The sequence below is a fragment of the Channa argus genome, chromosome 10, assembly GCF_033026475.1.
Source record: "Channa argus isolate prfri chromosome 10, Channa argus male v1.0, whole genome shotgun sequence".
NCBI classification, from domain to species: domain Eukaryota; kingdom Metazoa; phylum Chordata; class Actinopteri; order Anabantiformes; family Channidae; genus Channa; species Channa argus.
The window spans coordinates 1,021,997-1,094,085 of NC_090206.1; positions in this window are offsets into that span (position 1 = coordinate 1,021,997).

A 72,089-nucleotide genomic window follows, 5' to 3' on the forward strand; every position below is an offset into this window, starting at 1 on the left:
CCCTCACAGTCCCCTCCCCAGCAGCAGTGCCAGTCCAAGCCCAGTAGAAATTGAGGATGCTTATGTCAGGAAGGGCATCCGGTGTAAAAACTGCCAAATCAACATGCAGACAATGATCCTCTGTGGTGACCCTGAACTCACAGGATAAGCCGAAAGGATTGTTTTCATGCACATTCTCAAAAGTTCACTTAGTAATTTTCAACTGCAAATATTTGTTTTGCTATGTCAATTTTAATTTGAGATTAATTTCTTACTATCAAACCAGGCCACAGGGTTTTTCTAAGTTTAGCAACAATGTGTTCACGCAATTCAGAAATTGTAGTGCAAAATAAGTATATTGTGACTTTTTACCTAGATAATACCAACATATTTGCCATTTGCATAAAACAACACCATATCCTCAGATAGACTGATCACAAAGCATATTTCTGGTTGCAGTTTAGTTTCATAGAAACTTGATTCTTTTAAAAAAAAGGTTGCTCAGAAGCCATGTATACTGTTATTTTTGTGTAAAATTATTACATTTAATTTATATTTGTTCTATAACATCAGTGGCTAGAAACATATAATATGATCTAAAGGAGAAATTATTCTCTCGTTCACTTTTGGCAGAATCTTTTCACCAGGCTAAATTGTGTGAGAAACTGAACTCTCCACACATGGTTGAGTGCCACAGATCTGACAAAGTAAGTGCAAAAGCCACATGATACCAATGGATAATAAGTGAAAAATGACACTTATTAAAAGAGTTAGCCACAACTTTCCATAATAACTTTCCTTCTCGAGATCAGATCCAGGTCAGTGTGACTTTTAAAAAGAAGTGTGGATCTTGCAAAGTTTCTGACTGTGGCTTCGCCATTTTATTTCATACTCAGTTCAGGTAAAGTATATTTTATTTTTTTTTATGTGAGACATTAGCATCATGGAGTACAGCTAAAATGATATCTTGTTAAATAATAATCTTTTAATTTAGAGCCAATACCAATGTCCTGCTTAGAGCATGTTATCTAACGGTTATCCTCTCTTTCAGTTCTCTAAATACAAACCTGTGGTCACGACTTAACGGCTCATATTTGTTTGTCTCTTAAAATTTAGAGAAGCATCGATGACCTTTTACATTAATTTTAAATAAACAGAAAAGTATACACAGTTGTGTAGATAAATATTTGGTAACAACAAATATCACAACACAAGACATTCAATGTGGAAAAGAACCACGGTAACCTGATGTACAATGGAGTACAATGTTCTTAAAAGCATTTATAAACTGGCTCTGAAAATAATCTTTTTGGCCTTTGGCATTTATAAAAAAATGGTCTATGACTGGCAAAGGGTAACAGAAAATCTGCACTATGCTTAGTAGTCTGCACTATTGTCACTATGCGTAATAGTTTTGATGGGTGTGTTAAAGGTACATACCAGATGGTAAATGGAGTAAATAAATACAAGCTGGAAATAGATTCATACTGCAGTTTCAAACAGATTAGAATATTTCGCTGTACATTTGTTATAAGGTGTAGATTATTTAACAATGTGATTCTACAGTTTGTCAGTTTGCAGTGAGAGAGGAGGGGAGGGGAGGGTGAAGTGATGAGGGATAAGTGAGGAAAAATGGATGGAGGCAAAATAACACACAGAAACACACACCCCCACACACATACACAGAGCAACGCAGTAGCAGACTCCTCGTCATTCACTGGCACTCAGCGTCAGGCAGTTCCCATGTAGTGACAAGATGTCAGCCTCCTCTATGCACACACAATGGCGGGTGGAGATAATAACCTGCCTCTGTCCCTCTCTCTCTCACCAAAGCATCAATTGAGGTGTGTGTGTGTCTTTGTGTTGCTGGATGTGTGCACTCATTTATTCATTAACCTGTGTGTGTGTGTGTGTGTGTGTGTGTGTGTGTGTGTGTTTGGTCACCTCAGGCTCACTCAGCCTCCAGATGGAGCAGCAGTGTCCCTCCAGCAGAAGCCCCAGGTCCAGATTGTTCTCTGTGGAGTAGCAAAACCACGGGGCGCCACTGCACGCCCGCACCTGCACCCCCTTCACTCCCACACACCACTGAGTGGAGACCAGGCTTTTGTCTCACTACTCGCTTATATAAGCTTTGGAACTTTATTACAAATCTATAGGCGACTGCAGCTAACTTTTTCTAGGAGATTTTCCAATATGCAATATTTAGTTTTTACCAACTGTGATTACACAGTCTCCCTTTAACATTATTACACAGGTGGTGATTAAACCTCATACAGACCTAAAAGATGTACTTGGCCTGTTTAATATTTGAAATTGATCTGATCTCTCAAGGTGCAGAGTCCTCAGTTTCCTAATACTTTCTCAAGACACACCTCTTAGCCCAGACAAACACAATCTCACTTTGTCTTTCCCTATCTGCCAATAATGAGGAGTGCAGTGATGGAACCATTACACAGACCTTTTTCTTAAAGCTGAAATATCAATCAATGCCAATCACCAGGTACATAGAACAAGTACAAAATGTTTCTAGACTTTTTAAATTTATGATTACAACTATTCAAACATAGACGTTTGTTAGGGTTTAGGCGTAAATACATCAGGGTTTGGTTTAGGCACTAGATAAACATCAAAAACAAAAGAAAATCACGGATCACTGTTTTCTTTTGGCCATTTTTGCATTAGAATTTAAAGTTGTACTTAATGTGGTAGATCCCATACTGGGCCCCAGTGTCCATTGTTTGAGAACTAGATAATTGGTGCATCTGTGTTTCCCATTAGTGTATAAATGTTTAAAGTATCTTCTTTCATTAGAAGCTTTTTTTTTTTGCCTGCACACATTATTGCACCAATTTTTTTTTTCCTTGCTTCTTCTGGCAGTTTGTAGGCACATTTCTGTCACCATCTGTCAGTTGTGGAATAATTCAAAACTGGCAGCAACACTGTTTGTGCATGTTTAAGTGTGTACATGTGCAACCCTTACCAAATGGGAACTAAACTCATACATTCAAACTTTGCTCCATTGTGCTACACCTGGCCTTAAATCCAACAAAAGAGAAACATTAAAGTGAAAGTAAAGAGGTCAAAATAATAGCTCACCCCTAAATAATTATTTATTAAGAGGATGCAGAGGACAGGGTTAGATGGAGGCACATGATTCGCTGTGGCGACCCCTGAAAGGGAACATCCGAAAAAAAAAAGAAGAAGTGAAAACCATTGTTTCTACTGCCAGTGTTTTCACTACAATATAACATAAAGAATGTATTATGAATATGAATAACAGTAACTGGTTGAATTTAAGGATGTGTGTTACTGTATTTTTTCCCAAATTGGAAACTTAAAACCATAATAAAATTCAGCAGTGCAGAAATTACTTTCAACTAAAAATAATCATAATATTTGTGAAGAAGTGGAAACATACGCCACTTAAAGCACCTGTCACCCTGTTCCTTTTCTAATTGACCTTTAGTTTCTGCAATCTGTTCTTGTTCAGTAATGTCTTCTTCATGTTAAATATGAGTATGAATATTTACACTAACTTACAAACTTCCTGCTTGCGTCCCTGCAGCGCTCACATGCTACTGTTGGTCGTCTTCCATGTCGCTGCAGCTGATTATCTGGTTCACTGAGGACGAAGCAAGGACACGCAAACATATGACAACTTTTAATCTCAGAGTCTGGGGGAATCTGGCTCCCTGCCACTGTGCTGATTTTGAAGTTGTTTCCCCACCCTCATCCTCCAAAGATCTACTTTTAATGCTTCCTGTCATCACCACTGCCTTTGATGCGCCACTGATGAGGAAATTCAAAGAGACGCTGGCTGCAAGCGACAAAACCTTAAGAAGATTCCAAATAGAGATCAGAAAACATTGTTCACCTTGCAAAACATTCATGTTGTCTTTATGAGGTTTTTTAAGTGAGACAAGCTTGTCACCAACACTTGGTGCTTCTAAGAGTAAAAAGTCAAAGAGTTTGGGGCTCCTGGAAAGGAATGCAGTTTATGGTTCTTATTGAAGGAAAGTCAGGCAGTCAGACATAATTTTTTTTTCAATCCTTTACACGAATTTAGACATTTAGCTTCAAAATGGCAGGACAAAGCAGGATGAAAACTGTGGTGCCAAAATATAAATGTATTAGGGGAGTTGGGATTTGGTGTGGTCAGACAGCATTGCTGTCAATTTGTTTCAGAGGCCAAACACCTACTCTGAGAAAAATGTCGCCCTAGGCCTTAAAGCATTTCCCTCATAGACTTGAGTGAAACTGTTTACAGGAGACCTCCCACTGCAAATATGCTGTCATATTGCCACTTCATACAATTGATGTGCTGTACCATTGTACAGCACATCGTTTAAAATCAAATGAGGCAAAATCTATTGTTCCCAAGAGAAAACTTGGACTCTAATGTTGCACACACACCAATGTCCACAGATTATACATATGAAATTAAATGTACTTTTTGAGTAATACTGTATTTTTTACAGTATTACTGAACTTCATCTCTCCTGTATTTTTAAAGAATTATTTAAAAGTTTGATTCTCCTGCATCCAGAGTAATTGAACTTGAACTTCACCGGTTGTGATGTCACATCCAGTCATAAATGGAAACGTGGCTAATCCTACATGTGCCCCACTTATGAGGTTTTTTAACAAGCGCTACTATGAACATTTTTTCTTTCTGTTAGAATAGAAGGAATAGAGTTTATGATAAAGTAGCTACCTCCAGGTATGTTTGAAAAAAACTGCGACTAGGTAAGAAAACATCCTTCTGTCTTAATTGTGTAACAGCTGGTTCTTCAACTTCACACATACATCAGACTTTAGTTTAGAAGTCACAAGATCTGCCTCTAATTCTGTGTTTGGAAAACTCTAAAAACCACAAAGATATGCACTCAGGGAGTGAAGTGTTTTGTTGGGATAATACAGTACTTGGAGGTCTTTAAAGGATAATTCAGTCATTTTCTCAATTATTCTACTGTCCACAATCAACATATAAAGACTAAGACCTACACTTAATATTTTGTGTTTTGAATAAATGTTTGTTTTGTTGTCACGTGTGTGTCCTGCCTATTTGTGGAATATGTGGAATACATGTGGAATTATGGAATTAACTGGAATTAACTGGATGTGTGTCTGCAGATATTTTATGCTGATTAATAAAATGCCAAAGATGCTGTTTAAAATGATGTGCTCTGCACAGCTGAAAGCAGCTACAGAACTGCAAGTTTTGTAGTTTGGCTGCAGCTTAGTTGGCAGAACAATTGACCGTGAAGCACAGGGTAGTCCTCCTGGCTGTGTGTTGAAGTGTCCCTGGGCAATAAAACCCCATGGTTGTTGTTCCTAAGGTCTGTTATTTGTAAGTTGCTTTGGATAAAAATGTCTGCTAAATAACTAACTGTAACAATACTTGTCATACAGTAATTCTACGGGTTAGGGTTGTGACTTATTGCAATGTCTTTCTTACATTTGCAATACGTCATTTGACATAATACAGTTTGTCTAGATTTTACTTAATGCATTTATAGTTTAAAACGTCTAGACAGACAGTGGCTGACAGTGGTGCTTCCAAACCAGCACAGATTTATAGTATGAAAAAGATTTGAACAGGATTAATCTAAAAATGAGATGTCTCCATATGTTGATATGGTTTCTTCCTGTTGTGTGTGTGTGTGTGAGTGTGTGTGTGTCCCTTTTTTTGGAGTTTTATCACACTAAACTGCACAGAGCCCTGTAGAGCCAACACAGACGTCACTCTCTCTCTCTGTCTTTTCTCTTTTTCCAGCCACTCTGTGATATTTGTCACTATAAATCATATTCATGGAGCTCACCGGGATGTCAGATCATCAGAACCACCACTGTGCCTGGCATGTAATTCAGATGTCATGCAGAAGGCTTAAAGTTATGACCTGCCACATTTTCTGATAAATACATTTGTGTTATGTTTCTGCTCCCTGTTACTGATTGCTGTGACACAGGGGTGCTTTGACCTGTGTCTACCACATGAAAGCTTTGACATTTGTTGCTCTGAGTACTGAGTGAGCACTACGCAGTATGGGCTGTACTTAGGTTGTCTCTCAGTATATAACACTATTCAGTTTGCTGTGCACTAAGACTGACATTAAAGTCCCAGAACAGTTGATAAAACTCTCCTGTTGGTTTATCACAAAGTCTGTCACCGACTTGAACATTTACACCTTAGAATCTCACAGTCTCACAGCAAGACAAACTGGTGGGTAATGAAGAGGGGAATGAAATGATGAAGAAGGATCCGGTTGTCATGATGGATTACTTAACAAATGTAGAAGTCAAAATTTTCTAATGAGGATTGGATCTGTGCCATCTTTGTTTGAAATGCCCACATAGTTGCATCACACCAGCACTACACTTTGGTGGTTGGTTCCCCTCCTCACTGTAAGTGCTTTCCATGGATATGATATGTTGTTGTTGAAGGACTTGAGAAAATCTCAGAAAATCCTCAGTATTAGCATCCAGAATCTCGCAGGTTTAGGTCATCATAGTCTGTTGTGGTTTTCCTGTGATCTTGCTGCTCTAAGGTTTCTACTGCTGACATATCAGACATTGTTGGATGAAGTTCTTGACATCCATGTTTATTCTTGTATGCCAGTATGCTAAACCTTGTATCCTCTTGCAAGTTTTACAAGTAGTCCTTCTGGAACATCTGCAGTAGGTATAGTCTGAGAATTTGGTAAATGGTTTTATGATATGATATAGCACCCTATAGACTTTGTAGAGGGGATCTTATTCAAATATGAAGTTCCACCAAATACTTCACTCCGGATATCGTTGTACGACGAACATTGAACATTTATTGTATTTGCTTCTCAACTTAGCTGATGACGGGTCAATTGTACACACAAGTTCAAGTACAGTAATCTCACAAAGCCCCTTTTCCCCGCTTGCTGTTCCTAGTCTTTACCTTTAGCTTTACCTTTTGTTATCCCTCAATATTGTTTGCACCTTTTCCCCTCACTGTTTAGGTCCAGGTTTCCCCACAGTTCCCAGCCAGATCGTCATCTCTCTCCCAGCCTGCATTCTGAACGCAAGATTTACCTAACCCTAGCAATCCTGACTCCCGAGACTTGGACTCACTTTCCCCAGCAACTTTTGGTCTGGGGTTTGGTGTGTTTCTGTTCATTTATCCCTTGTCTCTTCCTAGTGTTAGTCTGGTTTTCTGTTGTAGTTTAGGTTTAGTGGGTTGCGTTTTTGTTAGAGGTTACGTTAGACGTGTGGTGCCTTTGTTTGTAACCCAGTGATTCCTGTTACCTGTCATGTTTTTCTTTGTACCTTCCTGTTAGGAGCGATTTATGTTTATTATTGATTATTTTACAATAAACGTGTTTTTTTATTTTTATTTTTTAAATCCCTCTTACAGTCTCTTCACTTGGGTCCACCTTAGCACTAAACTTTGATAAAACCAAATATATATACCCACACTACTTATATAAGTATACATATATGGCAGTGGCTCAGCTGGTAGAGTGGCCGCCCAACGATCATAGGTTCAAAAGTTCATGCCCCACTCTCCTGAACCACATATCAATATATCCCTGGGCAAGAAACTGACCCATCCCCAAACATGCAGTACTGATCCCAAGCCGGGTAAAATTGGGGGAGGTTGCTTCAGGAAAGGCAACCGGTGTAAAAATGTGCCAAATCAACATGCAGACCAATCATCTGCTGTGGTGACCATAACCGTTAAGGATAAGCTGAAAGCCAAAATTATTTATACTTCAGGTTATTCTAAAATGTGTTATGGTGCATCATATCTTTTCAAATGTAACTCAGAAAAGCCAGAAGAAAATGTTTAATGAACTACAAAGTATTTTTAAAAGTAAGGTTCTTTGGTCTTAATAAATTAGCCTTAGTCATTACACTCGTTATTGCATTAAAAGCCTATAATAAAAAATAATTTAGTATGTTTTCAGTGTATTGTGTTCCTGAGGTACTTGAAGTGCGTTTAAGATATAATTATCTTGCACTTTAATATGCTACTGGAAAATATACTTTTAATACCATGTAATTAAAATATTCTTATGTTTATGAAGAGGAGAGCAACATGGTGGAGCGGTTAGTGCTGCTGCCTCACAGCTGGAAGGTCCCTGATTTGAATCTACCTGCCAGCTGTTTCCTTTCTGTGTGGAGTTTGCATGTTCTCCCCACAGTCTGAAGACGTTAAGTCGTTAAGTTAACGAAACCACTGAACAACAACAACAACAAATCCACTTTTTAGGTTTCGAGTATTTCTCGAAACCTAAAAAAAGAAAGACTTTTTGCCTCGTTTTAGTGATCTCTCAGCCTAAGCAATTTCAACCTTACGATCTCACTGGTGGGTCCATAAAACTACTTTATTTGAGTGCAGTCTAGGCAAATGTGATTTTGTCCCACAGTGTCTTGGACATAAGAGTCTCATGGTCTCTCACTTTAGAGAGGTGCTAAAGCAGCTCAACCTATTTTGATCTTGACAAGAAAAACAGATTCAGAACAGGAATAAAGTACTGGGGTTCAGTGTCTTGCAGCCGGGGATCTCGAGCAGTGGATCAGACCAACAACTGTGGGATTACGGGACGACTGCTCTACCTCCAGTTGTCCCTAGTCAACTAGACCTACTTGCTTTGTTATACTAATGTCTACTCCAATCAGGCATTATGACCATTATTGAGGTCAAAGTGGGTAGTTGAGTGTATTATACGAAAAGGTGGTTCTAATGTTTTGGGCCCCTCATTCTTTTTAAATCCGGCGGCCAAATCATTACAAACCTTATTTCTCACAACACAGACCACTGTAGCAGACTGAATTACATTGCAGAGGTGATCATAATGTTATGCCTGATACAAATTTGTCAGTTACAAATTGCATTGTATTTACAGATGTGTGCAGAGAAATGTCAAAATTAGAGGGCAAGTCAAGACAAGAAAGTAATAAAGCTGTGAGTGTATGTTTAGATGGTTTTATATATTCAGAAGCATTAAGACAATGCTATTCTTTAACGCTCCAAATTTCACCTGGCATTTTTAGTGAAGTGATTTTGTGTTTTTATAATATTTTCAGACGACATTTTTTTAGTAGCCAATAGGACTGAAACAATTTGGTTGGTTCCCTAAAAATATTGAAGTTTGGTACCCAGCCCTATGTGAGAGAGAATACCTGACACGTATTGTATATAGCATCTTAATAGTGCCAATAATGGCTTTGTTTTAGGTTTTTTTTTTCTTTTTAATTAAATTCAGGCTCAGTTTGTGCACCACCAGCTGTAGATTATCTTGCAATTAAATTCTATTTTTCAATTTTTAATGTTTCTTTTAGTATCACATGGAACAGTAGTAACTGCAGTTGTGATGGTTAAAGCCGTAAGTGATATTACAGGTTCCATCAGTTGTGTTAGTCCTACTAGGATTGATTATTAATATATGCCTATATGTTTATTGATAATATGTAATTCCTGTAATACCACATGCTGGAAATTAGTGGATTTGGATTTTCCAATTAAACCAAAGTTAGTTTCTTATCATGCTTTCTTGCATTGTTGGTGATTACACAAATAACAAGTTCCTTTTCAGCCAAGCTTCAGCTGTTTCTGTCTTCACTTAAACAGTTAATACTGGCTTTAATACCTATGTCACAGGAGTCTGAAATAGTCAGTTTCTCAAAGTTAATCCAGTCTTCAAACTACATACAATTTGGTGCATTCTTTACCTAAGGTACAATAACTAACATAACCTTGAAGATCCTTTCCTTTTCCAGGCAAACACAATTAATGTCAAGATGATTAAGATGAAGATTTACTATATACGAATATCAAAAGGAACTGGCACCGTTTCAATCCAAGTTGACACAATATAGAATAGAGAAAATCACAGCAGTGTTATATAGACATCAGGACAAATCTTACTCTGTTTTACAGTCACCCAGCATTACATAGTAACATAGCTACATCTATCCCCCATATTCCTTTGTCTTTGCTGTTTTCACACTTACAAAATATCAACTGCAATTGCAAGTATGACAGCAAAGAAAGATGTGCGTGTGTGCATGGTGGGGGGTGGTGGGATTGGGGGGCAGTTCTCCTTTAACCATGTTGCTTTTGTTAAACTCTCTTCACGGTCCATGTGGCGCCGGGCACTGAGGTAATTTCACACCTGACCAGCCTTTCGCTGGCCCCGCCAACTGACGCCGAGCATCCCGGCAGGGGTTGCCATGGAGACAAGGTGGAAGCTACTGCCAGTGTCAGTCCGTTAAGTGACTGTTTAACATGGAGCGGAGGGCACTGTGTCTCATCTGTTGATGATTTGACTCCCTGGGTTGTTGGGAAATATGTCATTATCACAGGTGTCTGTACAAGTGTCGTGGAGCACCCGTATTTTATTATTGTCAGGCTGAGTCACAGAAGGGTCACATGTTAAAGGACTTATGTATTCACTGATGACATGACTAACTGCGGATAGGAAAGAGCCGAGACATGCCCACACAATCTTTCCACCTTATATATAATATAGCACAAGAGTTGTGCACTTATACAGTTTCTCTTCTGTTCATGTGAGCTCAGAATCTTCATTCTTTGATACTGTTTAATGTAGTCAAACCAATCAAGTAAGACCACCTGCATGTATGATTATGATTTGATTGTATGTCTGATTTAAACATTTTTGGCACTTCTTCAGAAACAAAAATGGTCAAGTAGTGTATAAAAAAGTTATAGTAAAATAATGAAAGCTGTGCAAACTTTGCATTCTCTTTGATAAATGAATGGTCAGTGGTGAATCCTTCAGCATATATTGTACCTTGATCCATAGTAAGACAGAAATGACGTCTTAATCAAACAAACTTAGCCAGTGAAGCTGATTGTATTCTATTTAATACTAATCTATTATGTGACCTTCCCTGTGGAGCCTCATGTCTGAGCTAACTGAGGATGAGCACTTCATGACCTTTTAGGTAACAAATGCCCTATTATGCATAATTTTAGGTTTGGATTTTTTTATTTTGGGACATTATGAAATAGTTTTTGAGGATTTATTATTCTAAAAATGTATTCTGTTCTGTTCAGAAGCCTGCCCATGGCCTGAGGAGAATTCTAAGCCAAAGATGTCAAGATCACAAGACCCTCATCACTACAGTTAGGTAGCAACTAAAGGATATTAAAAGCAGAATAAACTCCTAAAATACAGTTTGACATGATTTTATTTACCAGTCCAGTGAGACATGTCACACCTACATTTGTGGTTTTTGTACATCAGTTTGTAGATCAGTTCATCCTCCAGATTGATGAACAGTAATTTAGTAATACAAGTCAATTGATCACCTCATTATGAAAAAAAGAAAAAAGAAGCCAACATTGCTCTAATACATGTTCTGCACCACTCTAACATACTTCTCACAGAACAGACGTCCTCATACAATACCACAGCTCCTCTCTCTGCACCCTGTCATACGCTTTCTCTAAATCTACAAAGACACAATGCAACTCCCTATGACCTTCTCTGTACTTCTCCATCAGCATCCTCAAAGCAAATACTGCATCTGTTGGACTCTTTCTAGGCATGAAACCATATTGCTGCTCACAAATGTTCACCTCTGCCCTTAGCAGAGCTTCCACTACTCTTTCCCACAACTTCATTGTTTGGCTCATCAGCTTTATTCCTCTGTAGTTGCCACAGCTCTGCACATCTCCCTTGTTCTTAAAAATAGGTACCAGTACACTTCTCCTCCAGTCCTCAGCATCCTCTCACTCTCCAAGATCTTGTTAAACAAACTAGTCAGAAACTCTACTGCCACCTCTCCTAGACACTTCCACACCTCCACAGGTTTGTCATCAGGACCAACTTGCCTCTCTTTGTCTGGCCAACCTGTACAAATCCACCTCTCCCTCTTTAGTGTCCAACCTAACATACAAGTCCTCATATGCTCTTTGTTTGGCCTTTGCCACCTCTACTTTCACCTTACGCTGTATCTCCCTGTACTCCTGTCTACTCTCTTCAGTCCTCTCAGTGTCCCACTTCTTCTTAGCTAACTTCTTTCTCTGTGTACACTCATGAACTTCCTTGTTCCACCACCAAGTCTCCTTGTCCACTTTCCTCTTTCCAGATGACACACCGAGTACCCTCCTACCTGTCTCCCTGATCATGTTAGCTGCAGTGGTCCAGTCATCTGGAAACACCTCCAAACCACCCAGAGTCAGTCTCAGTTCCTCACTGAAAAGTACACGACATTCTTCCTTTTTCAACTTTCACCACTTCGTCCTCTGCTCTGCCTTAGTCCTCTTCATCTTCCTCACTACCATCCTGTGTTGTCTGGCTACACTCTCCCCTACCAATACTTTGCAGTCACTGATCTCTTTCAGATTACAACTTCTACACAAGATGTCGTCCACCTGAGTGCTTCTACCTCCGCTCTTATACTGTATGTCACCCTATGTTCCTGCCTCTTCTGGAAGAAAGTGTTCACTACAGCCATTTCCATCCTCTTTGCAAAGTCTACCACCATCTGTCCTTCTGTGTTCCTGTCCTGAAGACCAAACCTGCCCATCACATTCTCATCACCTCTGTTCCCTTCACCTACATGTCCATTGAAATCTGCACCAATCACCACTCTCTCACCTCTGGAGATGCTCTGCATCACTTCATCTAACTCACTCCAGAATTTCTCATTGTCTTCTAACTGACATCCTACCTGTGGGGCATAACCACTAACAACATTGAACATCACGCCTTCAATTTCCAGGCTTCAGACTCATCAACCTGTCTAATACTCTTTTCACCTCTATAACGTTCCTCATAAACTCCTCTTTCAGGATAACTCCTACTCCATTTCTCCTCCTATCTGACCCATGGCAGAACAATTTGAACCCTGCTCCTAAGCTTCTAGCCTTGCTACGTTTCCACCTGGTCTCCTGGACACACAGTATATCCACCTTCCGTCTCTGCAGCATGTCAATCAACTCTCTAGCCTACATTCTTAGCTTTCCTCCTCTCTCTCTGCCTATGAACACATCTTCCTCCTCTCTTACTTCGACCAACGGATCCGATATGGGAGTCATTTTCGGTGTTAAAGTCATGATTTGCATCTTTAATTTGGCATGTGTTTTACGTCAGATACCCTTCCCGAAACAACGCTCTGCATTTATCCAGACTTGGGACAAGAAGACACTGGCTTGTGTCCCCTTGCGGTTGCATTTAGCTCCTATCAGCACATAATTATGATTGAGTAAGCAACCTTATTTTTCCTGGTAGTTTCAGTATGTTTTCTTATCAAGCTATACAATATAGTATAGTCAACTAAGAAGGTTCAGAAGCTTGTAATAATGTCATCTAAGGTGAAATAAACTAAGTAGGGTTTATCTGGTGCCAGGAGGAGCAGGGGGAACAAAATGGTCAACCACTTTAAATCCTGCAAGACAGTCACCCGAATTGTATACTTATTTGTACTGTATACTGATTTTTTTGTTTTTTTTTAATCCTGTACAAGAATTCTTGCCGTACATTTGCACATTTTTTTTTCAGCTGCTGTAACATCAGAATTGTCCCACTGTGGGACGAATAAAGGTTTATCTTATCCTATCTTATCTTATTAAATCTTATCTTTTGAAAAGTAATGCAGACTTACAGTCTTCTTAGGTTTAGGCACTAAATGGACAAGGTAGAGTTTGTGATTTTGATGTAGAAAGCAAACCACTGAATTTCTGTTACTTAATTTGAAATAGGTTTGTCACCAACAGTCACTCTGGTAATATTACGGCCAGTATATTGCATCTCTCCATTAATCCTGGGAAGTAGAAAGCTGCTAACTGATCTGTAATTACGGGCTGTGAAGTACTTGAAAGTGACCTCTTGAAAGTTCTGATTGTATTCAAATAAACTGCCTCAAAAGTTAATAATTGAAAATACAACCAAATGATGTTTATACTTTGCAGAAAAGCCATCGTATACGTGCCAGAAATAACATAATCAATCAAACAAAATAATCCTGAGGTTGTCCTTAAGTATTTTAAAGCATAGGCCACTGTATTTCATGTGGTTGTTCAGGTACTGCATTTGTGGTGTAGAGGCCAAGCTAACGTGATGTTTTCTAAGAGCAATACAATGTGTCAGATATTCAGATTAAAACTGGGTTGGAGCGTGGAGTTAGTCCACTCCATCGGACCAAATAAGCCATTGATTAACAGTTATCAGTCATCAGTGTTTGTGAGTAACTTAAAGAGTGACACTGTCCACATATTGACAAAGTAGGGGTAGATTGGTGGGAAAACTTAGGACTTTTCAAAGAAAACAGACATTTGCTTCTCATTGCGAAGGTTTAGTGCATGATATCACATGGTAAAGCACCAAAGTGCCCACCTACATAACCCTACTAACCCAACTCTGCCCTACAAATCGTGTTTCTGCACAACTGAAATGCAATAGCAAATACATTTTGTTGGGAATTTCTCAATAAAATGTTTCCCACAGAATATTTCTTTTTCCAGCAAAGTATTTGATCTTGCAGTAAAACATATAGTTTCTTTAACTGCTACCTTATTAAACTTACCAACTTTTAAATGTTTGTTTGGACATTTTTAACATTGCAAGACTGTGGTCTGCCATTCACCCCAAAGCAAGAGGATGAGAACTTTTACATCAAAGAAACCGTATTTTTAAATAAATTCAGATTCAGTTTTTTTTATTCAGATTCTGTAGTTTGGAAAGATTTACAAATCTGAAAATGCATTTTCTTATAATATGTCTTAACAATAAAAAAAAATCATAAAAGAATATGTCTACTTTAAGTTATAGTTGGGAAAAATGTCAAATTAGTTTGAAGCGCGGGTCACTGAACTCTTCAGGTTTTCTCCTGACCTGCTAAACTAATAACAGACTTGGTAAACGTTGATGACACAAATTTGATGTCATCCCTATTAACATGTAAAGTGACAACATGACTTTGTTTAAAAATATCCATGTTAAGTACAGTAGCTCCAATAAATTCACAGATCAGAAATGTCTGAGAAGCCCCGAAATAACACAAAAATGACACCTTCACAGTTGTTTTAGGACATTCAGAATACATTATCTCAGAACAATTTCTTTAAAATAGTGAGAATAAAGCATATTCAGAAGGAGATAAAGGAGGGACACTGTAGGGGGTTACAGTATATCTAATAATAGAAGATGTAAATGGCATTCAGATTGCTTGGCCAAGGATCCACTTTTAAACAAGCTGCTCTGCCTACGAACATCAGCTTTCTCTGCATTTCATTATTTTGGTGTCAGGAAACAGTTTCCTTCCTGCCAGACAAGCTTGAAATGTGGTTACAGCAGTGAAGCTCCAGGACAGTTTCATTTCCTCATCAAAGTAGGACCTGTGTGGAACTGCATTAGTGCCGATCTTGATTTTCATCTCACTGTTATTGCATTTGAAAGGACACGCTTGACTTTGAATTATTAAGACAAATTAAATTTCAAAACTCTCTCTGTGGGGTATTTGCGATACCTTTAACCATTGTAACAACTATTAATGATCATAAATTGAAATATTCCAAATCTTCCTTTATCCATTGTTAAAAATAACATGTTATTGACATGTGTAGTCCTTTAAATTAGAAGTGAAGATGATTTACATGAAACAAACTCTGGAAAATGAAACATAGAAGCCATGTATTGATGTAACACCTCTGTTCACTGGATCCCATATCATCCCATATGTGTGTCTTCCAAAATATGCACAATCACTATTCCAGCAATAAATAATAACAAATAAAGATGTGACAGAACGAGGGTTAAGGCTTGGTTAGTGTTAGGGACAAACGTAATTAGGTTATCATCAGCAACTCAGTTAGATTTCATGTCATCACTCCCAATAAAAGTGGTTCTGCAGAGCTGTGTGTGTTTGGGCAGTTGCTTAGGGTGGTCTCCATAAGGAACACTAGCTCTAAAAAAGTTGAATTGGGGGCTACAAAGATTTTATAGATGTATTTAAAAAAAACAAATTTAACGCATTACATGTCAATTTGTACTGTAGCCATATGACTCCATGTCTACTGTGTGTCAAATTTGTAATACTCTTTATTCTGCAAATTCATGCATGGGAATGACTGTAAGTCCCACTACCACAAATTTAAGACATCAGACATCAGACCGATTAGTTCCATTTGTCTTAAAAAAAAAAACAAGGCCAGACACAATGAAAAGAGAAAGATCCTACGTTATATTTTTTTTGTGAACCACTGCCAGGAGTGTCATCAGACTGGGTTTAGATTTAGTCATCACACAGTAGTTTCTGTATAATAAATTCACATCTTATTGTCATTGGGATCAAATATAAATTTAAAATTTTAATTTTAATTTCATTTTTTTTCAAAGTATGTAAGTATTAACAGTACACCTGTATACTTACTGTTCTGACACATTTTTAAGTAAACAGTTATCTTGTTTACATTGAATAAGCCTAAAAAAGTCCTGCTCCTGAGCAGGTCGGAAAAACTATAATGTTAAAAGTAACATCATTGCTATGTACAACAAAGTATTTATTAGTCATGCACATATGTGCATATAAGGCCAGGATGTTTTGTAAAATTAAAAAAAATACAATGCAATGAATCATTTGTTAAATTCACAATAGAATTAAAATATCCAGGGATTCAGAGATATTACTATACACGAGGGGAAAGGCTCAAAAGTAATATTGAATGCTCCTGATCTTTTTGGCAAATATGATACTGTAGTGGATGTAATTGCAAGGGCTCAGGAAAACCTACAGAAATCATTGGCAGTAAACAGTTTGTCACTGCATCCATAAATATAACTTAAATGTCTACCATGCAAAGAAGCAACCGTGTATATTAAAAAGTCAGAACCAGTACTGCTTTGTCTGAGCCTTAGCTCATTTCAAATGGACTGAGGTTAAGTGGAAAATTCTTCTTTGGTTTGATGAATCAAAATATCGAATTCTTTTTGGAAATCGCAAATGCTGTGTCCTCTAAACTAAAGAAGAGATAGACCACCTGCCTCTGCCGTCCCTGTATTCAGCTGATCTATTTCTATTTTCTATTTTAAAAAACTACGGTAGATACTGTAGTTTGGTAGCAAGAAGCAGAGACATATTTTAATACATGGAAGGCATCCAAAAACATAAATTTAAACCCCAACCTAGAATCACAGAGTGCAAGTTCAAAATCAGTGATGCTGCCTTTTAATGCTGAATGATCCTGTATATACAGGATTTGAAGGAACATGTGTTGCCTTCCAGGTGACATCTTGATTATTTTAGCAACACAATTCATACACATACTTTGCACAAAATACTACAGTGAAGAGTCAAAAATTTGTTGTATTTCTGCCAAAAAATTTCTTTCAACATTTGATATATTTTTGTACTTTTACAATCAACAATATAAAAACAATTACAGTATTTGCAAATAATTCCATTTTGCGTTTTTGTTTGCATTTTACACAGGATACACAGGATAAGAATAAAAAAATACCAAAGAGAGAAATGCGTGTATAAAAATAGGAAAATATAATCCAAAGCTGTGCATGAATGCATAAGCTCTGCAGCATGTGAACTGAGTTGATATGTTCAAAGCTAATCATATTCATTCGTTACGCTTGATGGGGATACAGTAAGATAATCAACCCTAATGTCTCATAGGTCATGGGAGTGTGGAAGCAGCTCTGCATCTTCACATACAGTGGGCCATTAATATGCTTAAAGACCTTCTACATAATCAGCACAGACATTCTGTCAGGCTCCATTTACATAAATAGAAAACACAGTGTGTCACAGCTGCACACTGTCAGAGAAAACTGTTAATGAATTTGCTGCTGAAGGGGTTAACTGCGCTCGACATCTCCTTTACTGCCTCTTAACCTCATCATCATCATCATCCTCGTTTTTATTTACTTAACGTGAAATCACAGCATACACATAATAGAAACACACAGAGGGAGCTCAGTGTGTTTACCCAACCTTCAGTTCACACCACATTAAAGAACTGATGCTAAATTCAACCATTACTTTCTCCTAGATTTATGCTCCAATTTTCTTTTTATTCTTTTACTCTGATGGATCAACTTGCTGTGATGAAGAAGATTAGAAGATAGTATAATCTTCTTCATTGTGAAATGTCCTCATATGTGTGAGGCTGCACCGCTGGTTTAGAGTACTTACACCCACTTTTTGGAGAAATCTCATTTGAAATGACACGATTAAGTATTACGGGGAAAGAAAGAAAGAAAGAAAGAAATATGTTTCAAAAACACAACAACAAAAGAAAATGCAACCACATAGCCCAAGACACAATTGTGAAACATTTTGGAAAAGATTATAGAAAAGGTAAGGACAACACTATTTGCTTCTTCACTAGCAGTTACACTAATATTAATTTATTTGATTGTTGACAAAACCCATCACTCCTATTGAAGCTCTGTTGGAGATGGAGATGTTCATGGATCTGTAGAATTAGGATTCGAGCACCTAAAACTGGGGACACCCACGAAGACTAGCAGAGACTGGACAGCTTACACATACAGACTGTTTTAGGCTCTGAGATAACATACACCTTACATGTACAAATGCAGGCAATTCTTACATGTTATTGTGACAAAACAAATGCAGCAGCAACTTGGAACTTTGACTTTTAAGTTAACAATTTAATAGAACAAAAGACAAAAAAAAGCAGCAAAGTCATGGATCTAAAGGTGAGGTCAACATTGACCATATACCCTACAGAGGGAATATATCTATTAAACAACACTATGTTAAGGTTTTAATGTAATCTGCCTCCGTTATGACGTCGTTGTCATGTTTAAAATAATCTTTGAGAGAACGTCTGACAGAGACCGGATCTTAAGAATAACAAGTAGAATCTTTGCACAACATGCACTTAACAATTGTCTCTGCAAACTGTCAGCACCACCTAATCCAGACTGACCCTGACCAGGACCAACTAGGTCTGACCAGTTGCCACAACTGAACCACATTCATCATCGGCTGTACAGTAGTCAAGGACCACAGGGTGCATTTGATGTAATACATTTTTGTAGATTACTAGATTTTCTATTAACATAAATTGCAAATATGTTGCAATTTATGGTATTTCCTTTCCTAAAACATCCACTTATTTAATTAGTAAACCTGGTTTTCTTTATTGGCTAATAAAATCCTGAAATCATATTATTTGTTAGCCTACAATATTTTTATTGTTTTGTCAAATTTTTTTTGTCTGTTTATAGTTGCAGGAAACAGAAGATCAAATTAAACAGCCTTGTAAACGTCTAGTCTGACTTACAAGGATTTTTGTGATTTTAGATGTGGATGTAAAATTATAGATCTTTAAACATGTTGTTCACCCGCTTTTAATAATAATTTCATGTGTAGTAAATTTAAACATAAAAAATTCATTGTTAAAAGAATATGACATTACTGAAAATCTGTACGTTGCTCCAACACTACCCCAGTTGTCATTCAATCCTATCTCCTAAAAAATACATTCCTATAAACCTATACTACAAACACAAGTATGATTTGCAGGAAAGTGTAATTTGATTAGGCAGATACAGGAGTTGGTTAGGGTCTGAGGAAGTTTGAGGGCAGGTGCAACAGAGGAAAATTAAACACTTGTTTTACACAAAATGTGTTTTATCACATTTACATGCATCAACGATACTTTAACCCTAAATTCAGTGGTTTTTTTTTTGCCTAATGCCAACCAGAAACCAAACATTGGGGCTGTACTCAGGAACTGAACCCAGGTTGTTGGCTTGACAGTCCTGTGTATTCCATACCCTCCCCAACCCCCTCTCGAGAGCTACCTTGCCGTAGATTAAAGTACCGTTTCGTTCATTCAAAAATAATTACTTTCCCTACAAAATTGTAATCGCGTTTGCGTTTAGTTCTATATTTTTTTAGGAGACAGGGTTGTGTCTTTGGGTAAGAGTCAGGGTCCACCCTGGATACCCTGGACACTTGTCTATGTCAGGGCCAACGCAGGGAGACATACACAGACAGACAACCATTCGCTTGCATATTCACACCTACAAACAATTTAGTTGTTACTATTTGTAATAATAGTTGTTTCTAGTTGTAATATTGTTACTTTTTTCTAAAAAGATTTAAACAAAGCCTTTGTCCATCATCAAACCTGGATTGATGGGAACCAGCTGTCACATCCACACTGAACAAGAGATTTTTTTGATATGATAAATTAAGTGTTAATTTTTTTTTTTTCTTATTCACATTCATTTCTTAGGGACCATGGAGGGATTTGTTGCACCAGATTGCACAGACTAAATATAAAATTAAAGCCTACATTCATTAAATTAATATGAAATTGAGCTCTGATAGTATCACATGGTTTTCATCTGACTCACTGAGCTCAATTGTCATTGAACTGCAGATATTCAAACTTCCCTTCCTTTGGAATACTTTTAGAACTTCAAAGTTGAGTTTGACGGATTTGTCTTGGTCTTGGAATAACTGTAAGACACAATTAAAAGCCTCGGAACACGAGACAAAATGAACTTTTGGCAGCTGATTTGTTAATTGTACTACAGTCCCACTGTGTCTACAGGAAGACACAGATGCTAAAGCAGGGACACCCTGCATGGGTTAGAGCTGCAGTGGGCTGTAATAACCATGGTGTCATTGTATGAGCTGTGATATAAATGTCTGGATATCAGAGATGACTGCCAGAGCAGGGATGTGTGTGTTTTATGTGATGATCACGAGGAGGGACACTGGCTTCTGACAATAGCACAAAATACTGTCCAGACCTCGATAAATGGATTTCAACAATTATCATCTGTAATCACAAGAAAATGAAATATCCCTTCAAAGTGAAATCTTGACGGGTTCATTAGGTTCATTAGTAATTATAGAATATACTCGCATGCTATTCATACTATCTAAAAGTGAATTTAAATCATTTTATTAAAGCTCTTCTCCCCAGCCTCCGCCACCTTGTCTTCCTCATCCTGCAAAAATACACCAATACCATGGAGACTAACAAGTGTGAATATGACCTTTCTTTTACAGTGAGGGCTGTGGATTTGTGATGGTGGTGCTGGTGAGGGGTGGTCCTCCTCATCTCCTCTGTGTGCCTATTGGGTGTACAAGGATCATTTGGTCTCCTGTACAGCGGCAGACCTACCGCACACTCCATGATCAAAACCCTCTTTTACAATATAATAAGCCGGCTTTAGACACAAAAACACAAGTCTATATGTAGAGAAGCATGTCATTCATTATCTGGCAGACTCTCGGCCAGCGGGCTCTGTGATCGGGGTTATCGGCGGCAGCAGCAGCAGCAGGAAGTGGGTGGCTGCCTCCCCAGATGTGGCTTCCTCAGGGCCTATGGCCGTGTGTCTCATTCCTCTAACAAATCAAACGCCTCCACCTCAAAAACCTGCTACCATCCTCTTCAAATGTAAAATTTACAGCTGAGCCACTGGAGGTATGACTGTGCATTTAATAAGCTGGGGGCAGACCAAGGTCAAAATTGTGGGCGAAAACAGACTAGGTGATTGGGAGGACTTTGAACATTCAGATCATTTCCTTAAAACCTGCTGCTTTCTTTCCTGGCATTTTTATAATGATGAAGGCTTCAGATTACAGTGCAATAAATCCAATGCAGTTTGAGCTTGTACAAGCTATCAGGGTTTATATTGTAGGTTACAAATTATGTACTGTTGTAGCTCAAAAGTGAAATGTAATTAATCTTGCCAGTATAGTGATTCAGAGAATGAAATGCAAAAATAAAGCCGATCCAAATTTGATTGTTACCTGACTGAACTTTGCACTGCTGCTCTCCTACACATACAGCAAGATGCAAAAATCAGTAACAACATTTTTGAGGTACATGCCTTGAATCTGCTTCAGGTTAATGAATGTTATTTTCAACAATCTCTACACAGATACTATAACCAACATCTAGTTTTCTTCTAGTGTTCATTTGGATTAGTTAGGCTATGCCACAGACCTTTGACATTCTCCACCACATGTTTTAGAATGAAGAAATACAGTGTGTCACCAAGTAGAGTGGTCTGTCTGGATGATGCTCTTTGAATAGTTTGTGGACAGCAGTGGAGGTCTACAGACAAATAAACTATTTCAGGATGCAGACTCACTAAACATGATTAGATTGGTCATAGTAGTTTCTGCATGGGGATTGTTGAAAATACAATTCATTTATAAAATAACCAAAGTTCTCTTTTAACTTAGAACATTTAAATTTACTGTATAGATAAATAAAGCTGTAGTATACTGCAACCGTATAGTATTTTAGTACTAGGATTTTCATCTAAAAACACTAGTAGGAAGCCTCTGCAACACACTTAAGTCCTATAAACATTTTATCCATAAATGTATGGCTATAGTTTGTTGCAAAGATTGCATTACATTGCATTACAGAGAACTAGACTGATGGGTGGCTTCCACAGTGTGAAACTGATGGCTTCAGTATACCATTGCCAGCTTTCATTGATTTCATTCAGCACACTGACTTTTCTCCTGTCAAGTACTTTTAATAAAGATGGTGCTTCAACTGACAAACGAGGCTATTGCTGTCAATAAAGTGGAAACCCTTCAGTTTCTGTTGATGGATAGTGACACAGACGTGTGGAATGTAATAGCTGCTTCCATTTAAAACCTGATGGAATGCATGTCTCGATGTTTTGCAGGTGAAGAAACAGAGTTCTTTGTTGTGGCTTGTTGAATCCTTTTTTCTCTCTTTTCTTGCCTTCAGTCCTGTTCTGGGTGGATAAGCAGCAGCTAAGTTTAATGATCCCTGCTTGACCTCCACGGCCTGAGACTTTATAATATCTGTGCCTCATATGTTTACAGCCACATGGCTGCAATTCAAGTCCATCCTTGGCTGTTAACATAGTGTGGATCATCAGAAAATCTTCAGAATGCTCAAACTGTGTCTCCTTCACCCAGTCCTGGCCTCATCTCCATGTCCCTCCTGCCAGGCACCACCGGATCTGGAACCTGCACAACACAGCTTTTTACCATGGCTGCTGGAGCCGTCTGCATAATTGTGTTGGCATTGGCATGGATGCGCCACCATCGGTGCTTAATTACTGTGGTCAGGGGACAAAAGGATGAATAGGTTTGTTTTCAGGAGGGCAGTGGAGAAAAAGGAGAGGAGGAAGGAAAGACGGAAGACTGTGAGAATGGGAAACATAGTGCAAGAGATACAAGCGTCTCCAGTGGAAGTAAATTGGATTGAGATCTATTGCCAATATAGTCGTTTTTCAATCCAAGTGGGGGAGGGAGGCATTAAAAATTCAGTCATTTTCAAACATGACCATCACTTTGGAGAGATAATGAGTGTCCTGAACGCTGGCTGACAAACCCACCTCCCGACCCGTTCTTTTCTTCCCCGCGCTTACATGAAAGATAACACTTCATTTAACTACAGATGGGGACATGAGTAATGATGAGAATTCCCCAGCAATAGTATTTCCTTTAAAATATTCTTGCTAATTAGCTCAATGCGTCACTGGACTGGATAAACTCTTCAATGCCCCCTCCTTGTCCTCTCACCAAGACACTTTTTGATCAGTGCATTCAGATTAGTGCCAGTTTCACCTCAGTGTGTTGTTAAAAGCATTGCTGAGCTTTCAAGGTGACATAACTGCTGTTCTTACTGCTCACTAAATATGCACAATTAGGTGTTAACTCCTCAATGCTTTCCTTTAATTACCCACTTGACCACAGCGCACAACGAAGCTAATTAACATTCAAACACCTGAAAGGACCATGAAAGGTAAAGATCCACACAGGGATCTTTATTCTCAGCTACAGCCTCAGAATAATTATGCCGATGTGTGGAAGGCACATTGCACATCAGAGTGTTCGCAGGGATGTGATGCTTCTGTCACAGTAGGGTGAACAAAAGGCAACTTCAGCCTATGTCAGGATGGCTATTAGCGAGACCGTCCATGAGACAAGTGGAGCGAAACCGTTTTTGATTTCCTACTGAATTACTTTCGTAGCCGCCCAGGGATAGTCTGACTCCATGTGGGGAAAGGGAGAGTCTCCAGTCGTGTTAACAGGATGGGGTGGCATTTGAGTCGCTGCTTTGTTCTTCCTCCCTCAACATATGTATTCTAATCTCTAATTTGCGTATGTTAATCCTAGAGAGCACACTCCCTGAATTAGGTGAGGTTGTTAAGAAAAACTCAAGTATCAGCTTGAATTATCTACTGTTGTTATTCTCAGCATTGTAGCTTCAAAACATTTTGAATATATCTACGGAAGCTGCACATGCATCATCATAGACACGATGCATAAGAGGAACAGAAAGACACTCAAAATAATGACAGGTTCACATTTTAACAACTCTGTCTAAAACATCAATCAGGTGCCCATATTTATTTTGTTAACACAGGGTTTTATGAGATCCCTTCATAACATGCTTCTTATGTAAGTGATTGAGTTCCCCATTAGTGTAAAAATTTATTAGTTTAGTTAAATTACAACAAAAAAGTGAAAGATTAGTCAAATCAAGTGGATATCTCCGAAAATTAAAATGTTTTTTTCTCTTCACAATTGCCTTTTTTGAACCTTGTCTTCCACAGCAACTCAGTAGGGAAATACTGTCCAGGGAAACACAAAGAGAGAATATAATAATAAAAGGCTTTAACTTTAGAAGATATTCACTTAATTTGATAAACTTAGACGGCATTTTAGCTTTAGATACTAATTTGAATTTGTGTTTCCACAAAGAAAATGGATTGTGGATTTTGGCCCCCCATCACTTTTTAAGGTTGTTAACATGACTGATTATAGCAAGAAAAACTTTTTTTTTTATTTATGGGCACTTAACTGTTGTTTAAAAACAAAATAAATGTGACCCCATCTTTTGATCTTTGTCAAGTCTTTTGTTTTTTTATTACTTTTCCAAATGCACATAAAAAATATCTTTTTTTCTAAATTCCACTCCATTAACCCTTCAACTCATAATCCCTCTATGGTTCCCATTAGGTTCACACGCTCCCTTTATTGATGAAATGCTACTGAAGGATTCATTATGGGTTAAACAACAGTCAGGACATAAAGTGGTAAAATGCTGTTTTCTTTGATCCTTATTTTTTATTAAATGACAAAAATCATTTGGTTTAAAGTACACAGTGTTCTTAGTGGAGTACTTTTACTTTGGTACTTTCGGTAAAGTAACAAAATAATAATCTGCTTAGATTTCAAGTGGTACTTGTAGAGGAAATTTGTTTTTAGGTCAATACTTTTATTTTTGCTGAGTAGAGGCCTGCAGACTGCTCAGAGTAGTCATGCTGACCCTTGTCCATTATGTACCAGTATTAATGTTATGGCTGATCAGTGTGGTATAATATGACATTGCAAAGCAATTACTTTATTGGATTTAAAATGTAATCATAATCAATAAAGGCACAATAAACATTTGATATTCGTAGAATAACTATTCATTTCATCGTGAAAACACACCCTGAGGCTGGAGCAAACTGTCAAGGTTTGTCAGTGTGCCTTTGCTGTCTAATATCTTTTTAATCCAATGTGTTACAAAGATGACAGAATTACATGCAAACCTTTTATTGGTCTTGGTAATAATCTTAATAGATAAATACATTTGGAAAATCCAACTCTGAATAACCTCCGGTCCCGCTGCTTGAAGTTTTTTTTTTCTGGATGGTGGATCCAGATATTGAAAGACACGATACTTTTATTACATGCTGCTCCAAAATTCTGAGTCCTTCCACACCTCGAAACAAGAAATTTAGGTTGCTCTATAAACAGGGCTAATGTAGCCTAAGAATTACTTTGACCCACTGCATCAGATGGTTGCGTTTCTGCTCTGATTAACCTGTGTACAGTACAGGCAGCAGCCCTCTTGTTGCCTCTTTTTTCATCTCCGGCATCATGTTCCTCTAATGAGCTTCCAATGTAGTAGATCCCCCTGGAGACCAGTAAAAAAAGATGAGGTCTCCTCTCATTGAAGTCTTTCACTTTAGCTCCACCTGTCTACACCAATATAGCAGCTATTACAGTGTTTTTTCTTTGGTTAAGGAGACCAAATTGACTACACCTTATGTGTTCATTACTGATGTAAGTGCAGCTACATAGTACATGTCTTCTTTTACTTCCTTCTGCTCAAACAGTATGGACACAGAGTGTTATACGCATTGTTACAGCCTGGAAACCAGCAGACGAGGAACTTGGGTTCTGCAGTTTATGGTAAAGGAAAAGTGCAGTGGAAACAGGAGCTTAGAAAAAAGGAACCATTCCTTTGTAGTGACACATGGAACAAGATGTTTCACCAAAGAAAAATGCAAATTGCTATCAATGGGAACAAAATGTAACAGTATCAAACGCTCTTGACAATGAGAAGTCACAAAAGACATGTCCTAATGAGGAGGAATAAAAAAAGAACCTCAGACATTTTAATCTTTTAAAACCTCGGCAGGCGGTACATTGTTATACAAGCCGCATGTCAGTGTGTTGATTTTTCTTCCACACTCCTTTTCCTTTCTTCTATCAGATTTATTTATTCATGTCGAGCCCCTGTGCTGTGATTTAACAAGGTTGTTGCTCTTTGTGAACTTGACCGTTGATCCTATTGCATGGGTCCTCTTGAACTTGGGGGGACTGAAACCGACTGTAAAATCTGCTTTACTGACAGACAGGAACATAACAAATAAAGCTATATGTCCATACCAGCGTGCAGTGATGGAGGTCTGACTGCACAATACTCCTCTGTAAATACTGTACAGAAATGCACAAAAAGAAAGCTTGAATGGAAGCTGCTTTTCAGTGTTGAACTGAGGTGCAGTGGTGTGTTTAGACATACAACATGTTGTATACCCAGTCCTGGGCATGATTATCTACTGACTTTCAAATAGAGTAAGGCAGGAGGAAATCATCTTTCATTCTTTTATGTAATCTGTGGTCTTTGCTGCCCAAAGAACGATTTTGCCCCTTTTGTCTTTAAAGCAGTAAATCCTCCCAAGAGTACATTGATAAAACAGCACCAAACCTATGGAGAAATAGTGTTTCATAGGTAATCAGAGAAACAAATGCGTTTTGTGATGCTGTGTAATGTTGCTTTACATATGGAAACTGGCAGGAATATTTCATTTATCCGTAGTGTACACTGCTTTTTGCACATTGCTAGACGCCACTGCAACCCATAACACAATAGGTGATATATAATGGATGGCAAGACTCAAACTTTTGTTTGTTCTTTAAGGGTGGTACACGTACAGTTTACACAAAGCCTCCAAAGAGTGTTTTTTATCAATGTCCCCAATTTTCTTAAAACATCTAAAGACAATCCAAGCTTTCATAAAGGTCTTTGTCTTTCTCATTCACGCAAACAACCAGAAAATAACTGTTTTCTATCCTACAGGTCTGTATACAGTGTGAATACTCTTATCGACTTTAGCTTTAATAGGCCAAACAATACTTTACTTATTGTATATAACAAAGACACCAGGCATCCTGCTGTACTTAGCATTTTCATTCCTCTCCCGAGCACAATTTCAACATCTCCACAGTTATACTATACACATTTATATACTGTATATAGCAATAAAATAATCCTAAACCAAATTGGGAAAACCAGTATGAACAGGTCTATCATTACTTTGGAGACGCTCTCTTCCTCCCCACCCCCCATTGATTTCTGCCCACAGTCTTCACGTGTAGCTTGATGGTAAAGGTCACTCGTGTCCACAAGATTTCTGTCTCTGTCTAATTATTGCACACTAGTAGCTACAAGGCTTAACCCATCTCTCTTAAACTCCCTTCATCTCTCCTGGTCCAGTGGATGTGAGGTAGAGCTACTCATTAGACTGACTGGACTAAGCTGTATTTGACCCCAGTAGTCATGTGTTGCAACAGGGCCAACATCTGAGCCCTGTACTGTCTAATCTATGGCTAAAGTTTAAATTAGCAAGGCAAGAGTTTTGTGTCAAAGAATGCAAAACCTTTTTTGATTTATTCTCTATTGTTCTTTTCTTTTTATCTTTTCAAATAAAGTTTAGAGACAGGTTCATTATTAAAAGAATATCATTACATTACCAAAATATTAAGTCTTTTATTTAATGGAATTTCCAAAATAAAGAAATATTTTCTAATATATTTGCCATCCTTTTGTTTATCCTGTTTAACTTAGAGATTTGTTGGCTTCCCTTACATCATCAAGCCCTCTGGTTTTTATACAATTTATAGTTCACCACCCCAAAGGGCCAAAGAAAAAACAAAACAAAACAATGAGTGATTAGTTATGTGCAGTGTAGGGAAACAGTAACACATTGCTAGTAATGAAATGAAAAGGCCTTCTGATTTGGTCATAAGGGTAGAATTCTGTTGTATTATTTGGTATATTTTCATTACTCCCCCAAGTGCATTGTGGGTCCTCTTCTTATTTTTGTGTATAGAAACCAGACAACTGCATGGGACATGGTGTTATGTTGCCATTCAATAAAGTAGTCGGTAAGGCCTTTTTTAAAAAATGGTCTTATTGAGTTTGTTTGAATTAAGCTTGGTTTCAAGTCTTCCCTCATTTTTGAGTTCTCGCTCAAAACAAACTCGTAAAGGATAAACGGGACACCTCTTCAAGACCCTCATAGATCATTAGAGGGCGGTCTCATTTCTTGAGAAGTCCCAGATAAAACCATAGAGTGTAAATGTACAAAATATACATATAAATATACATACAACATTATGGCCAGTTATTCATTTTGGAGCTTTTTTGAGGTGGTAACTTGCTAATTTAGGCCTTTATCTGGCCTTTATCGGCAGGTTTTGGCCAGGTGGCCAATTGGTAGCAAACAGTGCCTTGCAAAAGTATTCACTCTTGAAATTTTCCACATATTGTCTCTTTACAACCAGCAATGTAATCACACAAAGTGGTACATAATTGTGAAGTGAAAGAAAAATTCTAAATCGTTTTAAATTTTTTTTTTACAAATAAATATCTACAAAGTGTGGCCTGTAGAAAGTGTTTGTGTACAGTCCCCCGAATCAATACTTTGTAGAACCACCTTTTGCTACAATTACAGCTGAAAGTCTTTTGGGCCATATCTAGAGAGTGAAATTTGCCCATTCTTCTTTTCAAAATACTTCAAGCTCAGTCAGATTGGATGGAGAGCATCTGTGAACAGCACTTTTTAAGTCTTGGCACAGATTCTTATTTGGATTTAGTGTGGACTTTGACTGAGCCATTCTAACACTTTGATCTAAACCATTTCATTGTACTGTAGCTCTGGCTGTTTATGATCATTGTCCAGCTGGAAGGTGAAACTCCTCCCCAGTCTCAAGTCTTTAGCAGTCTTTAACAGGTTTTCTTCTAAGATTGTCCTGTATTTGGCTCCATCCATCTTCCCATTAACTCTGAGTAGCTTCCCTGACCCTGCTGAAGAAAAGCATCCCTACGACACGATGCTGCCACCACCACATGGTGCAGTGTTAGGTTTCAGCTGCAAATCTCTGAAGCTGCTCCAGAGTTATCGTTACCTCCATAATCTTTCCATTTTTGGATGATAAATTGTGCAGTGCTTCATGAGATGTTCAAAGTTTGGGATATCTATCTATCGATATTTCAATGGGCAGCACAGAAGGCATAACATGATAGAAAACTTAGGCTGCAGGAAACAATCCTTGGTTTACAGCACATTAGAGCCATGCCTTAAAAAAAAAAAAGATAAAGTCAGGAGCATCTCACTCAGACACTTGCATCCCCTCCGGACAAAGTCAGGAGAATGTCAGAATTCCTCTGCATGTGTAAAAAGGGTGCAAAGGTCAGTCCCACTGATGTAAAAATAACCATTCTGTGTGATTTAATCATGTCAAGATTGATAATTATTTCTTTAAGTCTTGGGTCCATTAGATATATTTTCAAAAACAATTATTTTGGTTTTACAAAGAAGACTTTAAATACAATATATTCCCAGTTGCAGATGATGTCATTTTTAGCTAAACTTGATCTTCGGGACACATTGAAACACTGCTGTTGGAGCATAAGGACAGACATCTGTGCAATAATGAAAATACAATATAACTTAATAATTTACACATTATTATAGTCACTTTCCTTTATTTTCTTAATTTTGGTCATTTGCTGTGTACCCAAAAATACATAGCTAATATTAATACATTCTGACAATGATCACATGTGAACATCTCCATTTTAAAGTCCCCATTATTTCCCTTAACATGACAGAAAAAAAACATATTGATTGACCAGTTGTGTTTGGAGAAACCAAACAAACAAAAAGCAGCTCTGATGGATTGATATACCTAAGGACGGTAGATTACTCCAAGAGAGAAGCTACAAGCTCAGAATATGTGATTAATATCTCACCAGTCTGGCATGTAAAATAGCACTCAAGGTAAAGGATCATTAGATTCTGCTGCTGTGTCAGAGGATTTAAATATTTAATGGAGTTACACACTGAGTGTGCAGATCTGCACTCTCAAACTGGGAACTGTAGATGAAGTGCTATCTATTTATCAGTCTTAATCACTTTAAATATTGTATGTGCATTAGCTCCTTATTGACAGATAACAAGTAGCCAAACCAATCACCTCATCAGTCAGCCCCTTGTTTGTATCCACATCTGTAGGAGTTCACACCTGGTAAAAAGATAAACTATCTGCACTTGTTTAGAACTTTTCTACCTTATCAGTACCCATAGTGTTTTATTATTATGCATCACAAATAACTGTACATAAGGTATTTTTACTGTTTCTTACAGAGTGTGCTGAAAAATATGACAGTGTATGTCGTTTGTACTGGCTGTGAAAAATATTACAGTTTGGCGACATCTAGAAGCTGTAGTGAAAGTAAGCCCATCATGTAACCTTAGACTATCAAACAATTGTCAGGAGGACGTTGGGGTGGTGACTGATGGGTCACAAAACACAGGGCTTTGAGACTGGAGTTTGAGTCCAGTGTGAAACAACTGCTGTTGTTGTTGTTGCAACCAGTGAAATGACACACATCATGTTACATGTTTGGAGCAAAGCAGGATTGAAACATTTTGGCTTTACTGTAAATAGCCGTGTCTACCATTTTCTGGTGTGACACCAAAGGTAGTGCATACACCTGCCTGCCTACATGGTGGTGCTATTCTAATGGTTCACTGAGTCAAATGATAGGGTAGGAACAAACAGTAAATCAATTGGCAAAGATGGGCAGTGATTAGGACTATGTTGACTTATAATAATTTAAAAAAACTCATAACGTAATCATTTTAATCAGAATACCTTTCTGAACAATAAAGATTTTCTTCTTTCTATCGTCAATAGCCAGTTGTGTTTCTACAGATGACCTGGAGTGCCTCTTGTTGCTAGGTAAGCAGAGTATTACATGAGCCCAGGTGCAAGGAAGCAACTGGCAAACATTCTCTGTGTACTTAAAAATACTTGCATGGCCATTGTGCTTACAGAGGCTCTTACATAGCATAGAGTGTGACCTTAGAATGCATGAAAAAACCTACACGGCATCTTCAAAAAAATGTTGCTGACCTCCATATTGTCTGATACTTCTCTGTATGCAAATGAAAAGATTGTGCACAGCGGTTCAACATTGACAATTAAAGCAAATAAGCGACGTCTCTACTACATATTTTCAGGGAGTACCTGCTGCCCTAAACACGCCACACTGCTCTTTCTGCTTACTTCAGCAGTACCTCTACACTACATAAGTGCCCTGTCAGGATCAAATGAAGTGTAAATGATGCTGCAGCTTTCATTGGTCCACAGAGACATATTCTAGTGAGTCTTTCTCTTGTCTCACTTTCTCTCTATGCTTATATCATTGTTACTATGGTGTATTTAAAAGTTAGTAACATCATCATAACAGCACATGGGTGAAACACTGGTAGTAATGCTATGGAAAAGTTTGACATATTAGCCTTTGATTGTTTCAGAACCTCTACACAGTCTAAAAATAAACAAAGGTTTTTGCACGATGTGTTGAAATATCACTTTTGACACAAAGATTATGTCCTGTATTGGGAGTGTTACTATTTGAGAAGGAATCTAACAATCCTGTACTTAACAAGCCTTGAATGTCAGTTAAGTGTCCATCTGGTCAGTACAGTTAATAAGCTCAGGGTTTTAATTCTCTCGGAAAAGTTTAGAAGATTCAAACTTTCTCTGGTGTTGTGTTTGTGACTGTACCTCTAACCCAGTCTGACTGATTCCAATGCATAATGTATTCCTTTGGTTCAGGTCACATTATTTGACAGTGATTGACAGGGCCTCTTGCCAAATACACACGCATATGAAGCACAGTCAAGTGAGCCGGATTGGTGGCCCGCCCTGCACCTTGACACCACTATGGTCAGATTTTAAAACTTGTTGACATAAAATAACTGGTCTGCTCTGGCTATTCGACTGTATATATTCCCTGACCAAATAAAAGATTCATGGCTGATCTCAGAATGTAAAACTGCCGCCACTAAAGGCCAGGCCTCATGACATCTGTAGTGTCAGAGTTGGGCTAGATGTGGTACAGCAGCAGGGTTACAGATTCTCTTTCAGGTATGTATGTTCCCCCCCAAACAAGTCTGATGTTTAATATGGAGCACAATGCCTCTGTTAATTTGTATACACATTTATTTTGTAAAGACATTTAGTATGTGTCCATGTAACCACCCAAAAGCCCACAGACTATTCACTACCTGATAAAATTAGACAGATATTTATGTGCTCAGCTTTGTTTCAGACAACAGACCCAGCAGTAAATAGCCAAAATGACTGAGCAGGTAGACACAGGAATAAAGTAACAAAGGAAAATGCGTTTTATTTACCCAAATGTAACATATACAAAGAAATTTACATTTATAAACAAAATGTGGGCCCTACAAGAAAGACACTGACTGACTGAGACACAAGGGGCATCAAGGGGCAACATATATACTGTCTGGCCAAACCAATATGACTCAAAAGGGGTACACATAACTGTAACTACACAAACAGTTTAGTTACATTATCTAATTACTTAAATATGCAAAAGCAATGACAAAATAATGAACCAAATAATGTTTAATAGTTTATCATCTAAAGACACATGTTCCCCATATTTCCCCCTCCCTGCATGAAACTGGGTACTTGGTACAGTCCAGGCCCAGTAGAGAGTATTTAAAGTTGATAAGGCCCTCAGTCCAATGTTTTATTTGGATGTCCATCACCCCCGAACCAGCTAAATGGTAAATCAAGAAAAAGAGAAATTAAGTTAATACACCTTAAGTTTAATAGCCAGAAACTAAACTTAAGGTAAAAGGTAAGTTAAAACATTACCAGTCAAACTTAGGGTGTGGCCGAGGTTGTGCCCATCAAAACTTGTAAGAGATAAGACCGGTATCTCTGAAGCAACAGCACAGACTGATGGGACTGATGAGCTGCTCAACTGATCAGTCTGCATCTAACAATTTGAAAAATATTGGAGCAAATTGCAAAAAAGACATTGTTGGATAAATTGTCATGTTCAAAATCTATATGGTTACTTACATTACTTATAATTCATTTCATTTCATGAGCCTAGTTTTTGTACTTGTCTGACTCCCTTAACATTTGTTTATTGTCCTACATTTTAGATGCAAAAACCCAATTTCTGTGTATTGCCTTGTGAGAACTGCTCTGCTGATGTGTCGCCCACTTTCTATGCAGACACTGTCTTGAGCTGCAGTACGCTGATTACTTCATGTTTGCAGCTAACACCCCAAAGAGCTACAAACCACCTTCACTGCTCCCATGAATGCAATGTGCCGGATTTCTCAGTCTGCAAGGTGATATGCCTGTGGAGGTCCAATCGCACCTACTTTACTGATTTTCACCATCAAACAGCCATATAAAATATTGTAATCCCATTCTTTAAATATTTGAACAGAATCCTATCAGATCCAGAACTGCATAAAAAAGCCTCCTCAGCCTTTAGCAAAGTCAAGCATATTCTGTAACAAGAATGAACAGCAAAAAATAACAATGTCTCAAGAGTCCCCATGCATCAGGTCCTGTATGGACGTTGTAACAAGGTTTTACATAGTTTTACAAAGCCACTAAAAAAATATGTAATACATCCCTCACAACTGTAATTACTGTATCTGTTAAGTGTTGCACATTTAAGCAGCTCAGCCACACAGTTGGAGAGGATTTGTAATCGAAAAAGGAACATGCAAAAAACTGCACAACATTCAGGAGACACAGCCAAGCAATAATATCATTGTATCAGATGGACTGACAATACTTTGGTGCCAGTTCTCACTGGATACAAGACTTCATGTATGGTTCATGTTTGCTGTTGTCCTGTTGGTCATGGAACATTATGGGTATGTTTGATTTGGGTCACTGTGCATGCTTGCTGGATTGTGCAATAAATCAGTGATCCCTAACCATAAGGTATTGTGAATTTTCTTTTTTTTTTTTTGGTTTTGTTTTATTGTTTGAATACCCTCACGCTTAATATTGCTAAGCTTTCTCCCAATAAATATTTTCAAACAGCCCCGGTTGTGGTTGCTCAGAAGCTACTCACATTTTCATTATTCATAGGTCCAAAATCAGATCGCCTGGAGATATGGTATCCATGTTCACCCCCGGCTAATGGTAAAACACACACACTAATAATGTATATTCTGTTACACTGGACCATGATGGCTGCTGGACAGTACTGTTAGACTTTTTAGCAAGTACTAAGTACTGCACACAAATACAGACATGTTCAACACGTTGTGGTTTAAGTTGAAAGTTAGAGTATAACCCAAGGTCCAGATATGTGTTTGTACACCTCACGAGCACATTCTAAAATAATTTGTGTAGCAAAAATAACTATATAGGGGCATTTAGCTTCAAAACATTTGGGAATGAGTATGTTATATTTCTTAAAAGATATCAATCATCACCGGGTTCTCAACTTAAACATAATTCTATGTACTTCATGAATAAGTCTGATTCAGATTCTAACTTCAAATCAAATCAAAGGGTCAACTTCCATCTAAGCAGTGTTGCTTTAAAGTACAAATGCATAAAGGCAAATGACAGGTCCACTTATATCAAGAAGAGAGGAAATATCCATCCCAACTAGTATCCAAAATTGATACAAAGGAATATCCAGTCAGCTGTGTGATTAGCTTGGTGATAACCATTTGTCACACCACTCACGTGTTCCCCCAAACACTAACTGTTGTTTGATAGGTCAATCCATTTGCCTGCTTACCTTGTCCTGTGAAACTCAGCTTAGCCTTAGCTTAGGACTTTTGTTGGAGGAGACTTTAGTATCTGCATAATGTAAACTGGACACATTTTCATTTTAAAAACATGGCATTACACAAATCACACAGCCTCACTCTGCAACAGCAGTCAGACTGAGGCTCATGAATGGGAATGACAGCAACCTGCAGCAGCTTTGAGGGATGGATGTTTATGGGGGACAACAAACTCACAAACATACACAAACACACAAAAACACACACAAGCAGGGTCACGTACACTGTGTCAGTGCCCACACAGCCCCCCCCCCTCCCCCTTTATGATTATTGTTATAATATTAATATTAAAATGAATAATCATCCCTGTTGTTGCCAAGCTAAACTACTTCTTAAGCTAAATGTAACAAAAATAAACTAAATCCACAGTTTATCAGAGTGGGTTCACCAAAGTCTAAATTATGACTCAACCGACGGTTTACATTACAAAAGATTTTTAAATTAGAGGAACATTTTTGTCGGAGGAATCAGCAGGGTTTGAGTTGATATACTGTAGTCTGGTTATAAATAAATTAACATAGATGCTTTAGAAAGTGCCGATAAGTACAACATGTCTGATTAAAATCAAGAATAGGTTATAGTAATTATAACAAGTGCAATATGGTATGTGTTTATGTGTGTTTATGTGTGTGCAGTGTGTGTGCGCGTGTGTATTTGTGTATAAAGGGGGCAGTGAGCATAATAAAGCCCAACACTGGCCCTAATGTTCTCTATCTATATTGGAATAATTAGCAAGTCATTGCATTTTCTTTTTCCCCCCTTTTACACAGCATCTTTTCCAGAAATAGTTTTTAGATGCCATATGAGCATATGTCTTTTATGTGTCTCTCTGAATATTCCAAACTGTAAGATATAAAAACAAAGAAAACAACACTAAATTGAAACTATTACCGTTCTATATCTGTAACATTAGTCCTTGTAGGACTGAGTGAAGGAGAGATTTCTGTTCATCACGATCATTAATCAGGGGGCTTTACCTCGAGCTCAGCATTGCACTTAGGGGGGCACCTCACGATCCGGCCTTCAGCAGCAGATGCATAAACACAACTCACACGGGTGTTATTAAATTTGACGAGGCCTTCCTCCTGTAGCTGTGTTACCTAACCTGAACCTGCCAGAAAGTTCACAGAGCCACTGTTGCCTGTGTTAAAATACTGCATTAGACCAGGAGAGTGTGAGCGTGTGTCGAGCCACTGAGTGGTTCAAATTGCAGATGCTGTGAAAAACTACAGTAGAGCTTCGATGTCAGCAGTTTCATCACTGCTATTTCCGACAACAAGAGTATTTTATTCAATAAGGCTTTGTGTCTCTGCTTGGTTTCCTTTCCCCACTGTGATGAACGACAATTCCTCAAGGTCAGCTATCCCTACAGCTGGTTCCAGGGCTCTAACACACACACAAACACACACACAAAGCTTTCCATGTACGTATTGATCCTGAACACCATTGTAGATTAATGTTATAATACAACTGCAGATTGTTATGTGTTCTTAACCAGGTAAATTAAACTGGTGTGTGGCTCATACAAAGGGCTGTGAACGTCTCCGGTTGAAGTGAACCTGTTGTTCAGTCTTTGCTATACTGAACCGACTGTACTGTAGGAACATGCACAAATAGTGACATCACAGCTTCCTGTTGCAGTTGTGCTGTATATGAATAAAACACAAGCTCATCCTCTCTAAAGACACAGTGGTCCTCTGCAAAAACTGCTCTCTGTTCCTATATTCAGAGCTCATGGGTCAGTGCCCTTGTGATGTGCAGCGTATTTATATTCTTTGCAACATGCAGTCCTTCTGTGGAGCAAAGCATGGGGAGGATCATGCTGCCCACAGAAACATATTCAGCAATGCAAATACAAATGTTTAATAAGATCAACCTTATTTTGTCCTGTTTGTGCTCACAGGGGATAAAATGTAAAACTCTGTTGTTTATTGTGATTTTATTAAGGAAGCTTTGTTTGTATTGGCAAGGGGTCCTCTGAGACTGCTTCTAAGCTCACATACAGATTCATGTTATTCATATATTGTTTTTCTACTGTATTTGCATAAACAGTACTTCCTTCATGGAACATCTCTAAAACATCCATTAGGGAAGATAAGTCCTTTGTTAATAATGCTTACAACTACTATGTAGATAATAATGACCATTACCCAATTAAAAAAACACATTTATTTTATATCTACATGAAGAAGTTACTGGCTACTAACATCAGTTAACAAACCTTCTTCTGTGGAGCTTCAAGTCAAATAAACACTATAATGAACACAAATTATGCAAATAAGCCCTCAACGCATAAGTAACCTGTACACACAATACATGCAGTGTGTTAAAGTGTCTGACTGTTTGGATGCTAATTTTACAGTTCACCTTATATTTTTCACCTATAAGTACAGCATATACTGTACGCTTGGCACAGTGCTGCTGATTTTACCATTTCCGTTTTCCACTGTCTAAAATGACAAACCTCCCCTATGCTGTAAGTGAGTGTTGTAAAATTGAGGTGTCTCACACTTTTCTTAGAAGTAGTCTTATTTCTCGCTGTGCAATTCTATGAGGCGCTTCATAAATATGGGCCTTCAACGCAGCAATTACTTAGTGAGTAAAATGCAATTTTAAATGATACAAATGATGGCCAAAGCTATTAAAGTAGAACCCAAATTAATGTTGCTGTAATTTTACTGTCACTTCAGCTGCCATTATGACAAGGCTTAGACACTGTAAGTGGCTACTTCAATAAATGCTAAATGATTCTTATTCACATAGTTTTAATTTAGAGAAGTAAAAATATATATTAGATTTTTTCATTATATTGCTATCATAGGTGGACACTGGTCAGCGTGACTGACTGGTCTGCAGCTATGGCAAAGCTGTGATGCACTGTGTTGTTTTGACTTTTAACTTTTGGCTTGACACATCTACCTAACCATAGGGTCAACCTTGTAATAAAATTGGAGACAGTTATTTGTTCTTTAAATACACATTAACATCATTTTCTGTTTTGTTTTGAATTAAACACTATTGGTTATTCCACTACCAAAATGTATGAGTGAGTGAAATTTATAGCCATAAAAGCAGTTCAGATTTTTTTTTTTTTGTAAGTGAGTGATTTCAACTGAGGGGGCACATTGACTTGATTGGACTTATTTCTTCTTTCTCTTTGTGTTTATCTTCTAAGGAGTCACCACACCGGAGCATCTGGTTTCTACATCGGACGCTCTTCCTAACTCACCCCTTTGCATTTTGCTGGGTTTGGGAACTCTGACAAGCTCAGAGTTCACTGGCTCGTGAAGCCTCAGTGTTTACTAGAGATAGAGAGCAGCTAGAGATTTCAGACTTGTAACCAGTGGGGAGTCAACCATTGACTCTGTGGTCAGAAGGTGATCACACCGCCCACGAAACTTTTATTGACTAGGTATTATTTTACTGTAGTAAATAATGAAAAAAGAAAATAGATAAATAAATAAATAAATAAAAGACAAACCATTGAGACAATGGTCAGTTTTTCAGGCCAGGAAATTCTCAGACTGGTCATTTTGGAAGATAATCACAGGACATAAGCTACATTGTTCTGTCATTTCATTGTATGACTTCATAAATCTGATGTATCTAATCTGTAGTTGTTGTTGTTGGCTGCATTTCTACCGTGCCATTTTTTCTTTTAGATAATGCAGCTATCTGATCTAAAATACATAAAGTGTAAAAGAGGTGTTAATGGCCTCATTGTGGATATAGAACCATGAGTGCTTTCTTCTAATAAATATTATTAAAACTCAAACACGATAAGTGAGTATTGAGCTTTGTATCAGTTAAGGTGCTGAGTGGTCCCACTTGGTGCCTGTAATCATGATGAAGATGTATTCATCGTGTGTGTTTGTGTGTGTGTGTTGGGGGGCTTTTCCAGGCATCAAAGTCCTCCAAATGCCTTCCCCACCGGCAAAATAAGCCGTCTCATTAGTTAAATAAGTAGTGAGCATATTGATTAGAGGTGCTTAATTTACTTCACCTCTCTGACTGAGCAGAAAGGGCCTAAAGGAAGAAGAGAGAAGCAAACAGAGTTCAAAGCACAGAAACATCAGATAAGCACAGGAGCAGCAACTGAAACAAAAGTGAGATTCAAACTTATAAAGTTTCAATGCAGTTTTTATCAAGCTATAAAACTGGTGTTAGGTGAGGGGTAAATGTTTGAATGCACAATCTTGTGTGTGTAGAAACCAATTAAGAAATGTTTTATGAATGAATGATTTCCTAAATTCAAAAGTGCTTTTAGCAGCTCTCAGAGTCTTAAATAGCAACCACAACATGAGTGGAAAACAAAGACTGTGCCTGGTAACTGTACACATTTACTGCGATGGGTTAACTCACCCTTCTATTCCAGCCTGGAAATGTATCTATTACCTAAAATGATTTACCGCTTACCAAAAACTACATCTGCAAAACTATGCTGATCCGTATCTTAAATCGCAATTTACTCCCTACTACTGAAACTGGCATGTCGGTAATTTAGAAAAAGGTGAATGCATGAACAAAGGGTACATTCGAACAAAGCCAAGACATGGAAATCAAAGATGAAGGGTGTCCATGTTAAACGATGACAAAGGTTTGAAAATGTGAGCTGACATTCCCTCCAAAAATGTTTTCTGACAGAACTTCATAAGTTAAAAAATGGACGACATTGTACAACATTGTCTTGCAGTAAAATAAAACTATATGGTTCAGTAGTACCTGAAGTGAGCAAAAGATAATTCTTACCATTTGGTGACATCTAGCAGCTGTGATTACCATCACCTAGTATTTAGACACACAAAATCTTAGGCTTTTCCACAAGAGACCAGAGTTTGAGTCGTGTGTGAAACTAAATTGTTGTTGTTGAAAATTGTTGTTGTTGTTGTAACGATCTCATCCTATAAGATGTGATGTGACATCACGAAAGCAGTGATATTCCAAAAAGCTCCTTTAATAGGGCTGTTAAAATAAGAAATTTCAATTAATCAATCACAGAAAAAAATAACACAGAAAATAATTGTGCTATAACAATATTAACCACATAATTACCTTAGTTTAATTTGTTATGATTCCTGTACATTTCCTGACCAAAATAAATTGCTAGTGTCAGTTCACCCAATGCCTGAGAGCCAGTTAGTAAACTAACATCTAAATGTATCTAACAAAATGACAGTTAGTTTAACAGTCCCGCATTTTCACATTCATACTTTCATATCATATTTAATCTGCTCCACTAAAGCAGTGCAGACAGGCAGTGTGGTAGTTGTTATGTACTACTGCTAACATTAGTGAATTATGATGTAAGTAGTAACAGCAGCATGTCTGTATTGGAAATATGAACATTGTTACAGAGGTGTACGTTATTTTTAGTCAATGGTTTTACTGGGTACTCAGAAAATGAGGCTGCCTATTTGGCTCTGATGACATATAGTGGCCTTAAATGATTGTCATTTCAAAGGGAGCTATTTAACCACTGCCCCCTCATAATTCTGTTTTGAAGGCGAACTCAAAAGTGAGGGAGCACTTAAGACGATGAGTAAAAGTAGAAACTATGAAGTGGGATTGGGCCTTTAATATTATGTCCCAAAAAGGGTTTGTAGTTTTTGCAGGGCCTCAGAAATAAAGTTTTATCATTTTCAATTCATAAAGGAATTATTTATGTTAATCTCAGTTCATCAGGTCAAGTATGTGAAATGGTTTGTTTCAGTTGAGTCTTTAAGGGAGTTACAGAGTCCGGCTTGCAGAGGTGTACTGTAAGTTAGTGGATGTAGATACCCAAAATAAAGCTCCCTTTATGGACTTCCATAATGCTTTTAATGCTAAAAAACAGATCACACCCAGGCCAGTTAGACAGGGGAAACCCGGGCTTTTCACTTACTCCAAGCATGTAAACGCACATACACCTAAAGCTGGGTTTATGGTTTATAAGCTGGGTTTAGTTGGATTTTGGATGTGTAAATTGTCCAGAATGGTTTTAGTTGAGCCGAATACAAAAAAAATACAAACCTAAAATTAAAGTTTACACATGCAAGAGACAATACCAGGAATGTGTCATGAGGGCATCGCTAGTGTATCCATAAGGTGCTGGTCAGTGGCAGTTGAAATTTAAGCCTGAACCCATTCATGTTAATAGAGATACTGTACTTCCTTCCCCCTCTAATTACATTCTTTCTCACCCACGTTCTATTTCCCTTACAGTAAAAAAAACCCAGCATTTTCTTCATTATTTTTCTTTCTTCTGATATTTACCTTCATTGACATTAAGAGCAGTAAAAGCATACGTCCATTTCAACAGTAATGCTAATTATTGCAAACATATTCACATAGACTTTTCACATTTTATGTAGAGTTCTAATATTTTCTTCATATTCTGTTTTTGTAAACAGATTTATGAGAAAAAACTAGGAAAACATTGCTGAATGAGGCCCAATTAGTGATTATGTTCCAACACATACCCTCAAAGTATGTCTCCATAAGTGATTTATTATGCTCGGATAATATTCAAGCAAAACATCATCCTAGATTCACACTCTGCAAGACACACTCCCTGCCCTTCTTCATAAATTAGACATGGCCACTTCTGAACCTTTACATAATATTCTCAAAATAGCCCCCTCCAATGAATTTACATGCTGCTGCACACTAGATGTGTTATCAAAGCCTCGGTCCAATCCCAGACTACATGAAATGGTGGTGCCCAAGAGCTTAATCACCCCACCCCCTTTCTTCAGTGGTCACTCCTACAAAGTAAGTCTGCTGAGAGGGACAGAGGGACAGAAGAAAATGCTGTCTGTCACCACTCTCTTGACCAACTTTCTTAAGTTGCCACTAATCAACAAAAAGCCTGTTGGGGTTGCAGCCCAGGGGAAGCCTCAAGCTATTTTCCAATTAGTGTCACCAGAGAGACAAATAGGAATTCTACACAGCACACTCAGGGAAGAGTGGAAACAAGAAGAGGGGAGGTGCAGGAGAAGGGGATGAGAGAAGATAAGACTGTGCTTTGCTGAAGAGCACATTGCAAGGGCAATGGAAGAGAGAGAGAGGAACCAGACCAGCAGAAGAACAGTGAAAAATGTTGGGGGGGGGTATCTCTTTTCTCTGGGGTGAGTAGATTAATTGACTGTGACAGCAATTTGGGCAAAACAACATTCGTAGCTGAGACAGGCAGATAGACAGCGAGCCAGGGCCTTTCTCCGAGAACAGTCATTCATTATGTCGGCCATTGGAAGGGAATGTGGAGATGGACAGGGCTCCAGCTCGGCAGTATCAATTAACTGCTGCTCACTTTGTATGCCAGAGCTGTGGATGAAACTCGACAGTCCTCCACCAAGTCCCCTTGGCTTTTTGAGATGCAAGTCCTTTCCTATCACAGCGCTCCTCCAGCACACCTGCATCAAAAAAACCAAGCACAGTGACTCAGCTGCTTCGTGTCCAATTGTGTGAGCAGATTGTGTGTGAAGGACATGAGGGTCGCAGTGATGTGCAGAATGAAATAATTCCTCACCTCCATCTTTTGACGTCACACTGCATGTCTAAGTATTATCTAATATATTGGAGATATAAATTGGTTATAGGTGACATCACTTGGAGAAACCTTCCATTCAGATTATGTTATCTTGTTGCTAAAACTATGGTGTTTTTAATCATGGCCAACCTGCTTTTCCTGAGCTCCTCCAGATGACATCATCCTTATGTTGAAAACTCCTGCGAGTGATGTCAACTGGAGGAGTTTTTCAGCTAGACCCAGAGAAATACTTTAATGTAGGGAAGTCAGAGGAAAGTTTAAAAACATGAATGTACTGTACATTTACACATCAAACTACAGTCATAGTGAGCAAGTTGAAAATGGTGAAGTCGCCCTTTAACTATTGAATTTGAATATATTCGATTATAATGTCATACAGTACTGATCATAGGGCTGACTCAGTCTTATCTATTTTACCGTTGATGTGCATTGCAGGGTTATGTAAATATGAGATCTTACTGTTTTACTAATCACTCGTTATTATAACAGCAAACAGCTGATATCAGCAGTGGTCAATACTCTTCAGTGAGCCAGAGAATTACACTGAACTACAATACAATTACTGAATAACATTAAAAAAAAGGAAAATCTGTTTTGCATTTGTCATTTTCAAGCTTTCTTGTTTTTAATGACAGTTTTGCATGTACCTTTTGTTGTTTAACCTTTTAGTATTTCATAAACATTTTAAGGTAACATTATAGAATAATGTTACCTTAAAATGTTAACTTTCTCAGAACCAGACGACTTTTGAATTAAATCAATAGGTGAGCACAGAAAGCCTTAGATACCTGGCGCATGATTATTTTAGTGTTTTTATTTTCTTTTTCGTAATGAACAGAAAGGCAAATAATGTCTCCCCATTCAAAGAAAATAGGAGTAACAGTCAAGTCGTGGACTAATTATTCACAAGCATGTATACACACAAAACACACAAAAATATTTGGCTTTTGCAATTAAGTGGTAAATTTCCCAATTCTTACAAACTGTTGACCAAATTTAAAACATCATTGTTGGGTGCATTACTTTACTTTTCAGGCTAATAATCTCTGCCGACAAATGGAAGCTTTTAGCCCCATTTTCTATGCTGTGCGCTGTGCAGAGCAGTGTGGAGCGCAGACAACGATGAGAGGAGAAAATAGAGAAGGGAACAGGAGCTTTGGTGAAGCTGCCCAGCATCCTTCCCCTGCCTCTTCTGATTCCATCATCACACCATGCATTAGTCAAGCCTTGTGGCCCCTCTGACGTCTGCAGAGAATATGTGAGCGAAGAAGGAATCCATCAAGAGTAATGGTATTGCTGTATGCCCTCAGGGCAGCCATCTTTAATCCTTACCCATCATGCCTCAGCCATAAACTATGCAATCACGGCCCACTTTGCCAGCAACAGGCGGGTCCCACTCTGCGAGTGTGTGGTCTTCATGCTTTATTTAAGAGAGAGTCAGGGGTTTTACTTTAAATCTGCTCCCCCCCCTTACTCCATTTTTCTTCTCTTTCTCTCCCCCCCTTTTTTTTTTTTTTTTTACCTTAACCAGATGTGTCAGGTCTCTAGCTTCTCCTCCATTCTCTCACTATCTTGCTCCTCAACTGCTCTCCATCCCTTGGCAGCTGTTCCCTCCTGCCGTCTTTCTGTGCTTCCCTTTAGGTATGTCTTCACTTGGTCTTTGTCGAGTTCTTGCCGTTTCTTCACTTTTTGGGTTTTTGTGGGTAAAATCATAGTAAGTGGAGCCCCACAGCATGCTGGCAATGCTGCAGCATACTGATAAATGTCCAAAATTACAGGCCGCTGCGGTTACACTATTACTGAGCTGCATACTGTAATTTGTAGTGAAATTCTTATACAGAAATCAGTAATGGATCAGTAATTTTGATATTTTAAACACAGTATGTTCTCTTGTAATTTACATGTAATTTTCTGGAAATGTTCCTCATAATTTTCTTAGTGTTTCTTTGTTACTTTCTAGGAAAGGGCTGGATGGCTAAGGGCCATGCAAAAATGTCTGCAGTTATTACAGGTTTCGTGGTAATTAATAGCTAAATACCAGCAAACCTTTAAAAAGAATGAGGTAATATGTTACCACCATATTCTTCTGGATTTTTAGTGTGTTTTTTCCTGATGTTGCTACTTGTTACATTGGTGAATACATTCCTCAACTCATTTGACTTGATTGCAGTACTTTTCACTGACTATGACCAAAAGACAACGTTGGAGGAACTTTGGGACATGTCTCTTACTTGTTTTACATATGAACTAACATATGACCAAATCCACCTCAGAGTTAGGTTTCACACAGGAAGCTAACAGCCGGAAATCACCCGAATCAGAAGCGTCCTCACAGTATTTCAGATCAACACAACTTAGACTGTTGTAAACAGTGTTTCATTTACAGTGCATCAGAGCTATGAAGCTGAAAGAAAAATAAAATCATCAGTAGTAATACTTTCAAAGTTTGTCAGCTCATCCCAACAATTCAGAACAGAGCAGGCTGTGACATGAGGTCCAGATACCATTTCTAGCGTCTCATTCAGACATGGGTTTTCTCACATACACCTCTTAAAAAGTCGGAGAATGTCAGGATTCCAGTGCAAGTGGGAAAGTGGCTTTACTGTCCTAAAAGATCTAAAAGGTTCACAGTTCACAGACAGGTATCAAAGAAATGTCTCGGCAAAGGGACTTCTACAAAGTGTGTAAATGAGAGGTTTAGGCTTCTTGTGCAGTATTTTTAAAAACCTGCATCCCCTTTATTATGTGTTAATATGATTAGATTTATGGTCAAAAATTGCATTAAAAAACAGTAACATCTTAAGTAAAGAAAGCATGTTTGGTTGATAACCGATGAATCAGACGATTTTGTATAATTTATATACTATGGGGATTTTATAAGTCATAGAATTGCATTTGTAAACCAGCCCTAGTGTGCATAGCTCATTTTCTGCACTCAGCAGACAGTCTATCTGTACTGTATGTCTAATTCATTGCCCTCATTCTGTCATGTAAACTCCACTTTTTAAAATGGACATTTATTACATGCTGTTTTGTTTCCAGTTAGTGTTAATCACATTCAATTATAGTCAGGTCCCTTTTTATCCTCTGCGGACCACAGCTCTCGTGCATGTGCTGTGACAGGATGTAAAAGTGAGCATGGGGTCTGTGCTCAGGGTGGGCCTAAAGCAGTGCGAAAGCAGCCACATGACAGGCGCTCTTAATTACAGCTCATAACAAGAAAACAGGACAAACTGTTCCAACTGGGTTTAGCTACATTTTATTAATGTTGTCTTTTAAATCTTTGACCTGTTTCGTCTGCTTCAGTTAATTTACTCCGGCCTTTTTGTATTGCTAGATGATACAAGTCACTTCTGTCAATCATGCTCTGTGAGCTCACTACTAAGAAGGAAATGTATGTTTTATATATGCCTGTGTAAGTCAGTGTTGCTGAAGAGCAGCCTAAAGGCAGGAACAGGCTTCACCCACATACACACAGTTCAGTGTGCATGACAAAAATGAGGAGATTATATAAATATAGTATGTGATACTTCTTTTAAGATTTAGAAGACATGTGTGTCTCCAAGCCTCTGTTGAACTGCACCTACCTATATCACAATTTTGCATTGCATTGGCACACACAGGCATTTTCAGAAATATTTTGTAATTGCACTATGGGACACCAAGCTAAACAAGTTTTGCTGTTTGATCCTGACACATTTAGATTCTGGTGGACTCCAGGTCAGACTGGTGAAGGGATCAACAAGAAAACATGTCAATTAGTGTCTTCACTTTTTCATCATATTTTTGTTTGGAGAAACATGTGGGTTTGTTGATCTATCACCCAGAAGCACAAAAGGTAATTTTTTTCTAGTTTTTCAATAAATGATTGCAGATCATCTGCCACAAACAAAATGTAATACAGACACTCATCCTTCCTGGTTATATCCTTTATATTTGGTGGTAAGATTGAGTATTTTTTTCTTGTGAACTATTTGTAAGACATGCAAATACCCCACAAGAAAAAGGGACAAGAACGAGAAAAAGTTCACTTAGTTTAGTCTCTTTGGGTAAATGTTATTGGTAAAAATGACCTACAAAACAGTTGCTGTTAGCCTGACATACAGTAAGTATATGGCTCAAAATGGAGCTGCGCTGAAAAAAAAAAACAGCCTCCCAGAGTGTATTAACTGGTGTGTTGTTGGCCTGTGTGTGTGTTACTGTATGTTGAGGGTGTGTTCCCACAAGTGGCTGCTTTTCTGGGTTGCATGTAGCTGCTTCAGGCTCTAGGTCTTTAGGCCTGAAATATTTCTTTGAGCATGCATAAATTACAAACAGACTCAAATGGCTTCTTTCTACATAGTTTAAAGTTCTAATTAAGCAGTGTAACTTTGACAAACTACTGTACATTATTTAATGAGGTAAACATGATATGCGACTCCTTTCACTGCAAATTGTGCTAAACTGGAGGTTCAGAGTCATTTCCCGGATAACTAATTACCTTCAGGTTAATCCATTCATCTTCCCTTGCATCCATCCGTTCTTCCATCCAGCTTTCCACTCAAATTGACTCAAGTCAAATTAACATTCACATCCATATTCCCATATTCCATGTGCTGTCATGTTATGTTTTTTTATGCCCTGCTTTTCCAGACCTATAATAAATCACAGAAGCCTTATTTCAGTGGATGAAGCCATATTTCATCCCCGCTGGGAGTTATGTGGATTGACTGATCAAAGACCACACATTTCTAAGAACAGGTAACCTGTTATTCTCAACGTGCAGGAATATTTTGATAAAAGACGATGAAGTCTCTGTAGCTTAGTGATCAGTGGATTGCCAGATTTACTACTCCCTTTGACTCAATTCTACATTGATTAGACACAGTTGGCTAAAATTTGAGCCTGTAAATTTTAGTTAAACCTGCTGAGGGAAAGAAATAACATTTAACCAGGTGGGTGTCATATTTTAGTTTGTCAGTTTTTGGGCAGGCTCAGTGCAGTTGTTTAATGAAGCTAACTTTTTAAGTTTTTCAGCATGAATCCAAAAATAAATTTGTCTTTGATTACTGTAAACATTTGCTATTTATAGTGTCAATATACTGCTAAAATTTTAGATCATGATTGCCACTCTTTTATGACTTTGGGTGTCACATTTATATTTATGGTTCTGCAGGTAACACTCGAACTCCTAAAAGTCTAATACAGAGGCAGCATCTAGGCTCCGCAGTAAATAGAACAGAGCAACATGTTCTCATTCAACAATGTCCGATAATGACACTTCCTAAGTGTCATTATCTTCCAAATTGTGCAGCTTTTCACGTGAAGCTATACTGAAGCGACGGGTAAACTTTGACGTTATTATTTGAAGTTCCAGTAACATCACCATCACAGCTTTATGCACATGCAAAACTGCGTTAGGGTTGGGGAAAATAAGTTAATTACATAAAAACTAAATGCTAAAATTAGTTACAGCATCACACATCTACTTCCTTACGTGCACGACATTGTGATACAATCATCATTAAAACACACATCTCGCATCAGAGTTGAGCACTCAGCTTCCTCACCCGCTGAGAAACCAACTCTGGTAACTGGAAGTTATTCGTCATTCAACCGCTGGCTGTCTATGTGGTGTCCAGCAAACGATGTGGGCTACATAGACAATTGGAAACGTTTTTGGGGAAAACCTAGGCTGATTAGGAGAGATGGCATCCATCCTACTTTAGATGGTGCAGCTTTCTAATCCAGAAATATGGCTGGTTTTATTAAACAATCCAGAGTTGAGCCTAGGATGCAGAGATCCAGTCCTACACGCCTCTCTGCAGTGTCCTTACAACCGTCACCCCCCCCACAACTCCCACATACCTATAGAGACTGTGTCTGTTCCCCGACCAACTAAATTACATAAACTAAAAACGACAGCAAGAGGAGTTAATCATGATAATCTAATAAAAGTTAAGACTACTCCTCTTACAGAACAAAACCCCAAAACTATTAAATGTGGATTATTAAATATCAGATCTCTCTCTTCTAAATCTCTGTTAGTAAATGACTTAATAAGTGATCATCAATTCGATCTATTTTGTCTCACTGAAACTTGGTTGCAGCAGGAAGAATATGTCAGTTTAAATGAGTCAAGTCATATTAATTATCATGTTCCTAGAAGCACAGGCCGAGGTGGAGGAGTTGCAGCAATCTTCCATTGTAGCTTATCAATAAACCCTAGACCTAAACATAGTTATAACTCATTTGAGAGCCTTACTCTTAGCCTTTCACACCCAAACTGGAAAACTCAAAAACCACTGTTATTTGTTATCGTGTACCGTCCTCCAGCCCCTTATTCAGAGTTTTTGATTGAATTTTCTGATTTTCTATCTGATTTAGTGCTTAGTACAGATAAAGTCATTATAGTGGGTGAATTTAACATTCATGTAGATGCTGACAGTAACTGTCTGAGCACTGGGTTTAATTAATTATTAGATTCAATTGTTTTTTCCCAAAATGTAAATAAACCCACTCACTGTTTTAGTCACATGTTAGACCTTGTCCTTACGTATGGAATTGAAACGGATAATTTAACCATATTTCCTCACAACTCTCTTCTGTCTGACCATTTTCTAATAACATTTGAATTTACAATAACGGACTATATAGCAGTTAGGGAACAATTCCACTTATAGCAGATGCTTAAGTGAAAAAGCTGTCAACAAATTTAAAGAAATTATTTCTTCATCATTTGCTTCACCATATGTTAATACAATGGAAAGTAGCCATCTTAATGTTTCTCCTGCACAATTAGATTATCTTGTTGGCAATTCTGCAGCCTCACTACGTACAATACTCGATAGTGTTGCCCCTCTGAAAAAGAAGGCAGTAAACCAGAAGAGGCGATCTCCATGGTATAGTTCACAAACACGCAACTTAAAACAGGAAACACGAAAGTTAGAAAGGAAGTGGCGTTCCAGAAAGTTAGAAGAATCTCATTTAGCCTGGAAAAATAGTTTAAAAATGTACAAAAAAGCTCTCAGTGATGCCAGAACAGCATATTATTCATCATTAATAGAAGAAAACAAGAACAACCCCCGGTTTCTGTTCAGCACTGTAGCCAGGCTGACTAAGAGCCATAGTTCTGTTGAGCCTACTATTCCCTTAACTTTGAGCAGCAATGACTTCATGAGCTTCTTTATGAATAAAATTGTAGCTATTAGAGAACGAATTCACCAGATCCTCCCCCCAAAAATTGCAGATAGATCTTCATGTACAGCAGTGCTAGAGTCATCGATAAGGCCCCAATCCCTGTTAGACTGCTTTTTACCCATAGATCTCTCTGAGCTAACTTCAGTTATTACCTCATCTAAACCAACAACCTGTCTGCTAGACCCTATTCCAACTAAGCTGCTCAAGGAAGCTTTACCCTTAACAGATACATTAATATTAGACATCATCAATCTATCTTTAGAAACAGGCTATGTACCACAGGCCTATAAGGTAGCTGTAATTAAACCACTACTTAAAAAACCCTGTCTTGACCCAGGTGTTTTAGCCAATTACAGACCAATATCTAACCTCCCCTTTATTTCTAAAATAATTGAAAGTAGTTGCAAAACAATTATGTGATCACCTTCATAGGAATAATTTGTATGAAGACTTTCAGTCAGGATTTAGAGTTCATCATAGTACAAAAACAGCACTGGTAAAAGTCACCAACGATCTTATCATGGCCTCAGATACTGGACTCATCTCTATACTTGTTCTGTTAGATCTTAGTGCTGCATTTGATACCATTGATCATAACATTTTATTACAGAGACTGGAACATGAAAATGGAATTACAGGAACTGCACTAGGTTGGTTTAAATCTTATCTATCTGATAGATTTCAATTTGTTCATGTTAATGATGAATCCTCCATGCACACAAAGGTTAGCTATGGAGTTCCACAAGGCTCTGTGTTAGGACCAATACTTTTTACTTTATATATGTCTCCTTTAAGCAACATAATTAGAAAACACTCCATAAATTAACACTGCTATGCTGATGATACCCAGCTATATTTATCTATGGAGCCAGATGAAAATAATCAGTTAATAAAGCTTCAAGCCTACAAGACATAAAGGCCTGGATGTCCCACAATGTTTTACTTCTAAACTCAGACAAAACTGAAGTCATAGTATTTGGGCCCAAAAATCTCAGAAATATTATCTACAACCATATTATTACTCTAGATGGCATGGGAGGCAGAACCTTTAGCTATCAAGCTCCTGTGGAACCAGCTCCCACTTTTAAGTCTCTCTACTTTTAAGTCTAGGCTTAAAACCTTTCTTTTTAATAAAGCATATAGTTAGTTATAGTTATGCTGCTATAGGCTTAGACTGCTGGGGGACCCACCCCCCAATGCACTGAGCTCCTTTCCTCCTCTTGACCATCTCTCCTCTCCTCTCACCCCACAATTGTCACCACTGTATGTCATTAACTCTGTGTTTTCTCCTGTAGTTGTCTTTGTCCTTCTCTGTCCCCATCTCTCTGTTCCTTTCTGCAGGTGTCCCCAGCTTTGAAGCTGTGTGTCTTCCAGTGTGCAGCTACTGGTCCTACCAACCTAACTGATGTTTTGTTGTTGCTTTTTGTTGCTCTGTTCTTTTCTCCCTCCACTTTCCACTTACCCCAACCGGTCCCCAACCGGTCAAGGCAGATGGCCGTCCACCCTGAGCCTGGTTCTGCTGGAGATTACTTCCATTAAAGGGAGTTTTTCCTCTTCACTGTTGGCTATGGCTTGCTCCAGGGGGAATTGTTGGGTTCTCTCTATACATGTTTATAGTCTTGACTTTAAAGTGCCCTGAGATGACTTTGTTGTGAATTGGTGCTATATGAATAAAGTTGAATTGAATTGAGTTGAAATGTTAACCAGTAACCAGTAAAGTACCTCCTTTAGTTTGAGGAAAGCTTGGAAGAAGGAGAATCAAAATATTTCTATATCAAATATTCCAGCTGTGGAACAGGAGCAGTACAAAATTAGCTCATAGTAGCAGTTGGGTGCACACTTCTTTTCCGTGATGACACTATCAGTGCTACCCCGAGTAAAGCAGACAAATCTGTGGTGGCAGCTTCAGAAAAAAAGACAGAAATGATAAAGAAGACAGCACCACTGAAGAGTTTGTACAGCGTCTCTAATTCAGTCTACTTTACTTTCCTCTTGAACCTGCTCCAGATATAATACCATGACTGCTGCAAGTGACACAGGAGCTGGCTGTTGATCTTGCAAAATGTGTCCAGTAGAAATTAACTAAAGCCTGCTCACAAATTGGTTTAATAATGTCATAAGCTAATTACCAATTGCTTATTTTTTTATTTTCTTTGTTCTTTCGGTTCAGGGTTGCCACAGGGAATCATTGTCTGCATGTTGATTCGGCACTTCATATATTAATTAATTAATTAATCCAATAAGAATTTGAGTAATCAGTGTATATGTAGGTTATATAGAGGTATCTAAAAAATATTTTATCCATAAAATATAAGGATTATAAAGGAATATACACACACCGATCAGCAATACCATTATGACCACCTAATATTGAGTGGGTCCCCTTTTTGCGACCAAAACAGCTTTGACCCATTAGAGAATGGATTCCACAAATCCTCTGAGGGCGCTACTCATATCTGACACCATGGTGTTGATTTATTTTAGTTTATTTGTGAGGTGGGGGTTCCATAGATCTGACTCCCACAGTGGATTCTGGTCTCAAGACTTGCAGATGAACAATGTACATGCACTTGAATGACCACATGACTCATACTCGGCCACCTTCTTCTATTCCTCGATGCTCACGTGCCCATTGTAAGCACTTTTTGTCCATGGACACGTTTCAGCATGGGCATCCTGAACAGTCTGCAGCTAAACATCTCCACAGGCAACACACCACATTCTGTGCTGTGCATGGTTTGTTTTGACATCTTTCTTTTGGAATCAGCAGAAACCTTTTCAGCTATTTAAGCTACAGTAGGTTTTGTACTGGATCAGACTACACAGGCTGGGCTTTGCTTTCCACATGTGCCATTGAGCCTTGGCTGCCCATGACCCTGCAAACAGTTTATCAGTTTTCCTTCCTCATACCACTTTTGGTAGGTCTTGACCACTAATTAAAATCTTTTGTTATTCTGTTAGTAGTTTTTTTTTTTTTGTATTTAGTTACGTGTTCCTGGGTTTGGGTTAAATCAAACATGTCTTTCCAATGTATATGTTGGGATCTCATACAGTGTTAAATATAAGACTATATGTTTTGGTGATTATGGCTTTGTTGTGGAGAACAGGCAGAGAACAGGGGACCCATCTGCAGGACACAGGTAGTCTTGCAGATGGAATAAAGTCAGATCTTCTTAAATATAAACTCATGGTTTGTATAAAGTCCAGGAAACAGTGACCATGTAGCATCAGGGGAAAGGCCAGGACTGTGGCACTGGATGTGAAATTCAAAGAACAACGGCTTTTGGCTTGTCCCTTCTTGGGTCGCCACAGAGGAACATGTTCCCCACGTTGGCCCTTCCTGCCGCTACCCTCCCATTTTTATCCGAGCTCGGGACCGGCACCAGGGTCGCCCTTGGTGGCTGGGTGGGGCCACAACTGGCCACACAAAAATTCACAGAAATTATATTTCATATTTGAAATAGTTTAAATAGCTTAATTTATACCAGACCTGTAAGTATTGTACTTGACCACCCTGACATTTAGAGCTGCAGTCTTTATATAAGAACACAGCTGGACCTCATTTACAGGCATAACACAAAGTAAACTTAATACTGTTCTTAGGATCACATGTGAATAAAAGTTTGTGCTGACCATATGAGAGAGAGCCTGTTTTGTATATGTTTTCCTCTTATGTGAAAGTCCATAAAGAACAGATGTCTGTAATTGGCATTTGTAGTTAGTCAGTGATAGTAGTTGCGCTTAACACTTTCTGTATGTACAACAAGTTAGAGTTAAATTAGCACTATGCTAACCACTTGTTGAAATGTCTTAAAACAGCTATTTTTAACTATTTTACACTTTTCCCATGTTTGTGTATGAAAAACCCATTGTGGGGTTTTTTTTGTATTGAAAAACACAATCTTAGTTTCAGTGTGTTTTTCAGTAAACATCCTAAACTATGAAAGCTGCATCCTGGATTTTTGTTGGAGGAACCTGTTTGTTGTCTTTCAAGTTACAGGTAACACACAACAGCAGAAGGGACAGAATACTTTAAATAATGTAAAAGTTTAGTATTTAGGTTAAGTATTAACTGTTTTCTCCATTTAACATGATGTGATTTGACACATTCCTACAACAATATCCTCGAATTCAAGTGTGGTCACTGCACAGAAACAGCAATCCTTAAGGTCGTAGAATCTCTTTGGCCTGCAAAAGCCGCTGGTCAATCTTTTGATCTGCAGCCTTTGACACAGTGAAACATCAGATCCTCTTGACTTGGGCTTCTCTGAATCAGCTAGCCTGGCTTCGGTCTTACTTATAAGGACGAACCTTCAAGGTATGCTGGTAGGGGCATGTTTCTAACTCTCATAGCCTCTCTACCGGTGTGCTGCATAGATGATTTCTTGGCCGCTCTTATTTTTTCCATCAACACTACATCCCTCACATGGCTTTTTCTATCAATGCTATGCGGACGACACACAGCTTTTCCTCTCCTTTCCAGTGGAAAACTGTACTGTCTCTTCACTCATTTCTGTCTGTCTCTTTGACATCTCTGCTTGGACCAAGGTTTATTATCTACCCAGCCAGACCTACGACACAACATGACATCAGCATCGACATTGGATCTCCAGTGACTGTCCCCACTTAGTCGGCCAGAAATCTCGGGATCATTATCGGCGACCAACTAAGCTTTACGGACCACATCTGCTCAGTCTCTAGGGCGTGCAGATTTGCCCTCTACAACATCAGAAAGATCAGACCCTTGATTTTACTATGTTAATTCTATCCCTTTGTTCCTCATTCTTTCCTTTTGTATTTGTTGGCTTGGTACTCAAAAGTGTCCTATATGTACCGTTAGTGTTATGGCATCGACAAGGCTGTGGGTTGAACTGTTGCCTGCTTTTTACTTTTTGGCTTTCCACACAGATCCCAGTGTGTGAAAACCAAAATGTATTGTTTTACAGTTTGAGGACTTAATTGTGATGTTTACAACTCAGACACATCATTCAGCGTGGCGATGTCGCCTCCCAACTAACTTTGTCAAAGCATAAAGAGTGTCTCACAACATTTGCTTGATGTATGGAGCATAGATAAAACACATGCTTCACAGAGAGCCAGCCTATCTTCACTTTGTTATTTCAATATCCTCTTCATTTCTTTTATGGCATCAGTTTGATAGGATCATTAGTCATTTGCACATGTCTGTTGGAGCCAAAGAAGGATTGCTCTTGCCTGACATCATCTCAGGGTGGTATTTGAAGCAGAGAGAGTCTGGCTTCATTGCAATGAGATAGTGGCTGAAAAATAACAAACAAGGGAGCACTTTCTCTCCTCCTCTCCTGAAGATAATCTTGTTTTTGACTTGAATGATAGGTAAGGATTTCACAGGCGCTCCATCTGTTTTTGATGGCTTTGCCTTTATGTCAAAATTGGATTTCTTAATCTAATCGCAGTGGTTCTAAACTGGCGCTTTTGCTTGCTTTCGTCCCTGGATTCCTTCACCTCTATGTAGAATATTTCCCCTTATCCACCAACAATAGACAGCTCTCAATTACTCTAATGGCACAGTAAAGCAGCACAATGCAAATTGCATAAATGCCATAATGGAGGCCCTTTTACAAATCCATCTTAAACCCTAGTTTGGAGCATGTATATCCTGCGATTCAGCCCAAAATCATCTCCCCAGACAGCTGCGGCATGAAAACAGGGAGGACTCAGGGATGAATTGGGCACCGGGATCTGGTGGGCTTGACAGGGTGAGCAGGTTTTGTGTCGACCAGGATTAGAGGAATGATCTGTGTCTTGGATGTTTCTTAATGCACTGTCTTATTATGCAAATCCCCACTCCATGTGTATGCCACAGATATCGTATTTGTCTGCCTCCTACATGTTGTCATTCCATGACCTGCATGGATTGACCGTTCACAAGCCCCTATTTCCCAAACCAGTTCCTCCCCTTCTTCTTGAGTGCTCCGATTTCTGTCAGGGTAAAAAACAACACACCTTTACTATTGGTGTGTTTACAGCGATACAGCAAAAAAGATCACAGCATGTTCTTGCAGTGAACAAGACAAAGATTTAAAGACAGGAAGATGAAATGCTCCTCCAGCCTGCCAACAAGACAAGCCTTTCTATTCTCCTTTCTACATCCACCTTTTCTCTGAGACAAATCAGCTACAGTTCTCAGACTCTCTCCTCTCTGTCTCTTATCTTGATTGCCCTCCTCCCCTCTTGGCCGTCCTGCTCCCTGCCTTTCTCTAAGTTTAACACATTTCTCGTTGAGGCTAGAACCAGACTAATTGACAGACTGACCTGAGGAAAAGTGGTGTTACTCCTCCTTTTGTCTCTGGATCAAACATTGCTCTTGTCTCTCAGCTATCTTCTCATGTTTCCTGGCTCCTCAGACCAGCCCAGCACTGAAAACACGCTGCTCTGTGTGCTTTCCTACAGACTAGGAAATGAATCATGGCCGTGAGCGTGGGCAGCCGGTCATGATAGATGAGAAGGGCAAGGCCCTGGTGATGAGAGAGTGGACAGACAGTTTGACTAGCTTCTGCAAGTTTGAACTCTAACAATGTGATGCCTACCACTGTGACCGACCTCCAGCGCTCCTCTGTCAAGAGGCTTTCATCTCATCAGACGCTCGTACAGTTCAGCTCTTTGCACAAATCCACTTCACACAGACGGCAGAGGAGAAAGAAGCAGCACCTCTCGTCTCACTTCAAGACAAATCTTTAGGAAATCTGTATCATGTGTTATTGGCTTGGTCTCAATCCCTGCTCCTCTGTTCTTTTTCTTCTTCATCCTCATTCTCACTCAGTATATGTCATTTTGCCCACAGCCTTCCTTCTTACATGTCTTGGACTCCGATGAGAGAAAATAAGTCATGTACAGTAGCTAAAGAGCAAGCCTCAAACCCACTGTTGAATTTAACAACCTGTCACTCACCAGATTATTTTTTCCCTGTCAGTGCTTTCCCCTTTTTCCCCACTAAAGTGTCACTGGACTCTTTAGCACAGTGAAAACCGACAGCTGCCAGTAGTACTGAAATAATCACCGCTGTCAGTGTGACAAACCTCATTGACTCACTTGTACAATATAAGAATAATGGCTTTTTCTTTTAAACTGTATAGAAGCCAGAGAAATTCATGTATTCATATTGTGTGGATGAGGCAGTTGTTTGCAGCTGCAGCGATTACAACATAACGTTTTGTCACTTTTTGCTCTCTGCTGTTTTATTTGCTTGCTGTCAATTGCAACAAAAGCACTGCCCACATTCAAAAGCATCTTGGCAAGATCGTTCTCAGCTTAAAAAATCCACCCCACTGTTTCACTGGCACAGAGTAGACCTACATGTCATCACACACTCACACATACACACAGATGACAGATAGTTTTAAAGTGTGTGGGCCTCTGGATTGACTACGCAGCTGGATCCATTTCTCAAATTCACCGAGAAAACCAAGATGTAACCTGCAAATTCTGTCACTTAAAGAGTTTGTTGTTTGTTTGTTTTATTAAAAACCAATTGCAGTGTAGAGGAATTGTCGCTTTAAAAGTGCTTTTGCATTCAGAGCTTCACCTATTGTAACTTTATACATTCATTACATACAAGTTCAATCATTACTTATAAAGTGATTGATGCTGACTGAAAGTATTATTGATGATCAAGTTGGTGTTTGTGTCATTGCTTATTAGGCTGACGCATCAGTTTCTTTCTCTAGACATTTAAAATGCTAAAAATAACTCAGCAGTGCCATCATAATGATCTCTTGGGTACAATCAGCTCATCCCTTATTTTAAGTATAAAGATTTTTTGCTTCATGGTTTAATAGAATAAAACCAAAGCTTTTTTTCAAATAAATATTTAATTGGTTTTCATACTGTTTTTCAGCTTATATTTTGATCTCAGTGTCAGTCTTCTAAATTAGATTTTAATAGGACAGTCTCATTGCAGGTATATTTAACATATCTGACCAAACTACAGTCCCTTCCAAAAGTAATGGAAAACCACAGCTAATTTGTTTGTATTAGTTGTGCAAAGATCAATGACTTTCGGCTTGTCCCTTCAGGGGTCGTCATGTCTTCTGCCCGTTGATTTTTTACGCCGGATGCCCTTCCTGCCACAACCCTACCCTTTTTGTTCGGACTTGGGACTGGCACCAAGGTGGCCCTTGATGGCTAGACAGGGCCACACCTGGTGGGGTGGGATTCGAATCCACTTAGTTGTGGCTATCAAATAAAAGTTCCGAATGTCAGCTTTCTTTATTTCGACCTAGATAAGTTAAACAACATGCGTTGGACAGAACCTGGGTAGAAATTTCTGCTACAGAACTAAATACTATAGAAAACAGGGATCACATTACAGAAATAGGTAAGTGTACTTTTGAATCAACCAGAATAATGTGGGGAGTCATTTAAGAGGTAATTCTTGTTATTGTTATTAAGGTAAACACGACAGACTTCAGCAACTAATGATGATCTTACTTCAGTAAGTACTTATTTTGAGTACTTACTTATATCTATGTTTAGTTTCACTTTGGTGTGTCGCTGTCTAGTGTGTGCTCAGATTAAAAAAGGTTTTTTAATCTGATTTTGGTGCTACAATATGCAACGTAAAGTGGAGTTTAGCATGAGAAACAAGAGTTGTGGTAAAGGGTCTACAAATATATAGCGCTTTTCTACCTATTGGTACTCAAAGCATTTAACTACGGAAGTTAATTAAATGTGCACGTTATAAATAGAAACTACTGTACTGACAACTTATCAATAAACTGAATTTAGAAAAATGAAATGGTAAATGTTCTGCACTTATATAGCGCTTTTCTACCTATGCCCTGTGATTGTGTGTGCAATCACACACACACTCACACACCAATGGGGGAGCTGCTATGCAGCTGGCCAACACTCACCGGAAGCAACTAAGTTGGGGTTCAGTGTCTTGCTCTAGGACACTTTGACTCCTCAGCACTCTGCACAGCCCAGTAGGTATTTGTCATTATCAATTTACGAAAAATAAAAGCTTAGCAGAAATCTTTGAAATTCTCTGATTGGTCAGGAGGGTGAGCTTCGCCACACACTTGAAGTGTTATCTCTTAAAGTGAAAATCTCTGCAAGTGAATTAGCCAAGAAAAACACTGATGTTAGAGTTCGAGAAAGATCGTGGATGTGTTTAAAAGCAATAAAACATGTTTTGTATAGAACGACATGTAACATTTCCTGTATTACACCAGCCCTCAACCTTCCTCTGAATCTAAGCAGCTGCTGTAACTACCTAAACACAACCATAAAATGCTTTAATAATGCTGTGGTCACACAAACTGCACCCACACGACAGAAATGGATTTTTTGCTGCAAGATTGGATATTGTGATGGACAAAAATATATTGTCTGATAACAATTTAATTATATGTTTAGTGTCCACGTAGTTGCAACTCGCCATTTGCGTTACATATTTTAAAATCCTGTTCAAATTTAAAGCATACGTGATATGGTTCAAATTATGTTTCTCTGGAAAACTTCATTGTGTTTGTAGTTTAGTTGTATAGGAATGTAAATTTATGAATCTGCCTGAGGAAATGAATGTAGAAATACAGTATAACTAATAAAGGACAACCTAAAGTGTTTGGTATCTTTAATTTACCATCGTCAGATGCCCTTGGAATTTTAATTAGAGCCACTTTGACAGACCCCTTTCTGATTGATGACTATGTCCCTAAATGTTACATGACATGTCTTGATTTTTTTCTGTTCACCTAAATTGGAATTAATGTGACAACTCTTCTCCAACATGTGCACTGCTGTCTCACAGAGTTTCAATCTTTCCTGTTCTGGTCATTTAAAATCCATCATGACAACTACAATCAATATTTAGCTAAATAGATTTGACAAAGCAGTTTCTTGAAAACCAAATTGTCAAATATTTTATAAAGGAAGTAAAATTATTGTTTAGATTTTTAGCACATATTAGAAAGAGCAATGGTTTAACGGAGCACACTGAAGACTAAAAGGAATGTAGAAGTTGATTTCTGCTGCTCCTGTCACATCAGCCACCTTTGCCTGGACCCTGCCACTCCCACTTGCCCGGTGGTGACCTCTGTGTTCCTGCCACCTGCTTCACCTGACCTCCCCGCCCACCTGCACACCTGCTGCTCATTGTCTTATCACCGTCTCAGTATGTGTCTACCACCACTTCCCTGTAGTCATTTGCCACATTGCCTTTGTACCTGCATAGCCATTGCCTTCCAACCTCCTTACTAGTGTTTTCCCGACCTGATCCCGACCTCTGCCTCTACCTGTCTGTTGCCTGCCTGCTGGCTCTTCTTTTCCTTTGACCCTTTCTGATGTAAAAAAGAACCTCTGACTTCACAAGTTTCACAAGCCTTGCTTTTAGAACATATTACTCATCGACTGCTGGAAACACAAGCCCTTCAAATGTATCAGAGGTTATTATTTGTGCCGTGTCAGACAATTTGTGCTGGCAAAAACATTGACTGCTACAAATGCAGTACATGCTAATCATTGCCAATTGGACTAAGCTAGTTTGGAATTATGCTGAAAACACTTATAGGACCCAAGAGAGACATGCTGCTGATGAGCGGTGTAATGAACCCGCGTCCTGCCCTCCTGTTAGAGGAGAGTTTGGCTGGCGTGTAGCGGCCAGACGGGTGTCACAGGTGCCATGTCTTTCAGGTAAAAAGATATATTTAAAAAGTTTCTGTGTGTGTGTTTGAGTGCATGCCCTGTGCATTAGCAGCTTGCCTGGGCCAGTCTGCAAACGTCGGCTCAGCTCATTTCACAAACAGGTGTGAAGAGGACACTGCCTGCTGCTGTCAAAGTTTCTCACATGCAGTGTCTCTCTCATAAAGATGCAGTGTATTAGTGGTGTCAGGTACAGACACATTCCTGACCTGTTCGTGCTCAGGTGATGACAGCTCTGTAAATTGTCAGGGCAAACTGGGAATCTTCAAAAAAAAACACAAAGATGTGTGATGACAAATCAAAGTCTTGACAATCACCATTCAGAATGACGGGGACAAGTTGACATGGACAGAAGATCCCGTGAAGACCCAGAACGCTGTCTCTTGTTTACTTAAATAAAAAAGAATAGAATAAAGTAGAATAGAGCTGCACATACAGCAGCAGTATAAAATGTTACTAAAATTAAATATAACAAACTACATTCGATATTCAGTCTGTATAAACGTTCAAGAGAATCCAATTCTAAAATAGCAGATAGTTGAGAAATATAGTAGTCGATCTACCCTGGTATGTTAACGTACAGTTGAGCAAAACAAACAACGTCAAACAACACATATTAACCTGTTAAATGAAGTTGTCACAGCATTCGCTCCCCCATCTTCCTCTCCACTCCTTTCTCCCCAACCCCTGATTGTTTTTGTGTATGTGTGTGCGTGTCTTTGTGTTTTTAGTGCACCTGGAACTGCAGTGGCCGCCACACCTGCATGCAATCACTCCCCTTGATGACAGCTGTTCCTATACCGGTTTCTTGCACGCCACAAGTCGCCAGATCGTCTCAGTAACCCCAGGCTATCAGAGAACTCTAACCATCTTACCTGAACTCTTTAAAATATCCTTGTTTCGCTCACTGTTTCTCCCCATGTACAGTTCTCCTCTCCAGCTTCTCGATCCCACGGCTCCTTGTCCCCTGGCTTCCAACCGCCCTCCTCCAGGAACTCACCGCGCCATGGCTCACTCCTGCATCGGGACTCAATGATCCTCCAACCAGTCTCCCCCTCCACGAACGGCGCCCCTCAGCTACACCCTCTTCCCTCCTACCTGTGCAGAGACTCTCAATAAAACCATCCTTACCTTCCCTATTGCTTGGTCCCGTCTCTCTTTGTGCGCTTCTATTGAGAACACTCAGGAAGTGTGACAGAACGATTCAGACACTCAAATGGACCCAGGAAACCTGAACCAGCTGCAACGGGCGGTCTCCAGCCAGGGCACTCTACTGGGGCAGCATGAACAGCAGATTTGGGGGTTGGAGGAAGGGTTGATTCAGTTTGTGCAGCAGATTTCCCAGCTGGCAGAAATGTTTAGTTGCCTCTGCTCCTCTGCGACCAAAAGGGGGAGCTCTTCAGTCAACTTGGGGGTTCTGATGAGCGGAGCAACAACCCCGACAATTCCCCAACCTGGCTGCTAGTCACCAGTACTCTTTCGCACCAGTCAGTCTCTCTCCACCTACAGGCTCTGATTGATTCTGGGGCATAACTTGCTTGACACCTCCTTAGCTAAACAGTTTTCACTCCCTCTTATTCCCCTAAATCGCACCTTAAGAGTCAGAACCCTAAACGGTTCTATAGTCACAGAGATCACACAAGACGACCCCTCTGCACCTGTTAGTTTCTGGTAATCATGAAGAGAATGCATCATTTTTCCATATGGACTGTCCTGAAAACCCCATGGTCCTTGGTTATTCCTGGAAAAGACACAACCCTCACATAGATTGGTCCTCCCACAAAATAGTCGACTGGGGTCACCGCCCATCTCCCGAAAACAGTGTCCCCACACCGGATTTGTCTCTCATTCCCTCCCCCTATCACGACCTCATGCCAGCCTTCAACAAAGAAAAAGCACTGTCCCCCCGTTCTGCGGGACTACATCAACAGGTGTGTCTTTATCTATCTAGACGATATTTTTATATTCTCAGAGAATCTCCATGAATACAAACAACATGTCCGGCAGGTGTTACAGAGACTATTGGAAAACTTTTTGTCAAAGCAGAGAAGTGCCATGCAAAGACCATGTATTTCTTATTGTTACTCATTGGAGAAGTGAGACCTGACCCCGAGAAGACACGCTGTCACAGAGTGGCCAAGACCAGAGACAAGAAAACAACTGCAATGTTTCCTGGGCTTCGCCAATTTCTACCAGCAACATTACAGAAGTAGTACTGGAGAAGTAGTTTATTTAATCAGAGTGAACACCCACTTATACAATGGGTGTGGGTGGACAGGGAATGTGACCACTGAAGAAGTATGGACTTCCTCTGTGCTTCCGATTTATCTGAATTAATCTAAAGTTTTGACCAGTTTGGTTGAAGTGTGAGAGTCAAATCAGAAATAGATCTAGAAGCCATCTGCATACAAATGGAAACTGATATGGTGCTTTTGAAATATTTGAGCCCATATATAAAAATATAAATTGGGAATAATAGTGAACCAAGGACTTCCTGCTGAGTGAAAGAAAAGTCCCAGACTTCAGCAGGCTGTATATAAAAAGCACAACTTATCATCTCCTGGCACAACAACCTACTGAACTGCATAATCGCAAAAACTATTTACTTTACAGTTATAGCCAGTGATGACCTAAAATATTCTTTTAGAAAAAGTAATACATGTAAGCACTGGAGCTCTTGTAGGATTTTAATTCCTGACTTGTGTTTAGAGATGGCTTGAACATTTCAGAATGATTAGTCACATTTTTTTTGTTTTTTGTTTTTTTTATTATTAAAAGTAATGTAAGGTGAAGAATTATATTGTTAAAGAATGACATGCAATGAAAACAGCAGAACAAAACCGGCCGGTTATGAGGTTGGTAAAAGCTGCTTAAATAGGCTGACTCAGGTGCATGCCATTTCCTGATGGCCGTCTCTACTCTGCTCATTGGATCCTTAGCCAGGAAGCTAAAACCAGCCATACAAGCAGCAGGTACGGAGGAAGGGATGTCACAGATATAAATCAGGGTAATAAACACCTGATACATCCATGAAATCACATTTCAAAATGTCTGGAAACAGGAGGGAAAAGATATAGTTCATCTATCCCAAATTAACTGCCTAGATGAGCTACAGTACATCAGTAATGTTAGACAAAGTAGGAGTCCTGTTCTTTTTGCCACTATGATGAAATTTCCACATAACTCCCATCAGTTAGTGAACCATATTCATCAGAAAAGCAGCCATGACATAACAGAATCTATAAAATGACAACTCTTAGACCTCAGGAAATACAGGTGAGCAACAGACCATTTAGCTCAGCAGAAAGCATCATATGGACACTGCAGTCCAGTCTGTGACACAGCAAATGTGTCAGCCAGAACAAAGTGTCACATGAATTGGTGATGTGTGGGACTGTTGATACGTTAAATTTTTCAATATGAGTTCAGGAAGATATGGCATGTTAATCTTCTCAAATACTTCCCCCAAAGCATAAAACATTAATATTGAAATGTTAAGAGCACATATCATATTTTTTTTCATGTAAAAGTTAAACATTCTTACAAACAAACATGTCAACATTGCCAGGTTCTTTCTTCAGAGATTATGTATAATTATTAGTATTATTTGTAATAATTTTTAGAAAATAAATTTTGAGGATATTTCAGTGGGTGCCTGGTCTAAATCCCAGATATTCTTGTTTTACTGCTTTCTGCAGTTTTTACTGCTTTCTATCGTCTTTTCCTTTAAAAAACAAAGAAACTAAATAAAATGAAATGTATTTGTGCCTAAGATTGTGTCTACGTTTAGTTCAGTAACACCTAAACTATTTTTGAAGGTATGATGGTAAACTGCAGAATGTCTATTTAATGGAAGCCTTCACTGATTTTGAACTTGCTTCTTTTAGTTCTAGTTTCGGCAGTTTCCCCATTGACTTCCCTATATCAAAATGTCTCTACATCTAGATGAAAAATACCTCCAGACGATATCACTTGGAGGAAGTGATATACTGTGTCGTATCACTAATCGTAAGTATCACTTTAGTTCAGATGATATTACCTTGTTGGTCACACTATCATGGTCAACCTGCTTTTCCAGAGCTCCTCCAGATTATATCATATGTACTACTAATGATGAAAAACTGTTCCGGGTGATGTCTTCTGGAGGAGTTTTTCAACTAGAAGCAGAGAAATATTTAAATATAGGGAAGTCAGTGAAGTTTAAAAGCATAATGTAGATTTACACATTAAAATTGGTGATGTCTTTTAAATTAGGCTAATCATATGATTCTTTTCCTTAGAGTTCAGAAAAAGGAACCTTTTTTTTTTTTTGGCTTTGCAGGTGTCGACCTGTGCACAAAGAAAAACGCTGATAGATGAATATTTTAATTAGGTGATTTACAGAAATTAGTCACTGTGGACCTTTTCAAATTAATTTACTACCAAAAATATGCTATTACCTTCCCTGACAACTATCGTTAATAGTAAGAGACCCTGGAGTCCTGCCTATGCTGTCAAACATTATGATTTCTGATGGAAACATAACCAGTATGCTAAAGCAAAGTTATATATACCATATAAAATAATAAATTAGGATGTGGCTATAGCTTCTTTTAAAGTAAAATGATTTCTAACTACTTACCATCCAACTACTGCCTTAGTGACAAAACCTCTAAACTGTATTACACCTTCCCACACAGACGCACACACGCTGCACTGTTAGTACTGTTTCTGGATATCTTTCAATTTGTGAATATGAATCAGGGCACACCTTAAAAACGAGCACAGATTCCAGGCAGGTCCTCAACAAATCACGTTAAAAGAGGTACTTGAGCATTTGGGACCTGCAAGATAGTGGCTTGGAGGCCGTCTTCACACAATCTGTCTATTGTGGGTGGCAGAAGAATGAGAGGATCTCTGAGCCAGACAGGGAGAGAAAATTGCCTGTAGTGTTGTGGATGTAATAGGGGAAGGCAGTGATGCGTTTCTGCCAGGCTAGTCTGGTCACTGGGGAGCTTCTGTCTCCAGCGTTCGCCACTCGCTCTCAGCGGCCAGAAGCTTCTCCTGCTCATCTTCGCCTTCTCCTTAGTTTTCCAGTTTTCTTCTCTGCTTTAACTCTGCCCGAGGTAAATATAACCACAGTCTCTAGAGAGTGGGTGGGTGTACATTTTCAGCTCGACGGGGAGTTTGCATCACATGTTTATGTGTGTGTGTGTGTGTGTGTGTGTGTGTTGTTGTTTTTCTCTCCCACCCTTCTGCGGAGGGCCATCTCTTTCAAGCTAAATCAGCTCGCTCACTGTGTGCCTGTCTCTGCTGGGCATCTGCTAATGCCTGCTCAATTACATCCAGCCCTATCTCTGTCTGGAAGAGCACACAATGCAGTCAGATGTGTGTGTTTGTGGGGACACCTTTGAAATCCTGCAATGCTGCCTCAAGATATGACGTTGAATGTTGCTAGTAGTTGAAAAAAAATAAAGTGGGCAGATAAACACACAAACCTGTCAGAGGCCAAAACAAGCTGGCCTCTTGGTTTGACACCCTCAGGGGAGGCTAGGTATGTACTGACACATTACTCTGTATGTGTGTGTGTGTGTGTGTTCACAGGAGGTGGTGTAAGTGTTGTGGCAGGGTTAAACGGTCAGGCAAGGCTTCAATTTGTGCGACCTGTACTTCACTGTGGCTGTTGTTCATTAGGGAGGGCCGTTTAGACACAGACCCAAGAGACTGTGTTAATTACACTGTTCAGACTCTGTGATGGGCACAGAAAGGCTGCTCTCGCACCACAGGAGGGCTCACGTACAGACACTTTGGTGTGTACGTGTGTGTGTTGGTTGTAAACACACAGCACACCAAATGAATGCAGTAGCTCATTTGAATAACAGAGAACAAATTTGTGCCAAATTATACCTTGAGGTTTGGTCTAACAAGTTGTCTTGTTGAGTAAACTACGTGCCTGATTCCCAATAGCTTCATCTCACTAATACTGTGTGATGTGCATCCATCAGCCTAAACATTAATCAACCTACATTAATCCACATTTTGCCCATGTTGTAGCATGGGCAAAATGTTAGCTACGATAGATAGATAGCTGTTAAAGTAAACTGGATCATAGCCTTTTATGGGGGGCTGTGTAGCTGCTGCAGGGTCAGAGGGTCCATGTTCACAACTACAACATTAACACCAGATAGTGTTACATTTTAGAGTAAATTACATTAATTGCATTGCTTTGCGTTCAATTTTACATTCGCTTAATATCAAAAATATGTGTTGTGTTATTGCATGCATTGCATCTTTAACTCAAGTGCAAGTCTCTTTTGTCTTGTGTTCCATTCATACCTCTGTAGGTTTTTGTACAATAGCCCTGAGATGTCAAAACTTAAAAAAAATAACGTGTATCACTTAGTTGCTCCACTTCACTGTGTTGAACTATCCTCCAGTAAATCATCACACTATAGCTAATTTGTAACAGCAGCAGAAGATGACAGACATGATTACATCCAGATGACGTCTAGCAGCCATGTTTACAGTCACAAAGTAGGGAGGAAGTTGTTGGTTGGTTATAAAAAAAAAGCCAAGGATTTTCCTAAAGGCGACTGGAAATCAAGTCCAGGGGTCATTGTGAGGGTTTCAGATATGTCACCTAAAGTACATGACACTACATAGATGGCAAAGTAAGCAGTGGGGGATCTACACTGCAGACACTCAGAATGGATATTTCCTTAGACGTGGACCTTTCCTATTGCCATCTGTTAAAGCCATTTGTCACCTTTAGACACTTGTCTTTCTGCTAATGTTCCTTATGAGTTCCTAAAGAGCTGCATGCTCATGTCTTCTTCTGTGCCTCTTCTAGAGGGCCAAGTAAAAAATGTGATAGAAAGAAGGAGCAAGTTTTCTCTGCATCACTGATCGAGTCAAGATGACCATAAGGGACATACTCCCCCAGTTCTAACAGTCACACTAAAAACAACATCTCTTTTATCGTTTAATGGAATAACAAGAAATATTCTGCTTGCCTGTAACATAACATCTAAAACTGTCTGGATGTTAAGTTGTTAAGTTGTTTTTGCTCACTTGTTTTATGTGATAGAGTTTGGTTGTTAGTTTTTATTCATTCACGTAATTCAACAAAGGAAATCAATTGTAGAGATTGTAGGTCATGTTATTATTACTTATTCAAGGGGATACATTTTCTGTCCTGGTCACCTCTAAAGGGACGATAGTTTTTATACATGACGTCACATGAGAATAATTTTCTCAACAACTTTGGCTACTTAATAAAGTGATTATAATTCAGACAATACTGTTATTAGAGTTTGAAGGCCTGTTGGGGATTTTTAAAGCCTATAATTCCCGATTTTGGAGCCTAATTACTTAAATAATTGCAACTCATGTAGAAATGTTTGTAGGAAAGGAGGATCAGTGGTCGATCTTAAGGTGGGCATCAAAATGGGAAGGTTGTGGCAGGAACGGCATCTGACATAAAAACTTGTGCCAAATCAACGTTGGAAACACGTTCCGCTGTGGGGACCCCTGAAGGGACAAGCTGAAAGCAGTTGATCTTGATCTTTTTGTAGAAATATTTGTAGGAATTATTTACACTGCAGGGCCAAGTGAAATTTTCCAAACTAGTTGCAATTTGTTTTTGAATAATACATTAGGAATCAGAGGCATCTTATTCCAGTGAGAATACTTTTCCACCATTCCACTGTTTTTCTGCATAACATCAAGGAATTACCCTATATGTAGCAGTCGTGCTGATGGGCCCAGCTGAGCAACTGATCAGTCCATTGTGGTTCTGTTTGACTGTCATCTGGTTGTCTGTCTCTCCCACCACAGCTCAGTCAGTCCCATGGATCTGCACAACTGGTCAACATTTGTGTTTTAACATCATTCTTACGTCTTTCATCACTCCGGCACCAGAGGTGAACTCTTGTTCAATTACTTTGCTTTAATACAAAAAAAACAAAAACAAAAAAAAACCAGTTGATTCAGTGATTATGTGTCAGACAACAGAAAGTTGTCCCAGTACTTCTTGCAGCCTACACATGCACCTCCCCAGAAGTCTAACTACACACTGTGATGATGTAGCACAGCAACTTGGATTGTTCGACTTGGTCCTTCTGCCTCAGTCTTTAAGTGTCTTTAAGCCACAGCTCTGTTTTTGCGCTTTTAATGTCCACATGTCCTCATAGTGTTTGCATTCTGGTTTGGATCGATTAATACAGCACAACTGACATACAGAAAAAATAAAACAGCACATGCTTGACGGTATCTCAAATTTAGCATTTATTAAAATCTGAGCTGAGCTTGCTCAATGGTCAGACCAGATCTCCAGCTGAGGTGATTTATCATAAAAATCTGTCTGAATCAGCAGCTTCAGAAAACACAGGGTGAAAGAGAGAGTAAAGCAATGTCTGCTTGTAAAATACCAAAGAACACAAGAAATGTTTCTACTTTTAAAACTATTTTCTCATCACAGGAAACCAAATCTTCGTTGTTTCCTCAGCTAAGACAAGTGTTTCCCTGCATCTTATTCCTAATCCATCTTAAAACTTAAACAAATTAAACCATTAAAATCTATGAGTAAAGTCTTTAAAGTGTGGTAACAAGTTCACACTGTGGTGGCTGCCGGTCTGCAGGTATATGTGAGCTTCAGGGACTGCAACATTTTTTCACACAATATATTTAAAAATATCTTTAGAAAAATGAAATTGTTTTTTTCCCACAAAAGTGTTAATACAGTTTGTGACACATTTGCAAAACTGCAAATAGCATAAATGACTTTTGAGCATTGCTCATTTGAAGGGAGCAGCACACAACTCATTATATACAAATACACTGTTTCACTGACACTTTCTCAAAGTGTAGCCAAAAACCAGAGCCGTGCACAACAAATATCTTGTTAGGGATCATGTTATGACACACACACTCATTATCACTCACTGGTCTTATTTTCCACTTTCCGTGACGTTTGTGTGGTGTGTTAGATATAAATTCTAATCCAGCGGAGTTTCCACATGCCATTGCGATTCTTTTATTGTTTTGGGGTTTTTTTTTTTTTGCTCCTTTCTTCTACACTTGGCTTTAAAGTGTGCATGTTGTTCTGAGTTATGTGGGGTTTTTTTTTTCAGTCTCCCTCGTACTAATTAGTTTTTGTACTGTGCTCTTTATTTCTGTTAATTATCTTGTCATCTCTTAGCACTTTCTACTCTTCTTCTTTTTTCCACAGCATCTGTATTTGTGGAATATATCACTACATGCTCCTCATTTCTATTTACTTTTCCTTTTTTTATTCTTTTTCGGTTGGGTAGAGGGTGGGTAGCGGGGGTCTAGATTTATCCTGTAATGCCCAGAAATCCATGGCTGGTTGATTGACAGCATAGTCAAAGTGTGTCATTACAGTGCATCAATACACCAACTTATAAATTAAGTTGACTTAACAGCTCAGAATGCTGTCACTCTGACTTCCAATTACTTGCCAGCACAGGCAGGTAATTAAATGGTGCCAAAGCTGCAGCTCCTCCCAAAATACACCAAACCCCTTCAAACATGACGTGCGCATGATGTTATGTCGTGATCAGCAGTGAATATTCAAATGATCACTGTAAATAGACGGCTAAATTAGAAATCAAACCTGAAGAAACAATTTGTTGTAATGACAAGCTCCTTCAAAAGACCACAGCATGCCAGCCTTCTCCCACATCTTGACAGCCTTTCTTCACATCTCAGCCTCCTGACAGGGCTTTGTACGCGCCTTGTCACCTCAAATCTGTCTGCCACTGCTATTTTCTGCCCCCTCCTTCCCCCTACGCCTGCATGCTTCGTCTCAGAAAGATCGCTTCATCAGGCAGCCATTTCCTGGTTGATCAGGTGGGTCCCGAACTGAGGACTCGTAGCCACGTGTGCTTTTTTATTCCCTCCTCTGTGTCTGATACAGATTTCGTTGACATTACTGATCACAAGTGCAGGAAAGTGATGATAATTCCTGTTGATGGCCTTTTCCTTTCAGCTTCGTTGTAACCTGATTATGCCAATCACAGTGTCAAATGAGTGGAGGATGTTTTACTGTTAGCAGCCAACGAGCCTCGTTCCTGAAGCAAAGATTTTTTTTTCTTACTCATACCACAAATTAGACGAAGGTACATAAACTCCTGTGAACTAACGGAGGTTTAGCATTGTGCATCATTAACTTTGTGAAGCCCAACTGCTCTCTATGAATTCTTACCTGAAATATACCCCAGAAATATTAAGGAGCTGTATGTAGCTGTAAGGCAGTGATCAAATTCTGTTTGCCCCCAAAATTGGGGGTGTGCATAACTATTGTTGCAATTGTAACTCATATATTTTCATGTAAGCTTATTTTAAATATGATGCCAGCAAAACATGTCAAAAAGTTGGGATAAGGGTAACACAAGACTGCAGAAGTTTAGTATAAAGTAAAATATATGCTGATCCTTTAAGAAGTCATGGATGGAAAATGGTTCAGCTTAGGAATTATGTAAAATTGCAAATAATAATTTCATCATGTATGGTTTATAATATCAGTGAAAGATTTTGAGAATCCAGACAAAATCAGTATTAAAGGGCTATAATCATGGCATTAGTTGCAGCCTGATGGCTCCCCCCAGGGGGATGGGTTAAATCCCAAGCACAAATTCCACTGTAACATGTCCATGTAAATGTATACGTACTTGATGCTGGACGTAAATAGAGCTGCTAATTAAACACAGATGCGATTCTATAGTTGAAATGACGAGAAGTCATTGTCACTAACAGTCTCTACAACCACAAATGTAAGTTAAGAAACAACCATTTATAGTTATGATCCAGAAATGGTCACTTTCTCTGAGCCTGAGCTCATTTAATACGAACTGAGGTGAAGTGAAAACTGTCGTATGAGTAAAAATTAGTGCACTTTAAAAGCCAGTATATGTGATGTTTGGGGAATGGGAACCGTCGATTAATATACATGAGCAGCACCATACGTGCTAAATGATATGGTTTTGGAGCAACAGATGCTATCATGCAGACAAAATATGACAAACATGTGACAAAGAAGGCCCCAAACTGAGGAGATGAAATCCTTTATCAGGCAAGAAGAGTTTTCATAATTAAAGTATCTCAGTTCTAAGGTGATACAACACAGTCTGACTCAAAATAGCAAAAACCTTTCAAGCAACTACATTTTTGAGTTTAAACATTATTATTCTTATTATTTATAGTTTGTTTTAAATATATATTACATTTTAACATTATTTATTATTTATTTATTTATCAGTTTTATTACAGTATGTATGTACATGTATTTGAAAAACAAGGTTTATCCACCCTCAAATATTTATCAAACATTTTCCATGCATTAAATATGGACAACTAAACAAGTTTTTCTTTTTTTTTTTTTTTGCCTTTTTTTTATCATAGTGAGGTCTGCTGATTTGGAATGTTAGCAAGAATCAGAATGAGAGACTGACAAGCAGCTGCGCTACAGGGGAACATTAAAAAGGAGTGAA